The sequence below is a fragment of the Heterodontus francisci genome, unplaced genomic scaffold (genome assembly GCF_036365525.1).
Source record: "Heterodontus francisci isolate sHetFra1 unplaced genomic scaffold, sHetFra1.hap1 HAP1_SCAFFOLD_329, whole genome shotgun sequence".
NCBI classification, from domain to species: domain Eukaryota; kingdom Metazoa; phylum Chordata; class Chondrichthyes; order Heterodontiformes; family Heterodontidae; genus Heterodontus; species Heterodontus francisci.
The window spans coordinates 3,515-75,603 of record NW_027140434.1 but is presented as its reverse complement, the minus strand read 5'-3'; positions in this window follow the sequence as shown (position 1 = coordinate 75,603).

The following is a 72,089-nucleotide window of genomic DNA, read 5'->3' as shown; positions in this document are numbered from 1 at the left end:
AATGGTTTCTTTAAGGGGAGGTGCGATTCCCACCGATTTTAAGGAGAGGAGTCAGAACATGAAGCGAGGGAGAGCATCGTTCATATTGTCAGCTAACATGGGGACCAGGAAGGGAACGTGTGTGTTCAGTAGTTTGGTATAAATAGGGTGCAGACAGCAAGATGCGGATTTCATCGACAGCCTAAGTTCAGAGAGAGCGTGAAGGACTCCAGGAGTGACTCAAGCAATGCGAATTCTGGATGATGGGATGCGGGCTCACTTATAGGAAGTTAGGCCTGGTGGGTTGATGAAGAAAGGGAAGCAGTTTGGGCGACTGAATGGATGTTTTTGAACTTTGTAACTAAAAGTTCACGAGCTCCTCTCCGTTATTTCTGGAGTTGAGGGTGGATGAGGCAGGGGAGTGCTTTGGGAGGAAGATTTGTGATGGAGATGATATGCTGTGCGTGTTCCTTCTCTTCGTGGATGATCGTTGACTAATGAGCATTTTTTTTTCAAAGTAGAGTAGGAACCGATGATGCTTTCTGTGATTCATCCATTCAGGTTTATATTACCAGATAGTTCACCAGATGTCACTTTGCCTCTTTGGTTTAAAGTTTCAACCACCCTATTCATCACTTCCGCTTCACACCGGAGAATGTAACGTCAACCCTTGAATATCAGCAGTCCAATATGCTGCATCTTTGTATTGAACTATGTTCTAGGGTTGTGGTGATTATAACATTATCATAAATCAATTTAATGTTAATTACATAACAGAATCGCTTACTTTTGTAAGGATGGGACTCTGTCTTTGACAATGAAGATATTCGAGTAATTTTCGAAACGAAAACAGCATGTCTGAACAGACAATGTGTAGACCTCTCTTTCCAGACAGGCCAATGCCATTAGGGAAGAGCTTATGTTAAATTAGTAAACGAAACGTGTGAGGCACATTAGCAATTGCGATTGTCTGTAAAAGATCAATGAACTAAACTGCTAATTATATCAATATTTGACTGTTGGACAGGACCAAAGAGGGCAGAAAACAAGATCTCTCTGCGAAATTTTGGTCGGGATCAGGATGTGTCTATGGCAATTGAACTCAAAATATGCAGAGCTCTTGGTTCAGTGGAAAATCAATATTTAAACTGGTTTGGATAAAGGTGATTGGATTTGTTGCATCAGGCACTTTGGAGAATAAAGAATTGGCGTTGTGAGAGGAAACAAAGAGTAGTGGTTATGGATATTTTTCAGGCTGCATGAAGGTTTGTAGTCGAGTTCCACAGGGGTCAGTCTTGGGACACTTGCTTTCCCTGATATCTATTAATGACCTAGGCCTTGTTGTACAGGACATAATTTCAAAGTTTGCAGATGATATAAAACTTGGAAGCATTGTGAACGGTGAGGGTTACAGTGCAGAACTTCAAAAGGACATAGACAATTTGGTACAATAGGCAAACAGGTGACAGATGAAGTTCAATGCAGAGAAATGTGAAGTGATTCATTTTGGTCGGTAGAACATTGAGACAAAATATAAAATAAAGGGCTCAATTCTAAAGGGGGCGCATGAGAAGAGGTGCCTGGGTATATATGTGCATAAGTCATTGAAGATGGCATTACAGGTTGAGAGAGCTGTGTCCTGGGCTTTATTAATAGGGAAAAAGAGCAAGGAAGTTATGTTGAATTTGTATGAGACACGAGTTCGGACTCAGCTGGAGTATTGCGTCCAATTCTGTGTGCCGCACTTGAGGAAAGATGTCAGGGCATTTGAAAGCGTACAGAAAAGATTCAGGAGAATGGTTCCAGGGATGAGGAATTTCAGCTATGAAGATAGATTGCAGAAGTTAGGACTGTTTTCCCTGGAGAAGAGAAGGCTGAAGGTGATTTGATGGAGGTATTCGAAAGCATGAGGTGTCTGGACAGGGTAGATAGAGAGAAATTGTCCCCACTTGTCAAAGGATCGGGAAGGAGAGGGTACAGATTTAAAGTAACGGGTAAAGGAAACAAACATTACTTGACGAGAAACGTTTTCATGCAGTGAGTGGTTAAGTTCCCGAATGCGTAGCCTGAGAATTTGGTGGAGGCAGGTTCAATTGAAGCATTCAAAAGGGAATTGGGCAATTAATTGAAAAGGAAGAATGTGCAGGGCTTTGGAGAGAAGGCACTGGAATTGAATTGAGTGAATTGATCTCTCAGAGAGCCAGTGAGACACGATGGGCTGAATAGCCACTTGTGCACTGTAACAGTTCTGTGATTCTGTGATATTGCCTCTCCTCCTTATTCCAACCAGAATGCATTAGTTGATACTTCTCTGCATTAAATTTCATCTACCACGTGTCCACCCATTTCACCAGCCTCTCTTTACCCTCTTGAGGTCTATCACTATCTTTCTTAAAGTAACTGGCTAGGATTTCAGGAAAACTCGGCGCTTTTCTTCCAATAGTTCAGCGGTGTTGAGTTTAATCGTTGCAATTGCTTTCTGCACTATGGTAGTTTTTTGTTTAATGTTCTGTGCATTTCACTTTTATAATATTTCCAAAAGTTTTAATGGGAATGCACAGGCAGCGATGGGATCTTAAAGCGCATTTTCCTCTTGTGATACCCACATTAATCCATTTCTCCAGATCCCCGAGGCTGAGCAACCTCCCTCCGCTGCTCCCCAGTTTCAGCTTCACAACATGTACAAGAGACCAGATCTGAGGCCAGCGATCAGAGCAGGTGCACAACCGGGCTGACAGAACATCCCTGGTAGCGGCTTCTGGGTTGATCAATCGAGAGTTGGATTGAGATGAGATTGTGCCATTTGCAGCAGCTCAGATCATTCACTGTGGGGTCAGGTAAAATCTCAATGGAAACTGCTCTGTCTGTATTGTAAATGTACTCCGTATCAGGTATGTATTGCTCCCGGTGGAGAATGTTTATTAAATATAATACGAGTGTTATAATTTTAACAAACAGTGATACTAATAGTTATATAACATTATTGCTAACCAGAGAATACTATAATTATTATCTCACGGTCCAGGTTTGGATCATCCCGGATCATTTAACTTCCACTTTTCTTTCCGGGTTCTATCTGCCACAGCGGGAGATGAGAGCCTGAGAAAGATTTTTACCAGAGCGAATGACGCCGGCATCACTGGAGTGTGGCCAGGAATAGTGATCCCATTCATGTGACTTACACTCCCTCAAAGCGGCCTCGGTCCCGCCGCACTTTACGGCTTCCATCACAATGGGTCCGGAACCTTCCCCAAAGTGAGCCTGGCAGAGTCGGCGGTCCCGCAGCCCAGCTCCGGACACACAACAGTGGCGTCCTGCAGGTCCCAGTAAGAGTCGTCCACAGTCCCCCACTGTCCCTGTAGTGAATCTCCACACTCCCACTGCACCGACCGCCCCCATTCACCAGTCTCAGCTTCACCGTCTCTGTAAAATATTTGAAATATCATCTGGCAATTACAGTCGAATAAACCCACAGGCTTCCAGCGCATGGTCCGTCACCATTCACCAGGCAAGAGGGGAATTAGTGTCAGACTATGTCCAGAACCCGAATAAAACCTAGAGTAAATAACAAACATGGCAAAAAGCAGAGGGAAATGCTAATAAACGGTGCAATCCAGCAAGTAACCAATGGACAGCCAGAAATTCCCACCATCAAAGGAATGGAATCCGTATGGCGATGTCGGCTCAGAACAGACTTCACCCACCATAGCCAATAAAGTCAGGGCTGGGTGGTCACGTGATCTCGATCTCAGCGCTGATTGGTGAGGTGTAAAATGTGATCACCTTTGGGAGCAGTGTTATTGGAGCTGATGCTTCACACTCTGCTTTCAGAGACCCTCAGTTAATGTCCCTCCACATAAAGACAACAGTCATCTCTTAGACAGAATTAAAGATCTTTAGTAACACTGTGAGGGACACATTCCCTTTCTGACTAGCAACATGGCAGTAGGTTAATCCGTGATCAAAAAGGTACTGAGATTGTCGCCCAAGCTTAATACTTAATGGGATGGATTAGAGCAGAGAGATAGCAGATAGTGTGAAAATAAAGGGCGATTACCTGACAGGTCAGATTGACTGTTCCCAGGCCTGCCTGAAATGAGAAGTTGACAATTGCAGTTCACTGGAGCAAGAAATGAATGAAACTGTCAGAAAGAAAAGACACAAATACAACTAACTTCAGGGTCATTATTCCCGTCACGTTGCAGAATAAATTATATTGGGATCTGTGATCTCATCTGAGCTTCATTCCTTAAATTGAAAATACAATTTCTGTAACAAATTAATTTTGGTAAAGGGCCAAAATGTATCCAGAATTGTTTTCACATATACACACACTGAGACCCGGATACACTCTCTCCTTGTGGTGACGGTGGGTGGGCTCCACGTATTACCAATATGACGGTGCTCCGAGAAGGCGGTGGTGATGGTTGTCTCCCTCAAATAATCTTACAATGAAACAGCACAGAGGGACGCCATTCAGCCCATGGTGCCTATGCTACTTCTTTGTAAGATGTGTCTCATTATTCCCACTCCCTTTCCCCATTCGCCCTGTAAATTTGTGTTGATGGTGCTCTCACCTTTGATGACCGTGTTGAGGTGCCCTGAGAAGAGGGTGCTGATCGACCAGCTTGTAAACCCGCTGGTGATGGTACTCTCATTGAATTCAGCATTCCGATCTCAAGTTTTTGAAGGGATGGTAACAGAAAGTAAATATTTTCCGATCCTGAGGTAAATTTCAATGCCTTTTAATTTACTGCAAATCAGTAATACAGAAACATTAATTACAAATAAAAATAAATTCAAAGGAGGTCAAGTGAAACGGAACAAACGTGGGATATTCAAAGCTCAGAATTTAAACTCTTGAATGAGTTACAAAACCAGCTACAGAGGTGGTTAAGGGATTACAAAATACAGTCAATACAGAGAGTTTATAAGTACATGTTTCTCATGGCAGATCATTAGGTGGGTTAAGAATCTAAATAATTAAATTATATCAAATTATTTTAGGTACAATTTGAACAACTTTCGCAATTAAGTGAGCTCTTGCACATGGCAGAAATAAATTAATTGATCAAATTACAGTTATTTTAGCTTAAAACATAAGCAAAGCACTGGGCAAAAGGAACTCACATCAAAAAAAATCTGGATTCTGTGCGTCAACAGCATTATCAGTAACTTTTAACAATCTATCCCTACAACACATGGGCCAGTGCCTGAAGAAACGTTACCATGGTTATAAATAACCAAACACGCATCGAACATTTACAGTACCGAGACAAATTGTTCTTGGCACTGTCTGTTGAATTTAAATATGCAAACAAATTCAGGATTTGTTTCGCAAGGTGACCAGAGTATGGAACATGTGGAAGGACATTAAATAATTTAATAGGAGTAGGATTAGTCCATACTGCCTACGCATATGTCACTGTTCAATAAAATCATGGCAGACCTACTGCCCCCAAACCACTTTCCCGGCCTTTCCCCAGGGATTGGGAAAGAACTCCGCATCTGTCAATAAACACTGCATCACACGATATAAAAAGTATGGGACATTTGGAAAGAGATTCAGAAACACGTCTGGATATTAAATGCTCCACGTAATGTATGAATCATGCAGAAAGAGACTGAGAAACACTAATCATTACACAACACCGTGCATATAAATGTATGAATTAGAAAGCATGATATACTGTAAAAATGGTTAGTTTTGAAGATTGTCACTGACTAAATGAAACAGCTCATATAGCGAATCCCCCTGAGATCTGTCGCAGAATTTTTGGAGAGTGTAATTGATAACTCTATTAATAATTAGTGCAAGTGAATCAATATTGGTTCCACCTCCAGGTAATATATTACACAATATTTATAGTCATTTCCGAACTTTCCAAATGCTGTACAAACTATTTCATTTAATTCTCTGAATGACTGGGCACTTCACTGAGAAATTCCGAGGGAAGAAATCTCAATGTGGATGAGTTGGATGGATGCAGATCCCGGTATTCTGCAGTTCTGACTCCCATACACTCGATTGTAACACAGAGCACTTTCTACTTCCAGGAGTCTCCATTTTAAATGCCTGATTAGAATTTTAACTCCACTCTGCTGCGTCTGTCCGAGAGCCACTGGAAACAACATAAAACCAACTCTTGCGGTATTTATGTTCAATTTTTATAACAAAACTAAATTTAACTCAAATCTTTCTGGAAATGCAATTAAATGTTAATCAGATGACAAATATTCGATCCTTTTTTGCTGTCAGCGACAATAATTGGTTACAGTTTCCTATTTGATTTTGATGAACTTAAAATCAAACAGGACAAAATGTAAAAATGTATTAAGTGATAAATTTACAAATTAAGGAAGCTGTTTCAATATTCAATTCATACCAACTCAATAAATGACAAATTTAAATAAATATGCACATTTCCTGTAAATTGATTTTGATCTGGGGCCGATTGCTAAGAAAAAAGATTCAGGGAGTCAGCTACATTCAATACTTTCTCCAAAGAAGGGTCACTGACCCGAAACGTTGACTATGCTTCTCTTTTCACAGATGCTGCCAGACTTGCTGAGTGGTTCCAGCATTTCTTGTTTTTATTTCAGATTTCCAGCATCCGCAGTATTTTGCATTTGTATTTATTCCATACTTTCTCTCCGTTCTGTGGCTTGCAGAAAATATTCTGAAAGTACCTTCAAAATCAGGATTTTAGAATACAATCCCTTTGACAAAAACAAAAGAAGATTTATCATGGAAGTCTATAATAACATTGAGGGAACATTTCCCTGTCGAGAACCAGCATTTGTTGTCGATAGACATGAACAAATGTCACCAAACCCGCACTAGAAACAGTGAGAAACTGCATCGAATCATCCACCGAAAAACTCCGCAAAAATATGGAGCAGGTGGAAGGAGACTATTCATGATATCTCATTAAACACTTCACGATGTTTTACATAAAAGCAGCATGTGGAAGTAGACTTTGTCACATTAATTATTACTTGACATTGTACATATGAATATGTGAAATGAGTTGAGAATTTACAATTAACAAGTTTGCAGACGACACTAAGATTGGTGGAGTAGCAGATAGTGAAGGGGACTGTCAGAGAAAACAGCAGAATATAGATAGATTGGAGAGTTGGGCAGAGAAATGGCAGATGGAGTTCAATCCAGGCAAATGCGAGGTGATGCATTTTGGAAGATCCAATTCAAGAGTGAACTATACAGTAAATGGAAAAGTGCTGGGGAAAATTGATGTCCAGAGAGATTTGGACGTTCAGGTCCATTGTTCCCTGAAGGTGGCAACGCAGGTCAATAGAGTGGTCAAGAAGGCATACGGCATGCTTTCCTTCATCGGACGGGGTATTGAGTACAAGGAGTTGGCAGGACATGTTACAGTTGTATAAGACTTTGGTTCGGCCACATTTGGAATACCGCATGCAGTTCTGGTCGCCACATTACCAAAAGGATGTAGATGCTTTGGAGAGGGTGCAGAGGAGGTTCACCAGGATGTTGCCTGGTATGGAGGGCGCTAGCTATGAAGGGAGGTTGAGTAGATTAGGATTCTTTTCATTAGAAAGACGCAGGTTGAGGGGGGACCTGATTGAGGTATAGAAAATCATGAGAGGTATAGACAGGGTGGATAGCAAGAAGCTTTTTCCCAGAGTGGGGGATTCAATTACTAGGGGTCACGAGTTCAAAGTGCAAGTGGAAAGATTTAGGGGGGATATGCGTGGAAAGATCTTTATGCAGAGGGTGGTTGGTGCCTGGGACGCATCGCCAGCAGAGGTGGTAGATGCGGGCACGATAGCGTCTTTTGAGATGTATCTAGACAGATACATGAATGGGCAGGAAGCAAAGAGATACAGACCCTTAGAAAATAGGCAACAGGTTTTGATAGAGGATCTGGATCGGCGCAGGCTTGGAGGGCCGAAGGGCCTGCTCCAGTGCTGTGATTTTCTTTGTTCTTTGTTCTTTAATACAAATTTCTAAATTTGCAAGGTCATCATTAAGTAAGCACTAATAAATGGAAAATCCTCCGGAGATTTTGGAATAATCAATAACATAATCTTTTGGAGAGACACTTCACAATTACTGTAATAATTAATGCTAATTGAAATACGATTGGTTCTGACTCTAGTTAATATATTCTACAATGTTTATAGACCATGTGCAACACTCGAACGTGGCACAAGCTATTTAAATTATTTCAGTTCCATTCAGCATAACACAGAGGTTCAGACAGCACTTCTACTGTGAAATACCTGGAACTGAAATGCTCGTGTGGATTCAGTCGGCCAAAGGCTTAGCTTTGACTGCTGTTCTAAAATCCTTGTGTTACAATAAACCCCAAACCCCGAGACCTTCTTTTCTGCCTGTGATCACGCTCTAATTCTAGATTTTGTGTTTGAATAATCTGCTTAGAATTTCAACTCCAGTCAGTTGCGTCTGGAGAAGAGCCGCAGAGGACCAAAAAATCAAATTGCCACGATATTTATTTTCAATTTTGGATTTAAATCAAAGTTTCGCACATGTCCCACCTGGGAATTGCGAAGATGTATTAATGAGATGCAATATAATATAAAAACAATATTTTCTGATGGCGAAAGAATTGATAATGGTTCCCTATTTAATATTGATATCATGTAAAATTGAACCAACAGCCCAAGCTCCGTATTCAATGTGAATTCTACAAATGAGATGAACTATTTCAATATTCGCTTCATACAAAAGCAATGAAAAAAATTTGTTTTCATTAAGCATGCCTGCTTTTTAAAAATAGTTCTGAATAACTGGCGATTGGAGAAAAGGATACAGGGAGTCATCTGCAATTACTTTTTACCCTGTCTGTGCCTTGAATCAAATGTTCTTTAAAAGATCCACAAAATATGACTTTTGTCTCCAATTCGGCAATATTCACGTTAATATAATTAGTTAAATATATAAAGTATCTGATAACACTGGGACTAAGTTTCCCTGTTAGCAAACCAATAACGTTTTCTTTATAGACAGAGATTAATAAATGTAACCAATCACACACGGGAAGTAGTGAGAAACAGAATGGAATCATCGATGCAATAAAACAGCAAACATCGAGCTGTTGCAAATGTACTAAAGAACAATATCGCTAACTCATTACACACTACATGACACTATGTAAACATATATGATTGGGAAAACTTAAATATATTTAGGCACTGCACATTTAAATGGAGGAAATAGAATAATGAATTAATATAAAAGATACTAATTTTGAAGATCGCCACTAACTGATCAATAATACAGAGCAAGTTCCCAACGATTTAGGTACTTTCAGTAACATCATTTTTGCAGAGTGCATTTGATAATTATACTAATAATTAAATCGAATTGAGAAAATTTTGGTTCCAGCTCCAGCTGAGAGGTTATTATAGATTTAACATAACACTGTAATACAGAAGAAACTATTTTAAAATATTTAGTTTCGTGAACTGTACCACTGGGCGAGCAGACAACACTTGTGTTGAGAAATATCTGTGACAGAAATGCATGTGGCGGTTCAGTCGACAGTAGATGTAGTTTTGACTGGTGTTTTACACTCAGTGAGATAATTTACACCCAGACTCTGATACACTCAATTCAAACAAAGTCGGCGTTCTACTTCTATCAGACTCGTTTTAAATAATCTGATTAGAATTTCAATTCCAGCTGGCTGTATCAGCATAAGAAACTCAGAGCGAAAAATAAAGCAAACTATCGTGGTCTTTGTGTTCGACACAAATCTCAACTGGGAATTTAAAAGACCCGTTAATTAGATGTAAAACAGTCCATCTCCTTTAACGTCACTGAAACAGTATTGCTGTCAGCAGCAGCTCAGTTGGCAGCACTCTCACCTCTAAGTCAGGAGACGGTGGGTTCAAGTCTAATCCCAGAGACTTGAGCACAAAATCTGGGCAGCCACTCGGAAGAAAAATTAATCCGAGGCTCCCTCTGCCCTCTCAGGTGCACTACTTGAAAGAAAGATGGAAGACTTATCCCTAGTATTCTGGCCGATGTTGATCCCTCAACCAACATCACACACACAAATACATGTTCTTCTGGTAATTATCACAGTGCTGCTTGTATTACATAACTTTGTAGAAGCAAAAAAACAGTACGCAGCTTGTAGCTAATCTAACCACAACCAACGGTCATAAATTGTAGACAGAGCAGCTAACCACAATCAGACATTACGGCCAGAAATGGTGTCTGGAGTGGGCATTGAATTAAGGAAGTAGCTTGTTATTGTTGAAACTGATGTTTCGCTGACCTCGGACCTTGCATTGTGCACCGTTACGGTGGCAGTCTTGTGGGTGCTTATCGAATTGTGAAACTGTTAGCTCTGCCTTTTTTATACTATATAAGTCCACGGCGATCTGTAGCTCTTTGGGTGTAGCACTGAACCGCATTTAGGTAAGGTGTGCTGCCCCATGATATCATGCAATAAAGGGTTTGATTCTCAACGTCTGAGTCCGGAGAATTTGTTCAACAATTGGGCACAATCTGGATTTTCTCCAACAGTTTGGCGTAGTCGGCAGGATCCCTGAGTTCACGGGATCCAAAAGAACCTAGTGAAAAAAACTAATCGACAGGATCAGGGGTAAGTCAGCTTTTCTGCGACCCTAGTGTCTCAATCACCCAGCCTGAGCCTGAATTAAGAGGGCTACGGGGCCCCATGTGAAGGCCAGATAACTGGGAGAGGGGGACTAAAGGGGTCAAGGAAGAATTGGCAGAAACCTGATCAGAAAAGATCTAAAATTCCGCGAAGGGAAGTTGAAAAGGAGATGAATAGAAAATCCAGTAAAATGTGGCGAATTCGGTGTAGTAGTAGTACCAAATTCCGGGAATTTGGTGATCCTAATTTGAATTTGCACGAGCTGTTCCTCCACCGGGTGGAGTAAAGAGGCTGTGGGACAAAGGCGTTAGGACAACCGTCTGGGACGGTGAACGACTGGGGCTGTAACTAAACCACCAAATTGACCCGACAGGCACGTGATCGTTGCTCCTGAAGACACGAGCCGGAATCTGGCCCCAGAGAGAGAGGCTGTGGGACGGAGGGAGAACGAAAGAGCGTTGGCTTGAGAGACAGGGGTGTGCCGGTTAGTTGACCTTGAGAATTTAACATTAACTGCGCCTGTTCATATCCTTGGGTCTATTTGTTTGTTGTGTCTTGTTTGTTTTCCTTTGTTTTAATGCTACTTGATTCATAGAAAAGAACTCGTAAATTTAGAAGGTTTTGAGAAAGTAGAAGTAAAAGTGGACTCAACGGCTTCCAAGAAGGAAGGGTTGCCCCCGGGGACAAGTAAACCATGTCCTCTGGAGAAAGGCGACCCGCGTCCGTTTGCCCCCTCGAAGGAGACGCAGAAGTGTCATGGTAAATATGTGTTTTAAAGATAGGTATGTTTTAAAGTAAAACCAAGTTACGGTGTCTTTGATTCAACTTTGAGAATGTCGGAAGCTTCCGCGAATGAATTGAATATCTGGGAAGAATAGCTTGTATTCTGTCGAACTGACTGTCGTTAACTCTTTGTTGGCTGGCTTTAATGTTAAAAACATGAGTCTATTAAGTTGTTTGGAATTGAATGAGTGTGAAAAGTGATTGTTCAGTGTGTTCATTTCGATTTAAGATTGTGCACCCAGGAATGGGATATAAAATTGAATTATATTTTAAGTTAAAGTTTTATTTTTAGTTGGTTTTGCAACTGTGAAATGGCAATGAACAATTTTCTGAGGGATAAGCTTCAGCCTTGAAGGTCTGAAGATGTCTGGCAGAAATTTAATTTGGGGTTTGGAACATTGTTTTAATTGGAAACTCTGCTATTGTATTATTTTACAGTCTAAATTTGAAGACATGTTTTACTGACTGTTATCTTGTTTTAAGGGAAAGAAAGGATAGAAAAGGAGGTATAGGAAAGATTCTGTCTGTCCAAAAAGATTAAAGTTTGTGTCAGGACCTTGTGTTAAGTCTTTTCTTGTAAGAATGTTAAATAACTTTTTCTTTAGTTTTTGATTTTATTACAGTCATTTGAAAAGGCGCCTGTAGAAAGAGCAAGAAAATGATGTAATTTACCTATCTTTTAAAATAAGCACGTGCTATTCTGTTCTGTGTGTAGTTAATAAGTATTATAAGTTAATAAGTCTGAATTGAATTAATACTGTTAAGGTTAATTGACCTGTTTAAGTTGAAGAACTGGAAATGTCATTTGCAACCACAATGAACTTTCAAGTTTCGCATGTTGAGTTTTGGAGGAGTCTTAAGTTCCGAACAGGGGACTCACTCATATAACATCGGCAGTTTTGATTTTTAAATATTATTGCAATGAATTGGAATTGGAATCATCTTTGTCGTAAAATTCCTTGGATTAGGAACCTCTTACAAGAGATACAAAAAGTTTGGAAACAATTGGAGTTTAATCTAAAATGCTGTCTTTCCTGAGGGAGATGATTTCCTTTGAACTTGAAAAATGTTACACATGATTTTGTTGTTTTTAAACCCTAAGGATACCAAAAGGATTGAAAAGGCTCAAAATAGGTAGTTATTTTCGATCAGAAAAGAAAGGTTTCGTAAAGTGACGTAGCTGAGAATGTTTTGCTCCGCCCCCTTGGAGACAAACAAAGAACTTAACCCGCTGCAGCTTTTTGCATAGCTGAGAGTCAAATTTATACATAATGGACATTGCCAAATTTTACATTTCTAAGTTGACAGATAGAATTGGACAAATTAAACCATTGGGCTCAGGGGCAGAGCCACAATGGATTCTTTTTAAGCAGGTGACGGTAGGTTCCAAGGCCACATGAGAACTGATGCCACAACAAGAGATCCAGCAGCTTAGAGAATATAAACCTGAATTGCAGACATCAAATATCATAGCATCTTTATCAAGGATACAAAATGCTTGAGAAGGAAAGATAGTTGCAAACACTTCTGTCCTTAACGTACAAAAAGTACAACCAAGTCTGGACATAAGAAATTGGAATCAATAAACAAAATTTAACTGATATGACTGGTGATTTAAAGCACTAAAAGGGAATTTTATCTGATATTTAAGAGGACAATCAAAGTTATGGAAAATAACAAATCAGTGGTTTACTGTGTTGGACTTTAGCAATGGGTTCCGGTCCATACAGTTGGCACAAGAGTGTCAAAATAAATTTGCATTTACGTTCAAGGGACAACAGTACTTCTGGACGTGTCTCTCCCAGGGATTTTATAATAATCCATCGATATTCCACCTTCCTTCAAGAAGGTTAGAGTGAAAGTTAGGCTGAAAATGGCACCGATAATGAAGGAAAGGTTTTCTCATTTGGGAATAATAATAACACAGGGAAAGCATGAGACAGAGCAAAAGTGAGTGGAGACAATCCTCGAACTCCCCTAGCGCAAGATATTAAAGCTCTAAATAAAAAGGACTGTTCCTATTTCTGGTTATGAGATTAAACAGACAAGAAGCAACAACCCCCACTGTTAACCCCACATCCGAATTACCGACGAGTAAGGTTACGACCCAACAGCCAAAAGTGACTGGTCTCCCTTGCCCGGTCTTGACTACAGGACTAGAAAATAGACTTGTGAGAATAGAACCAAATAAAATTGTATTTGATAATGTAAAGCTTGAGTTGGTACCGGTAATATTGATTTTCTCAGATATCCAGCTACCTGACTGGTGCCCTGATAAGACCCGAGAGTTGTACAAGGTATTACTGTAACAATTGTTGAGACAGGAATTTGGTAATGAGAAAATAATAAAGGGAAAGAGCCATAAACGCAGTTTGGTGAATGACGCAGCCACAGTCCTTAATACAGGAACTTCAATTGTCAATACTATAGATTTGGAAAATGTGGACCAGAAGGTTAGAACTCTCAGTCAGCTAGTAAAGGATATTAAAAAAAAGGAACAAAAGGCACAGAAGTGGTGTAGCTAAAGTCGGACAGGATCTGTCAAAAACGGTGACAGGACTGGTGAGAGTACGGGAAGGTCATGCTCATACTATTAATGATATCATAGAAAAGGTAAAGGAGGTCCACGACATTTCAAATAATGAAAGTGTTTGTAGTACATACGGTCCTTGGATGTTAGAGCAAACGAAGGAAAATTGGAGGCAAATTGATGCAGGACAGGTACCAGTTTGGATCAATTACACCCAGTTGGAGGACTTAGCTATTGACACAAATGATAAAATTATCAGGTGCCAACTCAGAAAACTTAAGGTATGGAAAGGTCAGGAATGTGTAAATGCAGGATCTATGAGTATTGGAGTAGTGTTGGGAATACCTGTAATTCTGAGAGATAAGTTAGGGATACAATTACATGAAGTAGAAAATATAGGAGTGATAAGGGGAAAAGATTACATAAAATACAATGATATTTTACCATATGTTGTGGAAATTGGAAAAGAGGTAATTGGAACAATATTGTCCATTGTCTGAGTGTAGTCTGGAAAACCAGGTGATCATGTGTCCTCGTCCTATATATAAAACGGCAGAATCAAAATGTGGATTTAATACCACTGTAAATTGCACCATGAAGACTAGGAAAGCATTGTCAGGACTAACCCATGTGGCCTATATGGGAAAGGGGAGATATTGCTTAACCACCACAGCGAAGGAGTACCAGTATGGACATAAACGGACTTGTCCGGTGAACAACAGTATGTTTTGGTTCAACCCACAGTTACCAACCCGAGTAGGGAAGATGGAGTTGGTACAGATACATGAGCAAAAGACAGAAACGATAACTGTGACAGAATGTATCAAGGAGGAATTGACAAATTAACTCAGAGAATATGAATATACTATTCAGCCATTGCTCACACGCTTGGGTAAAGAGAGACAGCAGCTGGAATCCATTGCAAGCTGGATCAACAGTCGAAGATGCGACAAGATGAGATTGACAAGATAAATGATTCTACCTGGAAGGAGGACTTATGGAACTGGGGGTCAGACGTATAGATACACCCCTGGTTTAGAATTATCTCCCATGTCCTGATAGCGCTTTTGGGTATCATGGTGTTAGATTTGACGTACTTAATTTGGCAACTTAAGAAATTAATTAGGCAATGCAAGAGGATGTATGAATACAGGTTGGACAGCTACCCGAAAAGCAATTAGTGTTCGAACTTGCTCTGTAAAAGGAGGGACAATTAGTTATGCCATAAAAAGGGTAATTGTATAACCTTTTCATATATACTTAAAGTGAGCAAATAAATGATCAATGTACTTTATGAAATTGTATTATGTTTATACAATCGATTATGTAACAGTGATGTTTAAATGAATTTTTAATTGTACAAGTGTACCACCTTTTATGTTGTAAGCAAGTATTTGAAGCCCCTGCAAAACATATGCCTTTACACAATTCCCGCTGCCCCCTTGTGATATAAGCAGGCGATGTATTGAGTGCGACCCCTGCGGGTGTTGAAGGCTGTTTCGAGACAAATAGAGACCATTAAAGGCACCTAGGTGGGATCAAGGGAAGGATTCTTAAAAGGGTTGTTGAAGAGTCAAGAGGGGACTGTGAGAACGGAATTTTAGAATTTTAAGAACAGAATTTTATGGGGACATTTGAGATGAGATTAATCAATCATGTATTGCTCGCTTGGCCTTGCGGCTGGTACAGCGCAATGGCAGGAAATAAACTATGCTTCAATTACTACTTTAAATACCTCTCCCCTCCACATACGATGAAATTGTGTTATCATGGTATGATAAAAGGAGGGATTGTTGGAGAATTTTCTGAGCTTTGCTAATTATTTCTTAACTTTGTAAAACTAGAGAAACAGGACGCAGCTTGTAGCTAACCTAACCAATGATCAGGAAATGTAGACAGAGCAACTGACCACAATCATCTGGCTTAGGAAGGGACAGAGCTCATGATGGATTTTGGGGAAGTTAAAGCAGAGTGTTCGTTACTGACTCTTCCGCTTTTATCATGTTTGTCCAACCTAGCCAGAAGTAACGGCCAAATATAGTACCTGGAGTGTATGTTAAATAGGGAACAATAGCTTGTTATGCTCGAACTAACGCTCTACTGACCTCGGACATTGCAAAGGGCACAGAGCTGCAGGTGGTCTTGTGGTTGTCCTGTGTTTGATGCTTAAATGTGAAACTGCTAGCTCTGCTTCTTTTATACTATATAAATCCACGGCGATTTGTAGCTGGCGGGAGCAGCACTGGACTGCATTTAGGTAAGGTGTGCTCCCCCATGATATCATGTAATAGAAAGTTTGTTCTCAACGTCTGAGTCCGGAGAATTTGTTCAACAATTGGGCACAATCTGGATTTTCTTCAACAGTCACATGGAAGGACAAGGGCAGCAGATGCATGTGAACATTACAACTTGCAAGCTTCCCTTCAAGTCACACAACATCCTGGCTTGGAATTTTATCGCCGTTCCTTCACTGTCGCTGGGTCAAAATCCAGGAACTACTTTCCTAACAGCACTGAGGGTGCACCTACCCCACATGGACTGCAGCAGTTCAAGAATGCGGCTCACCATCACCTTCTCGAAGGCAATTACGGATGGGCAACAAAAGCTGTCAAACCAGCGATGCCCACATCCCATGAACTAATAAAATAAAACTGTATTTAAAAAGATCAGTGGTCCTAATACAGAAGCCTGTGGAAGACGACTTCATACTTTCAATCTGAAGAACAATTGCCCCCCGCATCTCTTTGCACTCTCTTCCTCAGCAAACATCATATCCAAACTGTCATTGGCCCTTTACTCCACCGGTTTCAGTTTACCAGACACGTTTCGTAAATGTTAGTTGATCAAACACCTTTATAAAGTCCATCTACATGACATCAACTGTACGTCCTTCCTCAACCCTACCTGTTACTTCATCAAAGAACTCGATGAATCTGTTTATCATAGAATCATAGAACAGGTCCAGCAGAGGGGCAGGCATTTACACCATCTTTTCCGTGCCAGCTCTTTGCAAGTACCACTCACCTAGTCCCACTCCTCTGGCTTTTCTCTGTAGCCATGTTTATTTTTCTGCATAATTGCCCTATTCTTTTTTGAAAGCCAAGATTGAATCAGCCTGCACCAACATCTCAGACAGTTTATTACAGAACCTAATGACTCGCTATGTAAAGGTTTGCCCTCATGTTGCTGTCATTTCTTTTGTCAATCGCCTCAAAACGGTGCCCTCTCGTTCTCCATCCTTCCAAGAATAAGTACAGTCTCTCCATATCTGCTATACTCAGACAACTCTTAATTTTGAACACCGCTATAAAATCATCTCTCAAATTTCACTTATCTAAGGAGAGCAGAACCAACTTTTCCAAACAATTCACATAACGGCATTCCCTCTTTCCTGGAACTATTTTATTGAATCTTCTCTGCACCCGCTCTAATGCCTTCAAATGCTTCCTAAAGTGCGTTGCCCAGAACTGGGCACAATACTTCAATTGAGGGGAACCAGTTTCTCATGCAGGTTTATCATAACTTCCTTGCTTTTCTACTTTATGCCCCAACTTATAAAGCTCGGGAGACCGTTGGCTTCATTAAACATTTTCTCAAGCTGCCCTTTGAACGTCACTGACTTGTGCACATATAACCCCAGGTCCCTCTGCTCCTGCAGCCCCTTTAGAATTGCACCTTTCATTTTATATTACATGTTCTTGTTCTTCCTACCAAAATAAACCACTTCACATTTCTCTGCATTAAGTCCATCTATTTTATATATATACATATATGTATATATAAAAGAAGGGCTGCTACCACTAACTCCTGAAGATCTCCACTGTATACTTTACTACAGTCAGCACTGCTTTACGTTTCCTGTCACTCATCCAATTTCATATCCATTCCGCTACTGCAATTTTTACAAATGTGTTCTAACCCCACCAAAAAGCCTGTTCTATAGCTCATTATCAAATGTTGTTTGGAAATCCATGTTTCCACATAACCCTCATCAAACCTTTCTGTTACCCCATCAAAAAACGCAAGCATTTATTATTCCATGATTTCCCAACCAGCCAATATTTCTTCCTGGAATATGGTCTCTGAAATTTCCCCCATCATTGACATTCTGCAGGCTGGCCTGTAGTTACAGGGTTTATCCCCCTCCTTTTTATTCTACAGTTTTACATTTACAACCCTCCAGTCCACTGGCACAACTCCCATATTCAAAGAGGATCGAAGGATTCTGGCCAATGCTTTTGCTTTTTCCACATTTCCTTCCCTCAGCAACGCTCAAACATCTCCTCAAGACTGGGTAAATGGTCTACTTTATAGTTGTACAAAAAGTGTTGAATTGAAAGGAATTAACTGAACCTGTTTTTTCAGTCTATAATTAACATCAGTCTCCATGGACCCTAATTTTGCCACTGGAGGGTTTCCCTTTTCTATTAATAAGGTACTCTTTACAGTGTGCTATCCCATAGAGTCAGCGGAGGCATCACACCTGGCAGTAACAGGGATCAGCGGCCCTGGAGACAGGGAGAGGATAGATCAGGATATGAGAATAATAGATTGGAGTGTTAGAAAAATGGGTGAGAATCTGAGAACAAGAGATTGGAATGTTACAACAATGGTCAGGAGTTTCTCCCCTGCCTTTGACTTTCTTTCTGCATTTTATGATTGGCTAACATTGGATCGCCGAATCTATTTCGCCCTTTTAACGATGCAAACGATGTATTATCCCATCCTTGCTATTGTTGGTGTCGCTGGTAAGTGCCTCTCACAAGTTATTGATTCTATAAATTAAGCTTAACTTCAGTACTGTTATTGTCATTTACTCTGTCTTGCTTGTTGATATAATTGTTCCTGGTAACTCTCTGTGTCCAGCTATTAGATCGTGATATTTGATTTAACTGTATTATTTTCTTGGCACTTGCATTTTGGGAAGACTAAATCTATTGTCATTGATTTCCATCAGAAATTCTGTTCCCGATCCACCCACTCCATCTCGCGCCCTGGCCAATGTCTGAGAATGAACACGACTGCTCACAACCTCGGTGACCCTTTGATCCTAAGCGAAGTTCGAATCTCTTAGCCTCTGTATCAGCAAAATTGCCGACTGTCACCTTCATAATATTGCACGTCTCCACCTCTCCGTCAGCTCATCTGCTGCATAAACCCTCATACTTGCCTTTGTCGAATCCAGTCGAATATTCCACAGTTTTTCTGGCCACCATCACAATTAAAAGCCTCCTTAAATTTCAGATCATCCAGGACAATGCTGCCTAATTCACACCAGGTACAGTTCATCCATAACCCCTATGCTCACTCACCTATCCTCGCTCCAGGTCCGGCAATGTTACAATCTTAATATACTCATTCTTGGGTTAAAATCTCTCAATGGCCTCCACCCTCCGATTAGGCCCATTCCCCTGCACATTTACCATATTCCAGGCACTTCTTGTAGTTTGATTATTTATCATTCCCTTTTTATGGTGAATTTCTTTCTCTGTGGATCTCTCTCTGGCCATGATTTTGGCCTCAGTAGAGTCACTGGGATCGGTGCTGTGGAATCCACGCTGGTGATCATTTCTGTTGTGGCCTGCACGCTACCCATGATGGAGAGGGTGCTAGTCCCTGAGTAACCTACATGGACTGGCAGCGGGAACATGGTCTGAATTTGGCATCAATCAGGCGTTCTGGCAGCTTTCTAACTTGGTCTGCACTGACCATCTGTGTTAGTCACTCTCAGCTCAACAGGCTATAGTTACAGTGTATCTCTGTCTGCAACATGACAAACAAATGGAGCACAGGCTGCAGTGAGGGGCTGGGCAAAGTATGCGGAGGGTGGGGGAGGGGCGGTGCTCTGCCCTACCCAGCCGGGTTTCCCGAGAGTACTTTTCCTACATACACATAACCCAGGAGCAGTGTGTGAGGTGACTCTGATTCAATAAGGAGGTGGTTACAGAGCTGTGCCACCTGCTACATTACGACCTGAAGCCTCACACCAGGGTGAGGACAGAACTGCCAGTGACCATTACGTTCACATTTTCATTGAACTTCTGTGAATCTGGATCTTTCCAGGGAGGAGCAGGCGACATATTCAACATCTCCTAATATGTCATCACTCGATGTACCCGGAAGGTGATGGAGGCATCCCATATGGTTTTTCTCCTCAGTTGGGAGAAGCAGGATGAGAAGGCCTGTAGTTTTAACAGGATGGCCGGATTTCCGCTGGGGTATGTGGCTCTGTGGGGCCTCCAAGTCAACGGGGAGAGGTACAGAAACTGATATACTCAGTGCATGAATGTGCAGTTGGTGTGTGAACATGCCCAGTACATCATGTTTGTAAATATCCACTAGCCTGGAAGAAGCCACAATACCTTCATTATGAAGTAGTCAGCCCTTCCCCGCGTCTTCAGCTCTCCATGTAAAAAGAGAAATTGTCTCCTCGGAGACATATCCCTCTATACGCGGTTCATTTTCCACCCACCCACCATTGCCCCCACACCATCACTCAAAATGCAAGGACATCAAGTATATAACGACAGCAATGCAGTCACTAAGAACATCATGCAGAAGACCATCGGCTTCCAATGACTGAACCGTTCAGGTGGAGCCCTCCAGTAGACATTGAAGCAGGTGCCCAAGTTCATGGTGTTCTGCTGCACCATTCATATTGTTGCCATCCTGAGAATACAAGTATTGCATCCAGGAATTCAGAGGACACCTCAGGAAGAGGAGGCAGAGAGGATATTTTCTGGAGACCTTCCACCCGAAATGTCCGTCATAGAATTCCTGATAAGATTCTGGTTCCAATAGGATAATGTAACCATATAACCATACAAATTAGGAGCAGAAGTCGGCTATTCAGCCCATATAGCTTGCTCCGCAATTTAATGCTATCATCGCTGATCTGTTTTCTGTCTGAAATTCCACATTCCCATTTATCCCCGATAATCTTTTGTTGCCTTTCCAAACAAGGATCTATCTTACTCAGCCTTAAACGTATTCAATTACCCCACCCCCACCACCTTCTGAGGCAGAACATTCCAAAGTCACATGACCCTCTGAGAGAAAAACATTCTCCTCGTCTCTGTCCTAAATGGGCGACACTTAATTTTCATCAGTGCACGCTAGTTCTGGACTCACCCGCAAAAGGAAACATCCCCTCCACATTCACCCTGTCAAGACCGTTCAGGATCTTATATACTTCAGTCAAGTCTCCCCTCACTCTTCTAAGTTCCAATGAAAACATGCCCGACTTGTCCAACATTTCCACATAATACAACCCACTCATTCCAGGTATCAATCTAGTAAATATCCTTTGAACAGCCTCCAATGCATTTTTTTTTAGAATTAGAACATTCCAAAGCAGTACAGGCCCTTCGGCCCTCGATGTTGCGCCGACCTGTGAAACCATCTGACCTACACTATTCCATTTTCATCCATATGTCTATCCAATGACCACTTAAATGCCCTTAAAGTTGGCGAGTCTACTACTGTTGCAGGCAGGGCCTTCCACGCCCCTACTACTCTCTGAGTAAAGACACTACCTCTGACATCTGTCCTATATCTATCACCCCTCAACTTAAAGCTATGTCCCCTCGTGTTTGCTATCACCATCCGAGGAAAAAGACTCTCACTATCCACCCTATCTAACCCTCTGATTATCTTATATGTCTCTATTAAGTCACCTCTCCTCCTCCTTCTCTCCAACGAAAACAACTTCAAGTCCCTCAGCCTTTCCTCATAAGACCTTCCCTCCATACCAGGCAACAGTCTAGTAAATCTCCTCTGCACCCTTTACAAAGCTTCCACATCCTCCCTATAATGCAGTGACCAGAACTGCACGCAATACTCCAGGTGCGGTCTCACCAGAGTTTTGTACAGCTGCAGCATGACCTCGTGGCTCCGAAACTCGATCCCCCTACTAATAAAAGCTAACACACCATATGCCTTCTTAACAGCTCTATTAACCTGGGTAGCAACTTTCAGGGATTTATGCACCTGGACACCAAGATCTCTCTGTTCATCTACACTACCAAGAATCTTCCCATTGGCCCAGTACTCTGCATTCCTGTTTCTCCTTCAAAAGTGAATCACCTCACACTTTTCCGCATTGAACTCCATTTGCCATCTCTCAGCCCAGCTCTGCAGCCTATTTCTGTCCCTCGGTAACCTACAACATCCTTCGGCACTGTCCACAACACCACAGACCTTCGTGTCATCCGCAAATTCAATAACCCACCCTTCTACACCCTCTTCCAGGTCATTTATAAAAATGACAAACAGCAGTGGCCCCAAAACAGATCCTTGCGGTACACCACTAGTAACTGAACTCCAGGATGAACATTTGCCATCAACCACCACCCTCTGTCTTCTTTCAGCGAGCCAATTTCTGATCCAAAGCTCTAAATCACCTTCAACCCCATACTTTCGTATTTTCTGCAATAGCCTACCGTGGGGAACCTTCTCAAACGCCTTACTGAAATTAACATCCTTCCTTAAACAAGGAGACAAAAACTGTACGCAGTATTCTAACTGTGGTCTCACCAATGCCCTGCATAACGGAAGCATAACATTTCTACTTTTATTTCCTCTTGTAATAAAGCGTCTCATTCTATTTGCCTTCTTATTAACTGCTAAAACTGCATACCAACCTTTTGTGACTCGTGCAGTAGAACACCTAGATCCCTCTACACCTCGGAATTCTCCAACACTCCCCCTTTGAGAAATACTCTGTTTTTTTTATTCTTCCTGCCAAAGTGAACAACTTCGCATTTTCCCACATTATAATCCATCTTCCAGATTGCTGCCCACTCACTCAACCTATCTCTATCAGTCTGCAACCTCCTTATGTCCTTTCTCACCATGGCTCCCCCATTCACCACCATTACACCCATCTGAGATGCACCATCACAGCGTCGCCTTGGTCATAATAGTGCAATAATAAACCACCAGCAAAACCCTTTACATTTACATAGTTATCAAACAACATTTTCAATTATACAAACAAAACTGATCTATTGACTCTTGTGTATTCGCTTGGTGCCTATTTTGCGGGTTCCCGCGACTTGCCTAGTGCTGATACACAGTGCTTCCCCAGTGGCTGCAGCATGGCTGGTGGAAGACTGACGACTTTCACTGGGGTAGACTGCAGATGGACTTGCAGGACGCTCTCGAGCAGCTGTGGGCCTTGAGGGCTCGAATTCAGACTGCAACACCTCGGCATGTGAAGCAGAAGCCTGGGCTGGCTGATGGGAAGCAGCAAGGACAATGATGGAGTTGCGGTGAAGGGAGAACAAATACTGACATCCTCAGAGAGGACAGCAGGTTTAAGCTCCACGAAGCCACTGCCAGTAACATGGGGCAACACATCAGCAATCCTAGTAATCTACTGGATAACAGATTGCTCGACTGCTGTGAGAGCCTGCAAAAACCTTTGAGCACTGAGATCCACAGCCATGATGGCAGCAGTCTGATCCTGCATGGCAGCAAGCATGGTTCTCATGACCTCAGTCTGAGCTTCCACTGTAGCACTGAAACGTTGGGTGTCTGCCGCCTGTGCTGCAGTGGAAACTGAGACAATGGTTACCAGACGCTGTATCATGGCTGGGTTCGAGTTAGTGACCAATTCCACAGCAGAAAGAATGGACTTCATGAGCCATATCCTCTGCGACATTGGAATTGGAATCCTCCATATTCCTTGATGGTGACAACAGACAGCCTGACAGGCCTGTCAATGGATATTGTCTCATCACTCTCTGGGCTGGATTGTATGGGCCCCGTTGAGTTGAGGTCGGAGGCGGTCGACTAGAGAATCGCGATGGGTGGTAGGGGCAGAGAACCTGTCGTCACCCCATCGCCAGGTGATCTTGCCGGGGAGAGGGATAGGCTGACGGTGACTTTCCCACCCAAAGGCCAATTGCGGGCCTTCCGTGGTCACCTAAGGGGCACTTCCTGCTACCTCTGGGACCTCACGAGCCATGGGGGGGGGGGGGGGTGGAGGGGTGTTTGTGCGTACCTCTGTGAAGTGGGGAGTGCACCTTGCAAAACGCGGGACCCTTCCTACTGGCTTGGTGGAATCTCCCTCCTCTATGGGTAATCTATGGACCACAGAAGAACATCCCAGGACACCCCTACCCCTGGGCTTTATGGCCACCCCTTCAATCCCCCACACCAGAGACTTCCAGACTGGCCACGGTGAACCCACCTCACTCACCTTGGGTCCACGTTCCAGCACTGAACTTGTGTCCAAGACCTCTGCAGTACTGAAAGTGACCACCTCTCCTGGTGCTTGTGCCGATACTGCTGAGCTGCCAGTTCTCTGAATGGCCAGCAGCTGTTGGAGGTAGGATCCTCATTTTTAAAGGGACTTGGATCCTCGCATAAGACATTTAGACAAAAAACAACGCAGGGTCGCTTTGGGGCGAGGTGGGGGTGGGTGGCACGAAGAGGTCGAGGTGTTGTTAACCCCGCCTTTCTGGCCCGGCGCTAGGAGCCACGCCTGCTACACATATCCAGCCCCATATCGCTGTGATCGCCTCCTGTCCCAGCACACACTAACTTATCTATGTTCATCTTATATTGGCCTCTTGTGCATTCCTGATTTTAATATCGTCACCATTGGTGGTAGCACCTTCAGTTGTATGGACCCTAAGCTCCAGAATACCATCTCCGCGCCTCTCCTGCTCACTTTATGTCTTTAAAACACTCCTTGATGCATATTTCTTTGATCCAGCTTTTTGTCATCTTACCTACAATCTCCTTATGGAGCTTGGTATCTTATTTTGTTACATAATGCGCCTATGAAACATCTTGGGACATTTTACAACATTAAAGGTGCTATAGAAATACAAGTTGTGGTTATTGTTGCTGTCCAGTCCATCACCCTGTCTATGCACTCATGAATTCTATTACTATCTTGCTCGCTCATCACTATACTTCCACGCTTCATGACTTCTGCAAATTGTGACATTGTGAACTGTAGCCTCCCCTTTCGGTAACCTGTGGCCCATGGATGGACCCTTGGCAGCAAAGGTGATTCTCCCTGAAATACCCCCGCACTAAGCGAGCACCATCACCCACTTTCCAGGGGTTACCATACTGGCACTGGCAATCCCAGCCAACTCACCTGGGGTCTGGGACTCCAAGGCTGCTAATATCCCAGGTGTGGTATAGTACCAACAGTAGTCCCTGCTACCTGACTATCCCCTGCTGCAACACTTGATTTACTTCTGGTCTGGGACTCTAACAATGGACCTGGTCCCAGACCCGTTGTAGTACCGGAACTGGCACCGATCAGCTGACTGTGCGTGGTGTCATCGCCAGACTTACCTATTGGTCTGGGGCACTATGGGTCTAGGATGTAATACTGGCAGTTCCACTGCTCTCAGTGGCGTTGCCGATACTAGTGAGCAGCTGGCCATGATTGTTCAGCAGCTTTGGCAGATGGGATTCCCATCCTTTAAGGGATGTGGACCACGACAGAGGGGGCGTGTGTGTGTGATAGAGGCAGTCAGGCCGTGCGTGAGAGACAGACAGTGCGTGTGAGAGATGTAGGCAAGGAATATGTGTGACTGAGGCTGAAAGGGTGAGTGAGAGAGAGAGACAGACACGCTGTGTGTTTGAGAAAACAGCCAGGTCATGTTCATGAGCGAGACAGGCATGGAGTGTGGGACATGCAGGGATTGCCTGTGAGACCGAAAGGGAGGAAGTCTGCATAAGTAAGGCAGACAAGGAGTGTATTTGAGATGCAGACAGGAAGGGTGCATGAGAGACAGTCAGCGATTTAGTATGAGAGATACGGACACGCAGTTTGTGAGCTGGAGAGAGCGACAGGGTGTGTGTGTGTGTGTGTGTGTGTGTGTGTGTGTGTGTGTGTGTGTGTGTGTGTGTGTGTGTGTGTGTGTGTGTGTGTGTGTGTGTGTGTGTGTGTGTGTGTGTGTGTGTGTGTAAGTGTGTGTGTGTGTGTAAGTGTGTCAGGCAAGGCATGAGAGACAGAGAAAGAGAGAGAAAACAGGGACAAGGCTAGAGAGTGAGACAGACAGGGACTGAGGTAGTTGGGGACATGGAGTGAGATAGTGACTGGGAATGGGAGACAGGTTTTTGAATGAGAGACAGGGAGAGAGGGAGTGTAGAGAAATGTAGGTAAACAGGGAGTTAGAGGTGGTGGAATATGAGAGAGAGTGAGACAGAGAGCGAGTGAATGACAAAAAGAGTGACAGGAGTGAGGGAACGAGACAGAGCGGGACCAGGCGTGAGAAGGGGAGACATGGAGTAGAGAGATTGAGTGTGAGAGACAGGCAAGGAGTGATAGAGAAAGAGATGGGATTGCGGGACTGAGAAAGGGAGTGGCAGAAAGTGAGAGACAGACATGAAGTGTGAGAGATAAAGGGAAACGGAGTGCTGGCACAGTGCTGCAGTGGTTAGCACTGCAGCCTCATAGCTCCATGAACCCGCGTTCGATTCTCGGTACTCTCTGTTCGCAAGTTCTGCCTGTGACCCCGTGGGCTTTCGCCAGGTGCTCCGGTTTCCTCCCACAGCGAAGGACTTGCAGGTTGATTTAAAAATTGGCCAACTTAAATTGCTCCTCGTGTCGGTAGGAAATGTGAGATTACTGCAGGGTCAGTATAAATGGGTGGTTGCTGGTCTGCACAGGCTCAGTGCACCAAAGGGCCTGTCTCAGTGCTGCATCTCGAAACAAATAAAAATGAGAGGCAGAGGGAAAGAAACAGCAACAGAGTGAGAGCGGAGTAGGATACTGAGAGATAGGGACAGACAGATCGTGACAGGGATTGGGAGAGACAAACAGACAGATTATGTGTGGATCGGTCAGACAGACAGAGTGCAAGAGAGAATTACAGGGAGGTGGAGATGAAGAGTGATTCTCAGCCCTTTCGGGCCACTGTCTGCCTCAGCAGCGTCCACTTCTCAAAGTGGGGCTGTGGAGGCACCAGAGCTGCTTGCCTTCTGACCTAAGAGCAGCGGGAACATGCTCTGTGCCCTTTATTGGACAGCGAGCTCAGAGCAGAAATTTAGGAAGCTATGTACCGGGCATGTTGTTCCATCAATCTCATTGCTGGGAAGAGCAGGCTCAGGTCCTTCTATGTGGTCCTGACATCAGGTTTCTGAAACCGCAAGAAAATCCGGTGCAGACATGGAGAAAGGGAACGACAGATGGAACATACTGGGTTTAATATTTAGTATGAGCTGTCTGTGGAATTGACCGGTGTCACTGGTTAATTCCCCAGTCTCTGTGAGTGGAATCAGATATTTGAAAATTGCAGTAATATTCCCGACAAGGACTTGGAGTTAAAGATATCAAATCAATAAAACAGATCTCCTGGTCATAATAATAAAAGCAAAATACTGCGGATGCTGGAAATCTGAAATAACAGCAAGAAATGCTGGAAATACTCTGCCGGTCTGGCAGCATCTGTGGAGAAATAAGCAGAGTTAACGTTTCAGGTCAGTGACCCTTTTTCAGAACGAGCAAATGTTAGAAATGTAAATGGTCAGAAGCAAGTAAAGCGGGGGTGGGGCAAGAGATAACAAAGGGGAAGGTGGAAATAGGACAAGGTCACAGAAAAGCTGACCAGAAGGTCGTTGAGCAAAGGCAAACAATATGTTAATGTTGTGTTGAAAGATAACGCACGAGTACTGATCGGGTGTTGACAGACTGAAGATTAAACAACCACAAGTACAAACATGAAAAAACAGTGGGGAAGCAAACTGAACAAACGAGGATGAAATAAAATAAACACGAAAAAATATTTAAATAAGGAAAAAGAAAAAGTAACTGAAAATAAAAGTAAAATGGAGCCCATCATCTTCTGAAATTATTGAACTCAATGTTAAGACGGGCAGGCTGCAATGTGCCTAATCGGTAAATGAGGTGCTGTTCCTCGAGCTTGCGTTGATGTTCACTGGAACACTACAGCAGTCCCAGGACAGAGATATGAGCATGACAGCATGGGGGAGTGTTGAAATGGCAAGCAACAAGTAGCTCAGGGTCCAGCTTGCAGACTGAGCGGAGGTGTTCCGCAAAGCGGTCACCCAGTTTGCGTTTTTTTTCATTCATTCATGGGATATGGGCGCCACTGGTTATGCCAGTATTTATTGCCCAACCCTAACTGCCCTTGAGAAGGTGGTGGTGAGCTGCCTTCTTGAACCGCTGCAGTCCATTTGGCGTAGGAGCACCCATAGTGCTGTTACGAAGGGAGTTCCTGGATTTTGACCCAGCGACATTGAAGGAACAGCGACATAGTTCCAAGTCAGGATGGTGTGTCATTTGGAGGGGAACTTACAGGTCGTGGTGTTCCCATGTATTTGCTGCCCTTGTCCTTCGAGTTGGTAGAGGTCGCGGGTTTGGAAGATGCTGTACAGGTCTTGCTGCATTTCTACACAGACTGCTTCAGTATCTGCAGAGTCACGAATGGTGCTGATCATTGTGCAATCATCAGCGAACATCCCCACTTCTGACCTTATGATTGAAGTTAGGTCATTGATGATGCAGCTGAAGATGGTTGGGTCTAGGACACTACCCTGAGGAACACCGGCAGTGATGTTCTGGAGCTCAGATGATTGACCTCCCACAACCACAACCATCTTCCGTTGTGCTCGGTATGACTCCAGCCCGCGGAGGGTTATCCCCCTGATTCCCATTGACCTCAGTTTTGCTGGGGCTCCTTGATGCCATAGTCGGTCAAATGCTGCCTTGATGTCAAGGGCAGTCGCTATCACCTCACCTCTTGAGTTCAGCTCTTTTGTCCATGTTTGAATCAAGGCTGTAATGAGGTCAGGAGCTGAGTGGCCCTGGCGAAACCCAAACTGAGCATCACTAAGCAGGTTATTGATAAGCAAGTGCCGCTAAATGGCACTGTTGATGACACCTTCCATCATTTTACTGATGATTGAAAGTCGGCTCATGGGGCGGTAATTGGCCGGGTTGGACATTTCCTGCTTTTTTTGTGTAGACGGCATAACTGGGCAATATTCCACATTTCAGGGTAGATGCTCGTGTTGCAGCTGTACTGGAGCAGCTTGTCTAGTGGCGCGGCAAGTCCTGGAGTACAGGTCTTCGGTCCTATTGCCGGAATATTGTCAGGGCCCATAGCTTTTGCAGTATCCAGTGCCTACAGTCATTTCTTGATATCACGCGGAGTGAATCGAATTGGCTGCAGACTGGCAAATGTGATGCTGGGGACTTCAGGAGGAGGCCGAGATGGATCATCAACTCGGCACGTCTGGCTGAAGATTTTTGCAAATGCTCCAGCCTTATCTTAATGCTTCAGCTATTGGTGAACCCAATGTAGAGGACACCACATTGTGAGCAGTGAATCCCATCTACTAAATTGAAAGAAGTACAAGTAATTCGCTGCTTCACCTGAAAGTGGTGTTTGGGGCGAGGGATAGTGAGGAGAGAAGAGGTAAATCGGCAGGTATTACACCTGCTGAGATTGCAGGGGAATGTGCCATGGGAAGGGGACGAGGTGGTGGGGGTAATGGAGGAGTGGACCAGGGTGTCACGGAGGGAACGATCCCTTCGCGATGCTGACAGGGGAAGGGACGCTGTAGGTGGCGGAAATGACGGAGGATGATCCTTTGGATATGGAGGCTGATGGGGTGGAAAATGAGGACAAGGGGAACCCTGTCGCGGTTTTTATTTATTTACCTTTTATTTAGCGATACAGCACTGAAACAGGCCCTTCAGCCCACCGAGTCTGTGCCGACCGACAACCACCCGTTTATACTAACCCTACAATAATCTCATATTCCCTATCACCTACCGAAACTCGGGGAAGTTTACAATGGGCAATTTACCTATCACCTGCAAGTCTTTTGGATGTGTTAGGAAACCAGAGCACCCGGCGAAAACCCACGCAGACATAGGGAGAACTTGCAAACTCCTCACAGACAGTACCCAGAATCGAACCCGGGTCCCTGGAGCTGTGAGGCTGCCGTGCTAACAACAGAGCCACTGTGGTTTTGGCAAGGAGGGGAAGGAGAGATGGTAGAGGTGCGGGAAATGGGCCGGACACGGTTGAGGGCCCTGTCAACCACAGTGGAGGTGGGGGCGATCCTCAGTTGAGGAAAAAGGAAGACATATCAGAAGCGCTGTCATGGAGGGTAGCATCATCAGAGAAGATGCGTGGGAGATGGAAAAACTAGGAGAATGGAATGGAGTCCTTACAGGAGGCAGGGTGTGAAGAAGTATAGTCGAGGTAGCTGTGGGAGTCAGTGGGCTTATAATGGATATTAGGGAACAACCTATCCGCAGAGATGGAGATAGAGAAGTCTGGAAGAGGAAGGGAAGTGTCGGACATGGATCATGTGAAAGTGATAGAAGGTTGGAAATTATAGACAAAGTTGATCAAGTTTTCCAGTTCGGGCAGGAGCAGGAAACTGCTCCGATCCAGTCATCAATGTCCCGGAAAAAAGATTTGGGGGAGGGGGACTGAGGAGGACTGGAACAAGGAACGTTCGACATATCCCACAAAAAGACAGGCATAACTAGGACCCATGTGGATACCCAGAGCGACAGCTTTTATTTGAAGGAAGTGCGTGGAGTTGAAGGAGAAGTTGTTCAATGTGAGAACAAGTTCAGCCAGGTGGAGGAGGGTGGTGGTGTATAGGGACTGATTGGGCATCTGTTCATGGAAGAAGCGGAGAGCCCACAAGTCGTCCTGATGGGGGATGGAGATGTTGGGAGATTGGACGTCCATAATGAAGAGGGGACGGTTAGGTCCAGGAAATTGAAAATTGTCAAATGAAGTAGGGCGCCAGAAGAGTCAAGGTGGGAAGCGACTGGACCAGAGGAGAAAAGATAAAGTCAACATTGGAAGAAATATGTTCAGTGGGGCAGGAACAGGCTGATACAATGGGTCTGCCGGGACAGTCCAGTTTGTGGATTTTGGGAAGGAGAAGGTGTAACCAGTCAAACAATTTCTATCCTGTGTCAGTGGACAGGACGCAAAGGGAACAGATTGAGAGACATCGTAACATGTTACACTCAGTGGGTGGACACAAACTGCTGACCTGGTGTTTTTCTAGGTGGGAAGGGAGCCAGTCCCAATCCCAAATCCTCTCCCCTCCCTCTCTGCCAGGGAATGGACATGTATCTCAGTCTGGTGTGTGTGGGTTGTGTGCTCTCAGTATCCCTCTGTCTCAATCTTGATCACTTTCAATCCTCTGTTTTCTAAGCGGCTTTTGTTTGTAATGGAATGAGAATATTGATGTAACTGAGACAAGAAGCTTTGGAATCTTTCTGTCCCTCTTATTATGCATCTCGTGTTTTGATTTATCCAATTTTCGTTTTCCCTCGCCTCCTGGGAACATTTGCTCTTGCTTCGAAAAATGTCATGACAAAATGGAAAGAGAGAGAGAGAGTTTTGGAATGAGGAATTTTGTTGGACAGTATCTTCCTCTTCCCTGTACAGAGGTCTTTACCCTGCAGCAGCATCGTATTGGTCTCTATGCGTTTGTGTCTCTCTTTACTACACTGAGAGTGAATTTCCTCTCAGGAGCTGAGCTTTGATGCCTCAGTTAAATGTGTTCCTATTGGATTTCGGCGCTTGAGTTTTGAAACTGGTTTAACCCTTTGGTTGATTTCGACCTGGCCTTTCAATGTGACACAAACAGGTTAATTCACGACGCAGAATAGGGAGTGTCCACCCCGACAGAGAAAAGATTGAAGCCATCAAGTAGACCCTATGCGAAGATTTCTTATCAGTCCAGAATAACGCTTCTGTTTCCGCTCAGTGGAATTTAGTCAATGGTTAGGTGATATGCACGACAGCCATTTTAAAATAAGAGCAAATCATAGTGGTCATTTGAAGTGTTACCTTTCTGTGGCAGTGATTTTAACTGACATGCAGTGTGGCTATTTCAAGTGATATGCAGTAACCAGTTAAGTGTTATGCACTGTGGCCATTTTAAGTAGCAGGCAGTGTGGCATTCTTAATATGAATGTGTAAAAACATTTTATGTGACATGCAGTGCCACCATTTTAAGTGATATGGCAGATCAGAGGCTAGGAATTCTGCGGTGACTAACGCAATCCATTCTCCCCAATGTCTGTCCGCTATCTGCAAGGCAAAAGTCAGAAGTGTGATGGAATGCTCCCCACTTGCCTGGATGGGTGCAGCTCCAACAACACTGAACAAGATCGACACCATCTAGGACAAAGCAGCCCACTTGATTGTCACCCCATACACAAAAATTCACTCCCTTCACCACCGACGCACAGTGGCAACAAAGCATACCATCTACAAGAAGCACTGCAACCAAGGCTCCTTAGACAGCACCTTCCAAACGGCGAACTCTGCCACCGAGTAGAACAAGGGCAACAGATGCATGGGAGCTGTGTCAACATCCTGGAACTCCCTTCCTAACAACACTCTGGGTGTACCTGCATCCCACACGGACCGCAGCAGTTCAAAGTGGCAGCTCACCGCCACCTTTTCAAGGGCAAATAGGGATGGGCAATAAATGTTGGTCCATCGAGCGATGACCACATCCCAAGAATAAATAAAAAGAAGACAATTTCAGTGACACACATTGCGGTCATTTTAACTGACATTTGTTATTGCCATTTTAAATGATGTGCACTGTGGCATATTTAAGTGATGTGCATCCGACCATTTTAAGTGACATGCACTGTGGCCGTATTAAGTGATATGTAATGCGACCATTTAAAGTGATAAATAGTGCAACCATTTAAGTGAGGTGCAGTGTGGCAATTTTAAAGGATATTCAGTGCAACAGTTTTCACTGATATGCAGCGCGATCATTGTATGCCATTTACAATGCGACCACTTTAAATGATCTGCATTTTGACTATTGCAGGTGATATGTGGTGCAACCATTTTAAGTGATATTTGTTGTAACCATTTTAAATGATGTGCACTGTGGCGCTTTTAAGTGGTATGCATGCAGCCATTCAAGTGAGATACAGTGCGGCAATTTGAAATGACTTGCCCTGCAGCCATCTTAAATGATATGAATTGCGACCATTTTAGGTGACATGCTGTGCAGCAATTTTAAGTGACATGCACTGCAGCCATTTTAAGTGAAATGTAGTGCGACCATTTGAAGTGATATGCACTGCGGCCGTTTCAAAGGATATGCACCGCGATAATTTTAAGTGACATGCCATGTGGCCATTTCAATAGATATGCAGTGCAACCATTTTAAGCGAGCTGCAGAGTGAACATTTTAAATGGCATGTACTGCCGCCATTTTGCGTGATATGCACTACCGCCATTTTGAGTGATATGCACTGCGACCATTAATGTGGCATGCAGTGTGACTATTTTAACTGGCGTGCATTGCAGCCATTTTAAGTGACACGCATTGTGGCCATTTTAAGTGGAATGCAGTGAGACTATTTGAAGTGATATGCCCGCTGGCTCTTTTAAATGACATGCACGGGAGCCATTTTAAGTGACATGCTCTGCCAGCATTTGCAATGCCATGCGCTTCCGCCATTTTAAATGATTTGCACTATGGCCATTTTAAGTGATATGCTCTGTGGCTATTTCATTGTCATACACTGCGACCATTATGAAACGAGAGCATTCCACGGCGATCATTTTCAGGGTTTTCTGTCCACGGCAGTGAATAAATGAGATGTAGCTGGTTGTAAATTAGTGTAATGGTTCATACAGGGTAATAAACGGTTAGCAAGGGTTATAAAGGATTATAAACAGTTACAAACGATTATACACGGTAATATACAACCGGAAACGAATATAAAGTGCTATAAATAATTAAAAAGGATTATGAACGGTTAAAAAGCTTATTGAAGATTCTACAAGTTACAAGGGATTATATAGTGTTACAAAGGATTAAACTAAGTTACAAATCGTCATAGCGTATTATAAAGGGTTTTAAACGGGTGTAACGGTTTAGAATGATTATAAATGGTAATTAAAAATTATAAAGGGTTCTGAGTAATCTCAAGAGATTTTCAAGATTACAAATGATGATGCAAAATTCTGACTGTCGTTTCCCTGTCACCATGAGAACAGACCCGGCCCCCATACACTCTACACCAAGGGAACAGGCTCCACCCCCATTCTCCCGTTGCAATGGGTAACGAGCTCCGCCTTCATTTCCCCGCCACCATGGGAGACAGGTATCGCTCCCACTCCCCCGTCATCATTTGGCAGAGAACCTGCCCCCACTCTTCCGTCACCTTGGCTTCAGGCACCAGCCGTCGGCTGTCACCATAGCGACAGACCCTGCCCCCGTTCAGTGAACACAGCGACAGGCTGAGCCACACCCCCCCCCATCCCCGCTCTTTCACTGTACCGAAATCCGTGCCCTCCACTTTGCCACCGTCACATAAGGCCCCGCCACCCTGCCCTGTCACCATAGCGACAAGCCCCACCCCCGCTTTGTCACCATAGCTTCAGCTCGCTCCCCCGCTCAGTCAGCATAGTGACAGGCCCCACCCCGCTCTGTCTCCATATCGGCAGAACCGTCCCCGCTATCTCACCATAGCGACAGGTCCGACATCCGCTCTGTCTCGACAGACAATCCCCGTCCGCCGCTCTGTCTGCAGAGTGTCAGGCCTCGGCCCTGATCTGTATCCATAGTGATAGGCCCCGCCCACCCCCCCAGCTGCTGGAAATAGTGATTCAGTGCCTCTCATCTTTGAATGAGTTTACCAATTGCAGTAAAGGAATATTTCAGCATATTCTTCAACTGCTCTCTGAACTGAGTATGGGTCACGGCGCAAATCGCAGTGTTTGTGCAGCAACTCAGGAGCTGCAACATGAAGCCCGATTCCTGCAGAAACACAGCTAGATTAGCAGACACAGACCCCAAATGCTCCATCCGGTTCCATATCGAGTTCACCATTAACAGGGTCCATATCAGAATGATTCCCCGATAACTAACAGTAAAATGATGGATTTCCTGCTACTCTCCATCTCTGGGTCTCTGCGACTCTCCCCGCTGCTGTGAGCCCGGAATCTTCTGCGTCCTCTGCGGTTCACTAAAATGTGCCTGACTGTGAGAGCGTTGAGCAGCAGAATCACCACAAATGGGAGCCCCGGGGTTAGAAAGTAATGGAGGAACTCGATTGTTCCCCAGACACGAGATTCCGCAACATCCTCAGTTACATTACAAACCCAGGGGAGGTTCCCCAGCCGATACTGACTTGTTAATATAAAATACCAGCAGATGTTATTTAAACAACTTATCACAGTCACTGTTCCCAGCACCACAGCAGCCGTTTTCTCGCTGCAATATTTACTTTTCAAATTCTGGCAATGAATGGCCACAACTCGATCAAAGGTGAAAGTGACGGTGCACCAAACAGAACAGTCTGTGGCTGCATTAAGCAGGATGGTGTGGATATTACACACGGGAATGAACAACAGGAACTGCAACAGTTCCCAAAGAAGAATGGGAATGTGTCTCAATATCAGGTGGAGGATAATGACCAGTAGATCCGCCACTGACATGGCCACCAGGTAGCGTGTGACACATTTGGTGAGACCAGGCTGTTTAAAAACCGTTCCTTCGCTCATCTCTCCCAGTTCTGATGAAGGGTCACTGACCTGAAACATTAACTCTGTTTCTCTCTCCACAGATGCTGCCAGACCTGTTGAATATTTCCAGAATTTTCTGATGTTATTTCAGATTTCCAGCAGCTGCAGCACTTTGCTCTTGTATGGAAAGTTAAATGTTGGACTGATTGAGAGATTCCCTCACCGGTGACAGGCAGTACGGAATTCAAATATTTAAAAGCAATAATTGGGAATGAGTCCACTGAAAAATCAATTAAACAAAGTATCTCAATCGTCACTAGGTTAACTGTAAACAAGGGAAATTATCAGGAAATTATGCATCAGTCAGGAGTAAAAAAACACAGCTTGAAGGATTTCGGGTGAGTTTTGTACATTTGTTACCACGTTCTGTATGTCTATAAGTATTGTACCAGTGACAGGGATTTCTGCTCGAAACAGAGAGTTAAGATTGGCGGAGCCAGCAGAGTTTGTAACAGCGGACTGAAAATAAGAGGTGAGCCCGACCTGGCAATTTGGAGCTCACACAGTGCAATTCAGTGGCGCCCAGGAAGTTAACTGCCTGGTGCCTTGTCCGCATCACTTTTAGGATGGGGATCCCACCTGCCAAAGTTACTGAACAATCAGAGGGCCAGCGGCTCAGTGATATTGGCAACACCATCAGGAGCAGTGGAACTGCTAGCACTATACAAGGCCTGTGTTCACGACCATCACTGGGGACCTAGACCCCAGGCAAATGTGGCGAGGACACCAGGGCCAGTCAGATAGTCGGGGCCACTGCCAGTAATATACCAGGCAGAGGACTAGGAGCATGTCTGGAGAGCCTGGACCCCATATAAGTGTTTATGGTCCTCTGGGTCTGGTCAGGGAGTGGGTGTCACTGCCAGAACTACTCCAATCCTGAAACCCGGAATATTACTGGAGTCCCAAATCCCAGATGGGTTCAGGGGTTTCGTGGGGACCCGTCAGAGTCTGGGGCCCAATATCGGTACTACACCAGACCTGGAACTAGATGGCATGCTGGACCCCGACACTAAAGGTAAGTGTTGCGGGGTTTCAGGGCCCGTCAATGACCGGGTGCCACAGAGAGTACTACACAGGTCCAGGGACAAGGAATGTCACTCGAGGGTGGACTTCCGATAAGGCTGATAGGATAGCCAGGATCAGTCAGGGAACGAGGTGACTGCCAGTACTACAGCTGGCCTGGGACCAGGACCATTCTTGGACATCCATAGCCAAGGTATATGTGAGACTGTCGCCTCGGAACTATAAGGAAATAGAGGGACGGAGGGCCACTGCTCAGTACAAGACCAATGCCTATCCTGGAGACACCAGAGCCAGGTCTGTGTGGTGGGGATGTTGGGGCTAGCTACGGAGGAGGGACAACTGCTGACAGTGCACCAGCCCTGGGAGCAGCACCATAGCCAGAACCAGGGACCTCAGATAAATTATGTGGGATGGCTGCGCCCAGCCAGGGAGCATGGGCCACTGCTGATACTGCACCAGGCGGGGGATCAGAGCAGCCTTGGAGTCCCATTCCCCAGGTAAGTGCGGTGGGGAATCAGGGTCCAGTCTGATAGCTCCTGGAAGGTGGTGAGGGGGCTGGCTGATTGCGGAGGGGTTTAATGCAGAAGAAGTCTTTGCTGTTGGGTGCCGGTCCATGGGCCACGTATTACCCTTCGGAGGAGGCCTCCCCCAATTCTGCAGAGGGGCTGTCTTGTTTTGCTGGGCGTCCTGCACAAGTTGCGGGGCTGCCATCAACCGATCGTGTAGTTCCACTTAGAGACCTCAGGTGACCTCTGGGTAGGAATGTTGTCCACATCACCACTGTCGGGGCCCCTCCGCCTTCTATCCTGGCTCCTGAAAAGCCATTTAATTCCAGGGTTTAAATTATACAATCATGATTGGATTGGGAAATAGAATTTGTTAACCAACGGATTTCAACTGGAATCAGGAGTGGATCAAGAAGTTATTAAAATAAGAGGATTAAATCAAACATGAGTACTAGCAGATTCATAATAAAGCAGACCCCAGTAAATATTGACGAGGTGAGTAACAGATTACAGGAGTTATTTTATCAACATTGTGGTGAATGAATGTTTTTCAGACTGGAGGGAGGTATACAGTGCAGTACTCAAGGGTTCCACTAGTACCACTGCTGCTTCTGACAGACAATAATGCCTCAGACTTCCGGCTTCGGGTCACGGTGTTGACATTTGCCGAAGTCATGAACCGTTGAAGAGCAGTGAAGGGTGAGGAAGATATTAATAGAGTTCAAGAGGGCATAGACAGGGTGGTGGAATGGGCAGTTGTTTTTGTTGTTTCTGCCCATTCCACCACCCTGTCTATGCCCTCTTGAATAAGTCACAGAACGAGAGTGAAAGTATGATGGCAAAAAGCTGGATCAGAAAAGGAGGTTTTAAGGAGTGTCTTAAAGGCAGAACGTGAGGTGGAGAAGTGTGGAGAGAGTATTTCAGAGTTTAGGGCCCAGGCAACTGAAGGTACAACCACCAATGATGAAAAGAATAAAATCAGAGTCCACTAATAGACGAACACAGACCTGGTGTTGGGGAATAAGCCCGGCCATGTGGTTGAAGATTCAGTAGGGGACTACTTTGGGAATAGTGATCACAATTCCGTAAGTTTTAAAATACTCATGAACAAAGACGAGAGTGGTCCAAAAGGAACAGTGCTAAATTGGGGGAAGGCCAACTATTCCAAAATTCGGCAGGAGCTGGGGAATGTAGATTGGGAGCAGCTGTTTGAAGGTAAATCCACATGTGATATGTGGGAGGCTTTTAAAGAGAGGTTGATCAGCGTGCAGGAGAGACATGTTCCTGTGAAAATGAGGGATAGAAATGGCAAGATTAGGGAACAATGGATGACAGGTGAAATTGTGAGACCAGCTAAGAGGAAAAAGGAAGCTTACATAAGGTCTAGGTGGCTGAAGAAAGACGAAGCTTTGAAAGAATATCGGGAATGTAGGACCAATCTGAAACGAGGAATTAAGAGGGCTAAAAGGGGTCATGAAATATCTTTAGCAAACAGGGCGAAGGAACATCCCAAAGCCTTTTATTCATATAGAAGGAGCAAGAGGGTAACTAGAGAAAGGATTGGCCCACTCAAGGACAAAGGAGGAAAGTTATGCGTGGAGTCAGAGATAATGGGTGAGATTCTAAACGAGTACTTTGCATGGGTATTCACCGAGGTGAGGGACATGAAGGATGTTGAGGTTAGGAACAGATGTTTGATTACTCTAGGTCAAGTCGGCATAAGGATGGAGGAAGTGTTGGGTATTCTAAAAGGCATTAAGGTGGACAAGTCCCCAGGTCCGGATGGGATCTATCCCAGGTTACTGTGGGAAGCGAGAGAGGAAATAGCTGGGGCCTTAACAGATATCTTTGCAGCATCCTTAAACACGGGTGAGGTCCCGGAGGACTGGAGAATTGCTAATGTTGTCCCCTTGTTTAAGAAGGGTAGCAGGGATAATCCAGGTAATTATAGACCGGTGAGCCTGACGTCAGTGGTAGGGAAGCAGCTGGAGAAGTTACTGAGGGATAGGATCTATTCCCATTTGGAAGAAAATGGACTTATCAGTGATAGGCAACATGGTTGTGTGCAGGGAAGGTCATGTCTTACCAACTTAATAGAATTCTTCGAGGAAGTGACAAAGTTGATTGATGAGGGAAGGGCTGTAGATGTCATATACATGGTCTTCAGTAAGGCGTTTGATAAGGTTCCCCATGGTAGGCTGATGGAGAAAGTGTAGGCGCATGTGGTCCAAGGTGTACTAGCTAGATGGATAAAGAACTGGCTGGGCAACAGGAGACAGAGAGTAGCAGTGGAAGGGAGTTTCTCAAAATGGAGACGTGTGACCAGTGGTGTTCCACAGGGATCCGTGCTTTCCTTCATCGGACGGGGTATTGAGTACAAGAGTTGGCAGGTCATGTTACAGTTGTATAGGACTTTGGTTCGGCCACATTTGGAATACTGCGTGATGTTCTGGTCGCCACATTACCAAAAGGATGTGGATGCTTTGGAGAGGGTGCAGAGGAGGTTCACCAGGATGGTGTGGAGGGCGCTAGCTATGAAGAGAGGTTGAGTAGATTAGGATTATTTTCATTAGAAAGCCGGAGGTTGAGGGGGGACCTGATTGAGGTGTGCAAAATCATGAGAGGTATCGATAGGGTGGATAGCAAGAAGCTTTTTCCCAGAGTGGGGGATTCAATTACCCGGGGTCACGAATTCAAAGTGAGAGGGGAAAAGTTTAGGGGGGATATGCGTGGAAAGTTCTTTACGCAGAGCGTGGTGGGTGCCTGGAACGCGTTGCCAGTGGAGGTAGTAGACGCGGGCATGATAGCGTCTTTTAAGATGTATCTAGACATATACATGAATGGGCAGGAAGTGAAGAGATACAGCCCCTCAGAAAATAGGCGTCATGTTTAGATAGAGGATCTGGTTCGGCGCAGGCTTGGAGGGCCGAAGGGCGTGTTCCGGTGCTGTAATTTTCGTTCTTCTTTGTTCTTTATAACGTGCTAGGGCCGGATAAGATGCATCCATGCATACTGAGGGAAGTGAGAGTGGAATATGCTGAGGCACTGGCCATAATTTTCCAGTCTTTGTTAGATTCTGGAGTGGTGCCAGCAGACTGGAGAATTCCAAACGTTACCCCCTTGTTCAAAAAAGGGTGTAACGATAAACCTGGAAACTGCAGGCCAGTCAGTTAAACTTCGGTGGTGGGGGAAATTCGAGACAGAATGATGTGGGCCAAAATGAATAGTTACAGGATCAAATGCCGATTAATTAAGTAAAGCCAGCACAGATTTCATGAAGGAAAATCATGATTGCTGGAGTTTTTAAAGAGGTAACAAAGAGGCTTGTTGAGGGCAATGCTGTTGATGTGGTATACAAGGACCTTCAAAAGGTGTTTGATACAGTGCCATACAACAGACAAGTGAGTAGATTTATAGCTCCTGGACTAAAAGGGATAGCAGCAATACGGATACGAAATTGTCTGCATAACAGAAAACGGAGAGTGTTGGTTCATGGATGTTTTTCGAGTTGTACGAATGCTTATAGTGGAGTGCCCCAGGTACTCTTGCTTTTCCTAATATATATTTATGATCTAAACCTTGTTGTACAGGGCACAATTCCAAAATTTCCAGATTATTCGAAACTTGAAAGCACTGTGAATTGTAATTGATAGAACTTCAAAAGGACATGGACAGATTAATGGAATGGGTGGACACGTGGCAGATGAAGATCAGTGCAGAAAAATGAAAAGTGATCCATTTAGGAAGGAAGAACAGGGAGAGACAATATAAAGTCTAGGGAACAGTTCTAAGGGGGTGCAGGAGCAGAAGGAGCTGGGTGTATATGTATATATTTCATTGAAGGTTGCAGGACAGGTTGAGGGAGTGGTGAATGAAGCATACAGTATCCTGGACTTTATTAATAGAGGCATCGAGTACAAGAGCAGGGAAGTTATATAAGACACTAGTCCTTCCTCAGATGGAGTGTTGTGTCCAGTTCTGGGCGTCACACTTTAGGAATGATGTGAGGGCATTGGAGAGAGTGCAGAAAAGGTTCACGAGAATGGTTCCAGGGATCAGGAATTTTGTTATAAAGATGGATTGGAGAAGTAAGAAATGTTTTCCTTGGAGAATGGAAGGCTGAGAGGTGATTTGATAAAGGTGCTCCAAATCATGAAGAGAGCGGACAGAGTAAATAAAGATAACTGATTCCACTTGTGACAGGGTCGAAAACGAGAGCAGAAAAGTTTAAAGTGATTGGCAAACGAAGCAAAGGCAACATGAGGGAAAACTTTTTCACACAGCGAGTGGTTGGGATCTGGAATGCACTGCCTGAGAGTGTGACGGAGGCAGATTTAATCGAGGCGTTCAAAAGGAAATTAGACAGTTGTCTGAAACAGAAGAATGTGCAGTGTTACAGGGAGACGATGGGAGAATGAAATTAGGTGAACTGCTCATTTGGAAAATTGGTGTGGCCAGGATGGGCAGAATAGCCTCCTTCTGTGTTTTCATCATTCTGTGATTCTGTGATTCATTTATTGCAGGATTGTGGACAAGGGGACACGGTGATGGGGCGTCTCAGATGGACATAACGGTGGGAAATAGGGCTCCATGATGGTAAATGGAAGTTGCCTTTTTGGAACCCCAGTCTTAGCAGACACTGTCCTGTCCTGGCTGAAGGCATCCAGGAAATATCTTCCATTCATCCTCTTCCTCCCCATCATCCTCCTCCTGGTATTCATGAGGTGGCCTCCAGATTCCTGTTGGCAATGCCTGTGTCCCCATGATGGTGATGATCGGAAGGATGCAGAAGAACATCATGAATCGGACACCTGCTCCAGTGTGTACTGGAAGGATCCCCCCGAGCGGTTCAGACATCGGAAGCATTGCTTCATCACACCGATGGTCTGCTCCACGATGTTCCTGGTGGTTTCGTTGCTTACGTTATTCACGGATTATTTGATGACGTTAGTGGGTGGCAGTGGTGGGGATTGGTTGTTTCTGGGGTGTAGAATCATGAGCCCAGTATGAAGGGGAAATCATCTGCTTCTGAGGCGCCATATTCTGGTTCTGCATGAAGGCCCAGAAATGTTGGGACCGGCTGACTGCTTCAGACTGAAGGTATGGTGGCTGCTGCCAGGGGAGTGGACATTCACCAACATTATATACTGGGCATGCTCACACACCAACTGTATATTAATGAAGTCAGGGTTTCTTTTCAGTTCCTGCACCGCTCCCGTTGATATGGGGGCTCGGCAGAGCCAAGTACACCATCAGGAATCCCGCTGTCCTAATATAGCCACGGGACCTCTCATCCTGATCCTCCCTTCTGAGTGAGAAAATAATGATGTAGACAGCCACCCCCACTTCACAGGTGCATCGATGGATAACACACAGTCCTAGCAACGGCAGGTTCGTTATTCTAGCACTGGGGATGAAATGCATCACCTGGAACAGAACATGGATAGGCCAGCATTGTGGGCAGAGAGGTATCAAATGGAATTTAATACTGGCAAGTGCGAAGTGATTCATTTTAGCCGAAGGAATCTGGAGAGGCAATATATAATTAATGGCACCGTTCAAAAGAGTATGTAGGAACAGACGGACCCGGGGTGCATGTGCAACGATCTTTGTAGGAGGCAGGACATGTTGAGAAAGTGGTGAGTAAAGCATATGGGATCTTGGAATTCATAAACAGACACATTGAGTACAAAAGCAGGGACGTTATAATGGACCTATGTCGAGCTCTGCTTAGACTGCAGCAGGTGTATTGCATCCAGTTCTGGTAACCACACTTTAGGAAGGAAGTAAATATCCTTGAGACGGTGCAGAGGAGATTTAACAGAATGGTTGCAGGGATGGAGGACATTAGCTACAAGGTTAGGTTGGAACATCTGGGGTTGAACTCCCTCCAGCAAAGGAGATTAATGGGAGATATAGTAGCGGAGTACAAGATTATGACAGATTTAGATCAGTTAGATAAGTAAAAACCGTTTCCATTAAATGATGGAGCAACGACTAGAGACACAATCTGCAGGTTGCATCGTTCATGGTATGGGGGCGTCGCTGGACAGGCCAGCATTTATTACCCATCCCTAATTGCACTTGAGGAGGTGGTGGTGAGCTGCCTTCTTGAACCGCTGCAGTCCATGTGGGGTAGGTACACCGTCAGTGTGTTAGGAAAGGAGTTCCAGGATTTTGACCCAGTGACAGTAAAGGAACGGCGATATAGTTCCAAGTCATGATGGTTTGTGGCTTGGAGGGGAACCTGCAGGTGGTTTTGTTCCCATGCATCTGCTGCCCTTGTCCTTCGAAGTGACGGAGGTCAGGGGTTTGGAAGGTGCTCTGTAAGGAGCCTTGGTGAGTTGCTGCAGTGCATCTCAGAGATGGTACACACTGCTGCCGCTGTGCGTCGGTGGTGGAGAGAGTGAATGTTTGTGGATGGTGTGTCAGGCAAGCGGGCTGCTTTATCCTGGATGGTGTCGAGCTTCTTGAGTGTTTTTGGAAATGCAGCCATCCAGGCAACTTGAGAGTATTCCATCACACTCCTGACTTGTGCCTTCAAGATGGTGGACATTCAATGGCATTACCATTGCTGAATTCCGACAGTATCAACTTTCTGGGGGTTACCATTGAACAGAAACTGAACTGGAGTAAACATATAAATACCTTGGTGACAAGTGCAAGTCAAAGGCTAGGAATCCTGTGACGAGTAGCTCACCTCCTGACTCCCCAAAGCCTGTCCACCTTCTACGAGGCACACGTCAGGCGTGTGAGGGAATACTGTCCTCTTGCCTGGACGGGTGCAGCTCCAACAACACTCAAGAAGCTCGGCACCATCCAGGACAATGCAGCCCGCTTGACTGGCACCCCGTCGACAAACATTCACTCCCTCCACCACCGACGCACCGTGGCAGCAGTGTGTACCATCTACAAGATGCACTGCAGCAACATGCCAAGGCTACTCAGACAGCACCTTCCAAACCTGCGATATCTGCCAGCTAGGCGGACAAGCGCAGCAGATCCATGGGAGTACTACCACTTGCAAATTCCCCTCCAATCCACACACTATCCTCACTTGGAGCTATATTTTCCTTTAGAAACTCCCTTCCAGCCATCACTGTGCGTGTACCTACCTCACATGGATTGCAGTGGTTCAAGAAGGCAGCTCACTACAATCCTCTCAATGGCAATTAGGGATGGGCATAAATGCAGGCCTAGACAGTAACGCGCACAACACAGGTAACAAAAAAAGCAATACACCTGTTAGCAATACTACCATTATTCACAAATACATTGCAAGGAGTCATATCTACATGATCACACAGTGAGAAGTCCCCTCCCTGCGGATCATTATCTTCAGTTACTGACCAGGTTACCCGATTAAGCACAGAATCACTATTTTGAGAACGTTCTTTCCAAGGTGGGCTGGATGCTTCATTGACAAGATCACACTGTCCCATCAAAATTCACCGAAAGCTGCAATTCTTCAATGAATAGTCTAATTCTTTCTGCTAACTATGATATGAGAGACTGAAATGAGAACAGGAAGTGTCGGAAACACTCAGCAGTTCTGGAAGCATCGTGAAGAGTGAAGCAGTGTGATTGTTTCAGGTCTGTGACGTTTCATCAAATAAGTTCTGCTCCGCCTCCTCCATCCATGGACGGCTTGATTACTGGAAAGTGCCAGGGTTTCTGGTAACCTGGGCCTCAGCTGCAGGCCAGCCTAAGAACAAGACTGACATTAATGGGATCGGTCAACAACCATCCACAGTCACTGACGGTGAGGGAGATAACAACTTAACAACCACACAGAGGTCCCTCACCCCCGTCGTTGAGGCCAGGACTCTAAAGCAGGAACTGGGAAAGGTGGATACGAACAGAATCTCCCTCGATCTCACACCAAAGTGGAACTTTTTAAAGTCACATATTCTGAATTAGAAGGCAACGACGTTAAACAGGTTCTCCTGGTCGTGTGTTCCCTGGAGTTAAAGAAAAAAAGACGGATCAGATTGCTCTTGTGGAGAGCACGATAGACGATGTGGAGACTGACCTGTGGACAACACTGGGGACAGGGAACATTGGCGTCCATAAGGTCCTGGCCAATGCCAAGCAGGGCCATACCGAGAGTCTGAGTGTCTTCACAGATAGGCTCCGTGACATTTTGAGGCACAACAGAGAGGATGGGGCTAAAGCATTTTAAATCCCAAGGTTTAAAATCCGTCTTTCTGATCGGCTTCCAACCATTAGTCCACTTAGCCTTGAATTTACATCAACTAAGTTCACATCCATTCCTGAACGGCTTGAGAGCAGACTCGTGTCAATATTCCCCAAGTGCCATCAACGTTAAGGTAACGCTATCGAAGCTATTACCCAATCAGATATCAGGTCTGGAACTCCAATGCCAAAAGAGTGCCCCAATCCCCCGTTTTACTTATTATTACATGGGGCATTGTGCGGTTTTACTTATTACCACCTGTGACTGCTGCAATAGAAGCATTGGTAAGGCTGACAGTAGCAGTGATTCAAGCGATCCTCCAGGCTGAGCCTCTGTCTGTGTGACTTCTGCAATAAGGACATTGTTGAGGCTTACAGGAACAGTAGTTCCCTCTATCCTCCGAGACAGACGACTTCACACCCTGTTGAGCAGCAGCTACAGAGGATGGAGGCAGCAATAGAGGCCGTGCAGATCAGTAATGGAGCTCGAATGCTTGTTGCAATGCATCCGACCAGTCAAACAGATCAAGATCCACATTGAGTCTACCAGAGCTCCCAGGGACAGCTGGTCTCTCCACTGCAATGCGATGGCAGTGGGTGACCGGTACTCCACACTGCTGATACTGGAGGCCATCAACAATGCATGTTAGTCGAGTCTGGCTCCTCCAGCATCACTAATCCTGCTCCACACTTGGACCTAATGGATAGTGCACGCTAATTTCTATCAGGCTTTGCTAATTCGACCTATCCAACTGTACAAAGATCCTTTCCCCTCCTGTGAAAGGTAAATTACATTCAAATAAAAACCTTGGCTCCATTTCAATGCAACATGCATAGTGGACAGGGACTAATGGGCAGTAATGTGCTCAAAGGTTATCATCAGTAATTGATTATCCCTATATTTGTATATTCTAAAACCTTAAAACGTACCCCTCCTCTGCTGTCCAGTGCACTCTCAATATTCATGATTAAAATATCAGAGCAATGTGAACCTGACACCTCTGATGACCCTGTGGTAAAGGCGATTATCGAGTCGGCGCTGAGTTTATTCACAACCCAGAAAGATGACTGTGGAAACATAAGGAGAACCGAATGAATTAACTGACAATTGCATGCTCCATGAAGCAGTATTCTTACCGAGCTGAGATGATATCATATATTCAAGACAACATCAGGTCACTGTTATACCAGGGTGCAGTTCACAAAGACACATTCACGACTAACTGCCCGATTTGGCTGGTTAGAAAACCGGATGGAAGTTGGTGACTGACGATTGACTGCCACAAACTCAACTCAGTCACCCCTGTGTGAATCCGTTTCTCGAAGAGACACCCATCCTACTCTCCCTAATTCCCAGTATCAGGGCTGTCTTCTCCACCCTGAATATCTCCAATGGTTATTGGAGTATCCCAGGAAAACTAGCGAATCAATTTACATTCACATTGACTTCTGAGGACCAGAGAGACCCCTGGGCATGTCTGTCACAAGGGGTTCCATAATATCCACACTATTTTCAACAGATGTATGACCGGGGCCCTTAAGAGCTTTTCACAGCCTTCCTGCTTGCTGCAATGTGTTGATGATCGCGTCCTCATCACCACAGACAGTGTCCATACATTTAACCTTTTTACAGGAACTGCTGTAGTTACTTTGGTGGCTGGAATAAAAGACCAGCCCATGTAAGGCCCAGATGGTGCAAGATCGTGGCACCTTTCCAGGTGTCCGGATTGGGTCATACAGCATCAGCCCAGAGGAACATCAAGTCGAGACCGTCCAGCATCTGCCCCTGTACACCTCAAAATCTGCCCTGTGTCCTATCCTCAGGCAGTGGGATATCAGCGAAACTCCAGCCAGTATCTATCTCTTTCCACCTGAAAGACTGCCCTGTATCCTATCCTCAAGGTGGTGGGGTATGAGTAGACCCTCATCCTTCGATTTGCAGAGAATGTGGCTCCTCGATATGATCCACTTAATTGTGGCAATGACCAGGTTCAATCCGGTTGCACCGGAGAGAGCAGGGAAGCAGTAACACGATTGATAGCAGAGAACATAAAGAAAAATCACATAATTGCACAAAGGTGGCAGGTCATAAGATTGGATAGAATATGAGAAAACAACAAAGAATGACTTTAAAATGGATAAGGTGGGAAAGTTAGATTAGGAGAGAAAGCTCGTGCGAAATATAAAGATAGGTAGTAAGTATTTCTGTAGATATGTAAAAAGAAGTTAACAAAGTGTGCGTCGGTCCTACAGGAACTGAGACTATGGAATTAATAATTGATAATAAAAAGATGACAAATTAAATGAACATATATTTTGCATCGGTCTATAGAGGACACAAGTAACATCCCAGTATTAGCTGCACGTCAGGAAATAGAAGGGAGAGTAACTTAAGATAATCACAATCACCAGGGAAGTGGTACTGAACAAATTGTCGGAGCTGTGGGCTGACAAGTTCCGGTTCCTGATGTACTTTACCCTAGGGTCTTAAGAGAAGTTGCTAGTGAGATAGTTGATGTGTTGGTTTTAATTTTCCAAAATTCCTTAGATTCTGTGGAGTATCCATGAGATTGCAAAATAGCCAGTGTACCTCCTTTATTCAAATAGGGAGGGAGACAAAAAGCAGGAAACGACAGGAAAGTTAGTTTAATAGCTACCTGAGGGAAAATGTTAGAAGCTATTGTTAAAGACGTTAAAGTAGAGTGTATAGTAAAATTTAAGGTGATTAGGCATAGTAAACAGGCTTATGAAAGGGAAATCATGTTTAACCAATTTATTGGAGTTCTTTGAGGGAGTTGCATGTGCTGTGGATAAAGGGGAACGGGTGGCTGTATTGTCCTCAGATTTTCAGAAGGCATTTGATAAGGTGCCACATTAAATGTTACCATAAAAACATAAAAGCTCATGGTGTAGGGGGTAATATATTGGCAAAGGTAGAAGATTATCTAGCTAACAGGAAACAGAGAGTAGGCATAAATGCATCAATTTCTGGTTGGCAAGATATAATGAGTGGTGTGCCACAGGGATCTGTGTGGGGACCGTAATGTTTTAAAATGTATATAAATGATTTGCATGAAGGGACCGAAGGTATGGTTGCTAAATTTGCTGATGACACAAAGATAGGTTGTACAAGAAGTTCTGAAGAGGGCTTAAAGAGGCGACAAGGGGAAATAGATAGGTTAAGTAAGTGGGAAAACTTCTGGCAAATGGAGAATAATGTGGGAAAATGTGAAATTGTCCATTTTGGCAGGAGGAATAAATAGTGAGAGATGGCAGAGTTCTGAGATGCAGATGGATTTGAGTGTCCTGCTGCATGAATGGCAAAAATGTGTGTATGTAGTTACAGCAAGTAATTAACAAAGCAAGTATAATATTACTGTTTACTGCGAGGGGAATTGAAAACAAAATTAAAGATGTCATGCCCAGTTATACAGGGCATTGGTGAGAGCACATCTGGAGTACTGGGTAAAGTATTGGTTTCCTTATTTACGCAAGGATGTATAAGCGTTGGAAGCAGTTCAGAGAAGTTTTACCAGAATAATGGCTGGAATTGGCGGGTTGTCTTATGAGGAAAGATTAGACAGGCTCGGCTTGTATCAGCTGGAGTTTTGAAGAGTAAGAGGCGACTTGATTGAAACTTGTCAGATTCTGAGGGATCTTAGCAGGGTGGTTGTGGGAAGGATATTTCCCCTTGTGGGAGGATCCAGAACTAGGGGTCACTGTTTGAAAATATGGGGTCGCCCATTTTAGACAGAGATGATGAGAATTTATTTTCTCTCAGAGGTCCGTGAAACGTTGGAACTCTCTTCCTCAAAAGGTTGTGGAAGCAGAGTATTTAAATATTTTAAGGCAGAGGTCGATATATTCTTGATAAGGATGGGTGTGAAAGGCTATTTGCGGTAGGCAGGATTGTGGAGTTGAGGTTACAATGAGATCAGCCATGATATTATTGAATGATGGAGCAGACTCGAGGCATCAAATGGCCTACACCTGATCCTAATTCTCATGTTTTATGTATGTTGCTGCAATGCTGAACTGCCTCTACATTCGGCTGACCTAGATATCTATCATCACCATCAACCTCTCCTCGTGTAGGTACAATACAGAACACCCTCTATATTACCCTGGCAGTGAAACCACACTTTCGGCCAAGTGTCAGCATCGAGCACTCCCTAGCTCGGCACAATACAGTGCTCCCTCTACAATACCCTGAAAATGAACCCCAAGTATATACCCAGTGTCAGCATTGAACACTGCCCGTGTCGGAACAATGCAGAGCTCCCTCTACATTTCCCTGACAGTGAAACGCCACTATATACCTAGTGTCAGCAATGAACACTCCAGTGAATGTTGATAGGGAATGTGAGCACCGTGAGAATGCTGAAAGGGAATGTGAGCGCCGTGTGAATGCTGACAGGGAATGTGAGCACCGTGTGAATACCGACTGGGAATGTGAGCACCGTGTGAATGCTGACAGGGAATGTGAGCACCGTGTGAATTCTGACAGGGAATGTGAGCACCATGTGAATGCTGACAGGGAATGTGAGCACCGTGTGAATGCTGACAGGGAATGTGAGCACCGTGTGAATTCTGACAGGGAATGTGAGCACCGTGTGAATGCTGACAGGGAATGTGAGCACCGTGTGAATGCTGACAGGGAATGCGTGCACCGTGTGAATGCTGACAGGGAATGTGAGCACCGTGTGAATACTGACAGGGAATGTGTGCACCGTGTGAAGGCTGACAGGGAATGTGAGCACCGTGTGAATGCTAACAGGGAACGTGAGCACATGTAAATACTGACAGGGAATGTGAGCACCGTGTGAATGCTGCAGGGAATATGGGCACCGTGTGAATGCTGACACGAATATGGGCACCGTGTGAATGCTGACAGGGAATGTGAGCACCGTGTGAATGCTGCAGGGATTATGGGCACCGTGTGAATGCTGACAGGAATATGGGCACCGTGTGAATTCTGACAGGGAATGTGAGCACCGTGTGAATTCTGACAGGGAATGTAAGCACCGTTTGAATTCTGACAGGGAATGTGAGCACCGTGTGAATACTGCAGGGAATGTGAGCACCGTGTGAATTCTGACAGGGAATGTGAGCACCGTGTGAATTCTGACAGGGAATGTGAGCACCGTGTGAATACTGCAGGGAATGTGACCACCGTGTGAATGCTGACAGGGAATATGAGCACCGTGTGAATACTGACAGGGAATGTGAGCACCGTGTGAATACTGACAGGGAATGTGAGCACCGTGTAAATACTGACAGGGAATATGAGCACCGTGTGAATGCTGACAGGGAATGTGAGCACCGTGTGAATACTGACAGGGAATGTGAGCACTGTGTGAATGCTGACAGGGAATGTGAGCACCGTGTGAATACTGACAGGGAATGTGAGCACCGTGTGAATGCTGACAGGGAATGTGAGCACCGTGTGAATGCTGACAGGGAATATGAGCACCGTGTGAATACTGACAGGTAATATGAGCACCATGTGAATACTGACAGGTAATATGAGCACCGTGTGAATACTGACAGGGAATGTGAGCACCGTGTGAACACTGACAGGGAATGTGAGCACCGTGTGAATACTGACAGGGAATGTGAGCACCGTGTGAATGCTGACAGGGAATGTGAGCACCGTGTGAATACTGACAGGGAATGTGAGCACCGTGTGAATACTGACAGGGAATGTGAGCACCGTGTGAATGCTGCACAGAATGTGAGCACCGTGTGAATACTGACAGGGAATGTGAGCACCGTGTGAATGGTGACAGGGAATGTGAGCACCGTGTGAATACTGACAGGGAATATGAGCGCCGTGTGAATGCTGACAGGGAATGTGAGCACCGTGTAAATACTGACAGGGAATATGAGCACCGTGTGAATGCTGACAGGGAATGTGAGCACCGTGTGAATACTGACAGGGAATATGAGCACCGTGTGAATACTGACAGGGAATGTGAGCACCGTGTGAATACTGACAGGGAATGTGAGCACCGTGTGAATGCTGACAGTGAATGTGAGCAGCGTGTGAATACTGACAGGGAATATGAGCACCGTGTGAATACTGACAGGGAATGTGAGCACCGTGTGAATACTGACAGGGAATGTGAGCACCGTGTGAATGCTGACAGGGAATGTAAGCACCGTGTGAATTCTGACAGGGAATGTGAGCACCGTGTGAATGCTGACAGGAAATGTGAGCACCGTGTGAATGCTGACAGGGAATGTGAGCACCGTGTGAATGCTGACAGGGAATGTGAGCACCGTGTGAATGCTGACAGGGAATGTGAGCACCGTGTGAATTCTGACAGGGAATGTGAGCACCGTGTGAATGCTGACAGGGATTGTGAGCACCGTGTGAATGCTGACAGGGAATGTGAGCACCGTGTGAATGCTGACAGGCAATGCGTGCACCGTGTGAATGCTGACAGGGAATGTGAGCACCGTGTGAATACTGACAGGGAATGTGTGCACCGTGTGAAGGCTGACAGGGAATGTGAGCACCGTGTAAATGCTAACAGGGAATGTGAGGACATGTAAATACTGACAGGGAATGTGAGCACCGTGTGAATGCTGCAGGGAATATGGGCACCGTGTGAATGCTGACACGAATATGGGCACCGTGTGAATGCTGACAGGGAATGTGAGCACCGTGTGAATGCTGCAGGGATTATGGGCACCGTGTGAATGCTGACAGGAATATGGGCACCGTGTGAATTCTGACAGGGCATGTGAGCACCGTGTGAATTCTGACAGGGAATGTGAGCACCGTGTGAATTCTGACAGGGAATGTGAGCACCGTGTGAATACTGCAGGGAATGTGAGCACCGTGTGAATACTGCAGGGAATGTGAGCACCGTGTGAATTCTGACAGGGAATGTGAGCACCGTTTGAATTCTGACAGGGAATGTGAGAACGGTGTGAATACTGCAGGGAATGTGAGCACTGTGTGAATACTGCAGGGAATGTGAGCACCGTGTGAATGCTGACAGGGAATGTGAGCACCGTGTGAATACTGCAGGGAATGTGAGCACCGTGTGAATACTGACAGGGAATGTTAGCACCGTGTGAATGCTGACAGGGAATGTGAGCACCGTGTGAATGCTGCAGGGAATGTGAGCACCGTGTGAATGCTGACAGGAATAGGGGCACCATGTGAATTCTGACAGGGAATATGGGCGCCGTGTGAATGCTGCAGGGAACATGGGCACCGTGTGAATGCTGACAGGAATATGGGCACCATGTGAATGCTGACAGAGAGCGTCATGTGAATGCTGAGAGTAAATGCTGCTTCTCAAAGCTCTCCCATTGAGTGGCGGGAGAGATAAAAATGCAGCTATATGTGTCACAGGGTTAGAACCTATGAATTAGTGTCTCAAACAATACCCAGTTAAAGGAAGAACCATCACCTTGTGTCACAGCGAGAGTGCAAGGGTAGCTGGGTAATAATCACATGACGTGTCCCTCCGTGGCGCGCTTTCAAACCAGTAGCCTTCCGACACAGGAGCTCAATTAAATAGTGAAGGCGGAGCGGCCACCCCCGATGATGTGAAGGCCGGCCGCCAAATCCCCGTCAACGGCATCCAGCGCCACCACACAGGCCCTGGCACCATTTTTAATGAGCTTCAATCTTTGTGCCGGAATGGAATATATTGGTATGGTTCTGAATGAATACTTTGTGTCTGTCTTTAAAAAAGAGGTGGGGGGGGGGGGGCGGGGGGAGGCGGGTGATGCAGATCCTCTAGTTAAGGAGAAAGACTGTAAATTATTGGAGGTGATGAACATAGGGAGAGAGGAAATGTTAATGGGATTAGCATCCTTGAAGGTTGATAAATCCCCAGGGTCAGATGAAATGCCACCGAGGCTGTTAAAAGAAGCAAGGGAGGAAATATCAGAGAGACTGACTATCCTGTCCTCACTGGATACAGGTGTGGTGCTGGAGGATTGGAGAACTGGTAATGTGTACCTCTGTTTAAAAATGGAGTGAACAACAGACCAAATAATTACAGGCCAGTCAGTCTAACCTCAGTAGTGGACAAATTATTGGAATCTATTCTGAGACAGGATAAACTGACACTGAGAAAGGCTAACCTTAATCAAGGATAGTCAGCATGGCTTTGTTAAGGGTAGATCTTTTTGAGCAACTTGATTGAATTTTTTGAAGAAATTCGAAGGAAGATAAATGAGGGTAGTGCAGTTGATATAGTCTACATGTATTTTAGCAATGCTTTTGACAAGGTCCCACATGGCAGACTGGCTAAAAAAGTAAAATTCCATGGGATCCATGGAAATGCAGCAAGGTGGATACAAAATGGACTCAGTGGCAGGAAACAAAGGTTAATTTTTGATGGCTGTTTTAGCTGTTTGCAGTGGCTTTCCATAAGGCTCAGTACTGGGTCACCTGCTTTTTGTGGTGTATATTAACGATTTGGAAGTAAATATAGGGGGCATGATCAAGAACTTTGCAGACGGTACAATGATTGGCTGTGTGGTAGATAGCGATGAGGATAGCTGTAGGCTGCAGGAAGATATTGGTGGCCTGGTCAGATTGGCAGAAAAGTGTCAAATGGAATTAAACTTGGAGTACTGTGAGGTGTTGCATTTGGGGAGGTCAAACAAGACAAAGGAATACACGATAAATGGGGTAATGCTGAGGGAGTGTACAGGAAGTAAGCAACCTTGTAGTGAATGTCCACATATCCCTGAAGGTAGCAGGACAGGGTGATAATGTGGTTAAGAAGGCATATGGAATCCCTTCCTTCATTAGCCTAGGCATAGAATGCATGAATAGGGAAGTTATGCTAAAACTGTATAACTCATTGGTTAAGCCACAACTTGACTACTGTGTGCAGGTCTGGTCAGCTCATTACAGAAAAAATGTAATTGCACTAGAGCGGTTACAGAGGAGATTTACAAAGATGTTGCCAGGATAGTAAAATGATACTATAGGGAGAGAATGGATCGGCTGCGGTTGTTCCCCTTGGATCAAGACTGAGGGGAGATCTGATTGAAATGTACAAAATTGTGAGAGGCCTGGACAGAGTGGAGGTAAAGGGTCTATTCACCTTAGCAGAGAGTTCAGTGACGAGGGTGCATAGATTTAAAGTGATTGGTAGAACAATTAGAGGGGAGCTGAGGAAAACCCTTTGCACCAAGAGGGTGGTGGGGGTCTGGAACCCACTGCCTGAAAAGATAGTTGAGGCAGAAACCCTCAACACATTCAAAAGGAGTCTGGATAGGCACCGCAAATGCCATAATCTGCAGGGCTATGGACCAAATGCTGGAAGGTGACATTAGAATGTGTGGATCGTTTTTCGGCTGGCACAGACACGATCGGCCAAGTGGCCGCTTTCTGTGCTTTTAACTGTACTAAACTCTGGTGAGACCGCACCTGGAGCATTGCATGCAGTTCTGGTCACCGCATTATAGGAAGGATGTGGAAGCTTTGGAAAGGGTGCAGAGGAGATTTACTAGGATGTTGCCTGGTATGGAGGGAAGGTCTTACGAGGAAAGGCTGAGGGACTTGAGGTTGTTTTCGTTAGAGAGAAGGAGGAGGAGAGGTGACTTAATAGAGACATATAAGATAATCAGAGGGTTAGATAGGGTGGATAGTGAGAGTCTTTTTCCTCGGATGGTGATGGCAAACACGAGGGGACATAGCTTTAAGTTGAGGGGTGATAGATATAGGACAGATGTTAAATGTAGTTTCTTTACTCAGAGGGTAGTAGGGGCGTGGAATGCCCTGCTTGCAACAGTAGTAGACTCGCCAACTTTAAGGGCATTTAAGTGGTCATTGGATAGACATATGGATGAAAATGGAATAATGTAGTTCTGATGGTTTCACAGGTCGGCGCAACATCGAGGGCCGAAGGGCCTGTACTGTGCTGTAATGTTCTTAAAAAGAACCTTCTTTGATTCTAAGCCCTTCAGTTACATTGTAAATTTTAAAGGTTCCGATCTCCAGGAATTGAAAATAAAATTTTAGGTCAGTTGTCAATCACGTAACCCACCCTCAATGGGTAAATCATACATTGATTGCCCTCTACCGCCATGATCACATTTTATTCGTATCACGAACTTTCCCCCCCACCGCCATTTATTCACTTTGACACTCAACATCTTCCCACCGTTCCCATAGCCGATAATAAATGTTTTCCCTTCTCCTCGACCCCTCCGCCTGAAGGTACGTGAAGGCTGAACGGAGGTGGTAAAATTTCCGTGGGACGTCCGCCACCTGCAGGTGAGTTTATTAACATCTCATTGATGGTCATTTGAATATGGAAATGAAGGACCAGCCACCAGGAGGCGGGGGAGGAGGGGGTCGCACCAAGTTCCCCGTCTGCCAGTAATATGTGGCGGGCCCTGCTCGATGCCATAGCTCTAGTTGGCCCTCGCCCCACAACATTTTACCAGCCTCCGCACCTGACCCACAGTGTCCAGGGACCGGTACAAATCAGCCCCAGATTTCAGTTCAGAACATCCTGGGCTGGATTTTGTTCCCAGTCTGACAACGGTTTCCATGGTGGGTGAGGTGGGAGGGCGAGTGGAAGGGTTGAACGGTGAATGAGAGTGGTTTCATCCCCCACGGATCCTGACACTGCGATTGTCAAGACCGATCTTCCAGGTAGTGGAGAAGGTCCATGGCGTCCCCTCTGTGGCTCTGTGATGGGACAGAGTTAGCATGTTTCAATTCTTTTTCTACATTCATTTAAATGGAATTTCCCACGTTCCTACCAGCCGTTTAAATCTTCAGCTCGACGTGTGAAACCCACGTGCCTTCACTTCCCTGGTGCCACTGAGGCGAGTGTTCTCGGTACATGGAGAGGCTGGTCAGTAATGTTCAGTTCTTATTCTTTTCTGTAGTGAACACAGACATTTACAGTGAAGTAAAATCACCAGGGATGAGGGGAGTTTGAATTCTGCAACTGCTTTTTGTCTATCGGCAAGGTCAGGGGGAAATGATCCAATTTGCATTTGTCTCTTTGCAAGGGGATGGAGAAAGGACCGACTCTGCATTTTTCTGTCAGGAGGGTCAGGGGTAAAGGGGACACTCTGCATTTGTCTATCCAGCAAGGGGACGGGGAAAGGGGACCTCGTGCAATTGTCGATCACCAAAAGGAGGGGAAAACAATCCACTGCAGTTGTCAATGGACAAAGGGGAGAGGGAAAGGATCCAGTCTGCATTTGTCTGTTTGCAAGGGGAGGGGGAAGAATCTACTCTGCATTTGTCTGTCGGAAGGGGGAGAGGGAAAGGATCCACTCTGCATTTAACTATCAGCAAGGGGGGAGAAAGGTTCCACTCCGCATTTAACTATCAGCAAGGGGGGAGAAAGGATCCCCTCTGCATTTGTCTGTAGTCAAGGGGAGGGGGAAAGGATCCACTCTGCATTTGTCAGTCGGGAGGGGGAGGGTGAAAGGATTGCGGTCTGCATTTGACTGTCAGGGGGGCGGTGGAGGAAGGGATCCACTCTGAATTTATTTGCCGGGAGGGGAAGTGACCCGCTCTGCATTTGACGGTCGGGAGAAAGAGAGGGAAAGGATCCACTCTGCATGTGTCTATCGGCAAGAGGAGGAGGAACGAATCCACTCTGCATTTGTCTGTCGGGAGGGTGAGGGTGAAAGGGATCCACTCTGTAATTGACTGTAAAAGTTTCTATAGGTAAGTGACGAGAAAAAGATTGGTGAAGGCAAATGTAAGTCCCTTACAATCAGAAACAGGGGAATGTATTATGGGGAACAAAGAAATGGCTGACCAGCTAAATGCATACTTTGGTTCAGTCTTCACAAAGGAGGACATAGATATCATACCAGAAATTTTGGGGAACACAGGGTTCAGTGAGCGGGAGGAACGGAAGGAAATAAGTAATAGCAGAGAAATGGTGTTCGGGAAATTGATGGAATTAAAGGCCGATAAATTCCCAGGGCCTGATAAACTACATGCCAGAGTATTTAAGGAAGTGTCCCTCGGAATTGTGGATGCATTGGTGGTCATCCTCGAAGATTCTACAGACTCTGGAATAGTTCCTTCTGATTGGAGGTAGCTAATGTAACTCTACTATTTAAAAAAAGGAAGGTAGAGAGAAAACAGGGAACTATAAACCAGTCAGCCTGACGTTGGTAGTGGGGAAAATTCTACAGTCCTTTATCAAAGATTTGATAGCAGAGCACTTGGAGAACAGTGGTAGAATCGGACATAGTCAACATGGACTTACGAAAGGGAAATCATGCTTGATACATCTACTGGAATTCTTAAAGGATGTAACTGGTAGACTCGATGAGGGGGAGACAGTGGATGTGGTTCATTTGGACTTTCAGAAGGCTTTCAACAAAGTCCTACAAAAGAGATTAGCATGTAACATTAAAGCACATGGGATTGGTAGTAGTGCATTTTAATGCATAGAAAATTGGTTTTCGGACAGCAAACAAAGTGTAAGGATAGATGGGTCTTATTCCAAATGGCAGGCAGTGACTAGAGGTGTATGGCAGGGATTGGTGCTAGGACCACAGCTATTAACAATATACATTAATGATTTAGATGATGGAACTAAATGTAACATCTCCAAATTTGCAGATGACATAAAACTGGGCGGAATGGTGAGTTGTAAGGAGGATGCAGAAAATCTTCAGGGTGATTTGGACAAGTTGCGTGAGTGGGCAAATGCATGGCAGATGCAGTATAATGTGGATACTTGTGACATTATCCACTTTAGCAGCAAAAAACAGGAAGGCAGATTATTATCTGAATGGCGATAAACTAAGAGAGGGGAATATGCAACGAGACCGGGGTTTTCTCGTACACTGTTTCGATGAAGGGTCACTGACCCGAAACTTTAACTCTGCTTCTCTTTCAACAGATGCTGCCAGACCTGCTGAGTGGTTCCAGCATTTCTTGATTTTATTTTCCCGTACACAGTTCGTTGAAGGTAAGCTTGCAGGTGCAACAGGCAGTAAAAAAGTCAAATGGTATGTTGGCTTTCATAGCGAGATAGTTCGAGTACAGAAGCAGGGATGTCTTGCTACAATTATACAGGGCCTTGGTGAGGCCACACAAGGAGTATTGTGTGCAGTTTTGCTTTCCTTATCTGAGGAAATATGTTCTTGCTATAGAAGGAGTGTAGCAAAGTTTAACCAGACTGATTCCTGGGATGGCGGGACTGACATATGAGGAGACATTGCGTCAGTTCGGATTATATTCGCTGAAGTTCAGAAGCGTGATTGGAGATCTCATAGAAACTTATAAAATGCTAAGACTACTTGACAGGGTAGAGGCAGAAAGGATATTCAAGCTGGTGGGGGAGTCCAGAAGCAGGGGTCATAGTCTAAGGAGACGGGGTAAATATTTCAGGACTGAGATGAGGAGAAATTACTTCACCCAGAGATTGGTGAGCCTGTGGAATTCACGACCACAGAAGGCAGTTGAGGCTAAAACATTGTATAGTTTCAAGAAGGAGTTAGATACAGCTATTAGGGCGAAAGGAATCAAAGGATATGGGGGGGTCAGCGGGGACAGGCTACTGAGTTGCATGATCAGCTATGATTGTAATGAATGGTGGAGCAGTCTCGAAGGGCCAAGTGGCCCACTCCTGCCCCTATTTTATATATTTCTATTTCTGTCGGGCAGGGAAGTGGAAGGGATCCGCTCTGCAATTTCCAAGTGGCCCATTTCCCCCTCTCCTTGCCGAGCGACAAATGCAATGTATGCACTTTCTCCCTGCCCCTCTAGACAGACAAATGCCAGGTGGATGCTTTCCTCCTCCCCTTGCTGATCGACAAATGCAGAGTCTATCCTTTCCCCCTACCCATTCCGGACAGACAAATGCAGAGTGGACACCTCCCCACTCCCCTTGCTGAATGGCAAATGCAGAGTGGATCCTTTCCCCCGCCCGTTGCCAATAGGGCAAATGCAGAGTGGATCCCTTCCCTCTCCTCTTGCCGTCAGTAAAAACACCCACTCCCCTTCTAATGGCACCTTCCCATGCAAATACTGGAGATGCATCACCTGCACTTTCACGTCCTCTCGTTCAACCATCAGGGCTCCAAACACTCTTTCCAGGTGAAGCAGTAGTTTATCTGTACTTGCACAGTGGTGTAGTGGTTAGCACTGCAGCCTCATAACTCCAGAGATCTCGGTTTAGTTCTGGGTATTGCCCTTGTGGAGTTTGCAAGTTCTCCCTGTGACTTTGTGGGTTTCTGCCAGGTGCTCTGGTTTCCTCACACAACAAAAGACTTGCACGTTGATAGGTGAATTGGCCATTGTAAATTGCCCTAGTGTAGGTACGTGGTAGGAGAATGGTAGGGAATATGGAGTTAATGTAGGATTGGTATAAATGGGTGATTGTTGGTCGGCACAGACTCGGTGGGTCGCAGTGCTTCTTTCAATGTTGTACCTCGAAACAAATAAATATCGTATTGAAAATAATTGTCCTTTACACAGAGGAAACCAAGCACATGTTCTGTTACTGCTTTGTTGAGCACTTCCAATAAGTCTGCAAACGTGATGCTTAGCTCCCGGTCACTTGCCATTATAATTCCCTGCCCCATTCCCATGCTGATGTTTCTCTCACGGCCTGCCACACTGCTTCAATCTTCCGGAATCAGCGTCAACTTCAAAAACTCACATGATAACTACTCCTCCATTTGTTTTGACAGCGGGCGTTGGGAATGATTCCGCTCTTTATTTAAGGCCTTCCACCCTATCACAGTTATTCTCTTTCGTTCCTTCATTCCTTTCCTCTGTTCCCCTTTTCCCAGCCTCTGTTCTTACATAAATACTGCTGCAACAGAACACTTCATAGTTCTGAAGAAAATTCTCCAGCCGGGAATTTTAATTCTGTTCCTCTTTCTAAAAGTTCTACCTTGCCTACAAGGTAGTACCAGAACTTGCTGTTAATTTCTCAGCTTCCCAGCCTCCGCAGGATTTTGCCTTTTTACAGAATAAAATATCATGGAGAAATGAAGAAGTGAGGTTGTAATTGAATGTAAAGAGAAAGAAATAAATGCAATAGAAACATGACTTTGGAGAGGCTGGCAAAAAAGGGCTATGAGGGGATGAGAAAAGTGATCTCATTAGAAATACATTTTGTAACTTGCTGCCTTGATGTCGAGGGCAGCCACCTCGATTACCATTACCACCATTACCAGCAATAGAGCCATCACTGTTTTTCTTGCCCACTTTTCTTGTATAAGCCCATGTAGAGCGGCAATGCATTTCTGAATCGTTCCTCTCAGAAATGCCGCACAATTATACTCCATATAAGGACTGTGTAGCTTTGGAGGGTAACTTGCCAAATCATTGAGGAAACGTGATCACTCAGTGAGACTGTCTGGAGAATCAGATCACAAAGACACACTGACTGGTAATCAGAAGTTCCAAACATTCACCATCGTTGAACTGTGCAGGGAGGGATGAGATGTGTTCCTTGTAAGCATTACGGAATGTGTTTTATAAAAGTTGATCCTTTGGAATCAACAAAGAATTTCCATTACCGAAATATATGAAAAGCATCTCACAGTTCTGCAGGACCTCAGAACAGTCACTGTGTGTTTTGCTGTTCTGTTGAACTGAGAGGAAGCGCCTGACATTGTGATGATTTCTGTGATATAAACATACTGCTGCAGGACATTTCACCACGGACTTTGAACATAGCTACATAAAATCCACAAGGCCAAAGTATCGGGGGAAGAATTTTTGTGCAATATCATTGATCAGTGGGAAAATGTGACAGCTTAGTGACTGAAAATAAACTGATCTTTTATTACAAAGACTGAATCACAGTACAAAGATATGGTAATCTGTGTACACTTTCCAAAATGTAAAACCCAAAATATCAACAGGTCACGATAAATGCTAAGTTCAAATCAATCAGCAAAGTTAGGTACAGTAGGAGCATCAATTCTCCCTGTGGTTTTAAAGTAGAATCGATGAACTCGTGAAATGTTCAGGCTGTTTTCTCTACCTGCATATATAGGTTAATGAAACAGTAATACTGTTAATAATCAAGTCAGGCGAGTGAGGCTGTGTTACTGCAAACGGTTAACTCGTTGTGATCCAATCACCAGGAATGTAGCCTCTATCAATGTCATTTGTTAACTCCCTATGATTCAATGCAAAGATGGGAGCTGAAGGTAGATGGTTGTTTCAATAAACTGTCCACTGTAACTCAATAATTAAAAATTAACGTCAGTCTGATATATCCTGGAGTGAAAGTAGAACTGGAGAATGAAAAGTGTTTGAAGATCTAATGCTGACCAATAAATTAGGACAGTTGAGTGTCACTATAAAGTTACCACTAGTAGAAAACCTTGAAATGAATTCATTCCCCGGATGTAAAGCAACAACTCTCCTCAAATGGGCATTTAACCACAGAATTCACAAATTGTATTGGAATCAGGCTAATCACCCTCATAACTTTGCCATCCACTCACTGGTTTCTGCAGGGGTATCGGGTCCTATCACAATATGATAGGTTTGTCCCCCAGAGTTATGCTTTTCAGGTATCAAACAGACTTACAATACAGTAAGTATGAGATATGGGTGTTGACAGCAACTGGTTGCCACAGCAATTACTCGTACTTAGCAATGGTGGTTTAAGATGTTTGGTGTGGATCTCCTGTATCTGTGAGAAGCCGGCCAATCCTGTCAGTCATAAATACTGGCACTTTATTCATTTTGAGTTACAGCACTGGAACAGGCCCTTCGGCCCTCTCAGTCTGTGCCGATTAACAACCATCCATTTATGCTAATCCTAAATTAATCCCATATCCCCTACCTAAACTCGGGGCAATTTATAATGGTCGATTTACCTATCAACCTGCAAGTCTTTGGCTGTGGGAGCAAACCGGAGCACCTGGCAGAAACCCACACGGTCACAGGGAGAAATTACATTCAGGCAGCACCCAGACCTGAACCCGGGTCACTGGAGCTGTGAGGCTGCGGTGCTAACCACTGCAGCACTGCGCCACCCTGCTTAGCCATGAATATCCTGAAAATGGTGCAAGTAACGAAGGAACATCCGGTAAGCACTGATATTCGGATGTAACTTATGCCACACAGGTAGGATCCTATCTCAACGTTGAAATTCGAGGATATCCTTGTCAACACGGTAATTTCTGAGTATCTCTGTCAATAGATAACATTAACGGGACACAATAAATACTGACAGATGCAAGGTCTCCTGTAACGAAAATCTTATGGATCCAGAAGATATTACCAGACTCGCAGAGATACTTTTCAAATGTTGCCACTTCAATGGACAAATTGTTTTCGTTGATAAGCAATCCCAGAACCGTCTTTCGATACCATAAATCCAGAGGACTATTTGTAAATTCTGAGAATGCCATACGATTCCATCAAAACAGGAACATAGTCTCACTCCCAGTATTCCCTTGCAAATAAATTCTCGCACCTGAGGGATTCCCTGTACACATAACTCCCAATCCAGGGGTGTCATGTAATTGTTCAAATGTCGAGATTTACTTACCAGGAACACAAGAGCCGCTAATATACGTTGTTAAATGGTAAAAAAAATATATAGTGAAGCATGCTTCACACAGTTAATAACTGAATATTGCAGTGCTTTGGCAATTGTCGTGTATCTATTGTTCATTTGAGGCTACCATACGCAGACGAGCCTGCAGAGGGAGCCTAAAGAGAAAGGGAAAGAAAACAGAGTAAAGAAGAATCCATTATGTTCAATAGTTTGCTGACTCGTTCCTCAGTCTTTTCCTCATATGTCTTACTAAACTCTGCTAAACTACAGGACAGTCCAGAGACCATCAGAGTCATTGATTCTTACATAGACAGACAACAGTAATGAGGTGGTTAATTAAAGAAAAAGACAGTTAAATGGAGTTCACTGAATTAATAGTTGGAGATGGTGGCTCACAAGGAACTAACGAGCAGAGGTAGCACAACTTGTTGACACTCTGAACTGCCATATGTATCATAATTTCTAAATATACTGTATGGCAATTTGAATATAGACATTGAAACTCGCAGATCATACTCTTCCAGGCTATTGTTCTCAGATGTTGTTCCATTCTCCCCCTCTTTGTAAAGCTGCATGAACCTGGCAGTCACTGATGCCATGGTAGAGTAACATTGCAAGTAGAATCTTATTTACATCAAAGAGAAACCTCGCAGTGACACAATTAGGTCCCTTGGAAAGTGCCATGAATTACAGTCGCTAAACAACAAGGTCAGTGACATGCTTTCTTCTGAACACGTTATATGTCAAACAGTGTACTTGCCCATATACTGTGCAGAGGTGAATTGAAACTTTCCAAAGCCCAGAATATAATTTGATTGACTGCTCTACTGGTGAAAACAGGACAGCGCTATAGTTACGTTGGTATAATACTGTCCATTCATGCCGGTGGATTCTGAACAGTGCCATGCTTGCATTTAAATAGTACTGCCTCCCTCTGCTAGTGAATACTGCACAATACAATTGTTGTATTTTTACAGTAATACCTCCATCCTTTTGTAGGTATGACAGTGTAGCATTATATTTATAAAGCAATGATAAGTGCAAGGACTACATTGATATTGTAATGTCGACCTCATTTGGTGAAGACCAGTTTGTACCTCTGTTGGAGAAGACGAAACAGTGCACTGGCTACATTTGCACAGTGATATCCTCGTCTCATTGGAATAAGAATAGTGCATTGGTTATTGTTGCGATCAGGTGATGAGGGTCACAGTACACCCCATTTGTCCTTCCCCTCATTTGACCGCTGCAGGGTTTATTCCATTTTAAACAGTGGATGTACTAAGTACTCCAGTGAGTGTTTTACCTTTTTCCTTTGTTGCGATTGTAAAAGAACCAATTGGGCAGGTTTGCTTGAGTTTAAACAAGGAAGAGGTGAGTTTATTATCCTTAATAATCAGATCTAAAAAAATAAACTTACACCACACATTCACACACGCACACAGACACACAAAGACACACAGACACAGCCACACACACACACACCTATATTACAGCGTGATAAGAAGTTGATTGGTGTTTGGATTAGAGTCCAGAACGCAGTCTGTGGAGTTGGAGGATTCCGTTGTCTTCTAGCAGAAGTTGTGTTCTTGAAGTCTTCAGCTAGAAAATGTGCATTTTGTAGCTGACCCACTGGTTCAGGCTTTTTTCTTGTAGGCACAATTGTTGGAGGATTTCTTCCCCTTATATATTTGTCCTGTATCCAGCAAACAGCAGCAGGTTTTGCTTGCCCCACACGAGGTCTTCTGGAGAGAGAGAAAGAAACACCCCTCATGGCATCTGCACGGAATGAGTCACTGGCTTGTGTGCTTTGTGCAAGGCGTATCTTCCAGCGTTCACAGAGATGGACTGATGGTCACATGACTGCCTCAGTGTATTGTCTGGAACCTTCTAATGGGATTCAAGTTAAGTAATGTCAGTCCCTCTGGCCTCAGGATGTTAACGTTTACACCTGGAGGATTGGATTGGCTCTTTCAAGGCTAATGTTCTAGGCTGGCTCTGTCCGGCCTTCTAATGAAAAGAATCTCCTGTGATTAACTCTGCAGAACAAGTCATTATTTTCTGTACAGGCCCATCAGACATGTGTCTCCTCTTTGAGGCCTTGGAAAGTGCAAGTGTTCAAATACAAATTGTGGTGGCCATCATGTCTGCCAGCTTTTTAAAAAACGTTTTCTGTTGAATTGCAGCTTATTCTGTTTCATTAAACGTTTAAAGTAGGTTTACAATCCATGATTTAAAAAAAAAACTTTTGATAGCAGGTATTCTTGACATTATGTTTAATATCATAATGCTTACCGCCACTGGTAGATCCACTTCCATAAACTGCACCAATGGCTCCAACTGATGCTATATGTGCTTTCACATGAGACACCGTAAATTTATCCAGTATTTCTAAACTGTTTCAAGGTCAAGAAAATAAATCTACACCGCATCTATAGAATGGCACATGGAACATCAACTGGCCACTAACCATAAACGGACAGTATTTTCATGAACTGACCTCCTACGGACAAACTGAACAAGTTCACATAAACTGACCCCAGCCATACATCTAAACTATTCAAAAATGTTGCGTGACTCATTCACTGAACAGTTCTCCAAAGCTGACACATCGCAACAAAATACATAACCATTGACATCGATTTGTTTTGTGAAGGGTTCTCTTCTTTTCTTCTTGTCCTAAATGAACATCTCTTTATGGGAGCTGCGGAAAATTGTAGGTGCCTCTCCACTGTCACAGCTATGAGTTTGCTTATCCTGCCCAGTACTAATATTTCGCTTTTACTGTCTCTGCTGACAGATTCCTCTACACGGCTAGGCCTTTCAGAAGCAGGAGAACTACGCCAGCAATACCAATCTGAACAGTCACCCCTCATACTTCAGCACGCACCAGTTCAGCATTTAGCACAATGCATGGGAATGATGGTGAGATAGCACAGTCTGTACATGGTGACGTTCACATCACAAGCGAGTAGCACTGGCAGTGATGAAAGGTGCAGCAGAGGACAGAGGAGGCAGGTGAGTGAGCCCTGACCCAAACATTGCTGAAGAGTTTGGGGATTGCCAATTCAATGCCTGAGTCTTCACGCAAAGGAAATTTGAATAGTACCAGCAGAGAACGGTTGCGTGGGTAACCTGTCAAAGACTTTCCACATCATGGATGAGACTATGGAGGAGCCAACAGTTTATGACTGGCATCTGGACGTTCCTGTTGATGGAACGAGTTGCCTGTTTTCTGTTATAGAGCGTGTGCTGTCCTCTACGGGAGCTGCAGTGAGGCTAGCAATGCAAGAACCCTGGTAACCACCAAGGCCAGGTTTGATTGATGACCAGCCTGCTGCTATTGGGGCTTTGGTTTCGACAGTCCCTTCCAGCCTCGAAAAGTAGAGAAGCACCGTTGACAGATTTAGTGGTTCGAATGGAGATGAGTTTTGGTCGGCTTACTGATGCCCTTAAGTTTTCTCTCATGCAGATCAGTGAGAGATAATGCACAGCCTCATGGGAGCAGACTGGCACGACGGGAGCTGCAGACAGTGTCCTCTTTTAAGATGGAAGTGCATCTGTGCCCTTGATGGACCCTCGTTCCATACCCATGCAGGCACCAGCAAGTTAGTCCAGATGCACTAACCTGAAGCCAGTCCCATTCTCTGTCGCGCCCCCAAAAATGCCAGTTGTAAATATCTGCAGTGCCATTTTTACGACTGTAGCAAGCGTCCACCACGCTGAAATAAAAGGGGCAGCTCTATAATTAGAAAACACGCAGCCTTCAAGGAAAGACTATAGGGTGGCACATGAATAAATATTAATTTGAGTGCAATTTGTTTACGTAATATTAGTCAAACGTTTATCCGTTTCAATTTGTCCAACTTGTTTTGTTAATAATTTAGGGCCTTCACGGTATGTGGGCATGTGAATGCCTCAAGCAGAGATTTTCTCTGTTCTGGTGCAGTGGAGATTTGAGCTGAATGTAGGAGAAGAATCATTATCGTGGATCACTTGGTGCAGGGGTCGGGGGGAGGAGTGTGAGCAGCATTTCAATACAGCCGATGTTGAATCACTTGTTCTTAGACTTCTTATGTTACACGCTGCTTCACCGTGCAAGGCCAGGCACCACATGGTCAGCTTTCGGTGTGGTCTCCAATTCTGCTACCCAATGACAGTGTAGTGACTGGCATGACAGAGCCATCTCTCAGTGTGGGCTCCAGGTCTGGCTGCTGACACAGGGCAGTGGGAGGGAAATATGAAATATCTGTCATGGAGGACCACATATCTGCCAATGTGGTAAGAAAGAGGAAGGTTGATCCCAGGGTGACTGCAACTGTCGTGAGTCAATAGGGGATCCCCACACCGAGCATGAACTCAGACTTCCTCCAATTCAACTTACTCATCCATTGCCAATACCCGCTATTCAAAAATACAGGAGCGTTATTAAGGCTGAAAAGTGCCAATAGAAAGCAGACGAGTTCATTGAGGCCTCATCCAATCGCCGTTTGGTCTCTGCAGAATAGACTCCATTTTGAATAACGAATACCATGGACTCAGTTTAAAAAAAGTACATTTATATGCCTGTTTCATCCAGAAAGAATGTGTGGGACACTCTCTGTGAAAAGGGAGGAGGAGAAAGAACAGGTGTTGCATCATCCGACACTTGCATGAGATGTTTTTTGCGGGAAGAGGAGTGATTCTGGGATTGACAAAGGACTAAACTAGAGCTTTACAGAGGGAATAGTGCCTTTCGATTGTTGATAGGGGAGGGGAGGGAATGATGCCTTTAGTGGTCACAAGGCACTGGAGGTGGCAGAAATTGAAGGAAACTGTTGAATATGTAGGTGTTGCTGTGGAAAGTGAGGACAAGGCGAACTGGATCATGGCTCTGGTGGTGACAAGAAGGGGTGTGGGCGGAATTGCAGATTATGTGCCTGAAGAAGGGAACTGTTCAGCCGAGCGAAGACAGAAGCCAATTCGGAAATGATGATGCGGAAGGTGGCATCGTTGGAACTACTGTGACAGAGACGTAGATACCTGAAGAAGGCAACAGAGACCTGACACGAAGCAGGATGGAGGAAGTAGGGGTGCATAATCAAGGTAGGTCTCTGAGTTGGTGGCTACAGATAGACATTGTGAGCTACCTGCCTATCCTCAGTTATGGAGATAGTAACTCGAGGAATCGAATTGGGGATGGGTCGTGTAAAGGTAAGGTAGGCATGGCAGCTGGAAGCAAAGTTAATTCCTTTCAGTTGAGAACGAGGTCAGGAAACTACACTGAAATCGTCATCAATGTACCCAAACAAGATGCCGTATGCTGGTGGGAGTTAAAGGTATCAAAGGAGTGGGTGGCGAGGCGAGTGATAACGATGCAGAGAGGCTGCACTTCCTAGTCAGAGATACAGAGATGTAGGTGGAAGATACATCCTGGTAAAAGATGGACTGTAAAGCGACTGGACATCCCGGTGTGGGATGGTAAAGTAGAGACCTGAATATTTTGAATGGGCTAAGTTGCAGATGGTTTGAACATCCTGGTAAGAGATGGAAGTATTGATGGTATGGCCGTCCTGATGAGGGATGGAGTTGTAGCGTTCCGAATTTCTTGAATGGATTGAGTTTTAAAGGGATTGATCGTCCTGGTGAGAGATAGAGTTTTAGCAGAATTACATGCTCTAGAGAGAGAAAGAGAAGTATAAAGGGAAAGAACATCTTGGTGAGAGATGTCAATGTACAGTGTTTGGACGGCCTGGGGAGGGATGGAGTTGAGGGAGTCTACAGGTCCTGTTCACAGTGTTGGACTGGATGTCCATGGCGAAAATGAAACATTTCTGGCCAGGAAACCAGAGTAACTGAGAACGTGGATGGCGACAGAAGAAGACAAGGGGAGAAAGTGCAATGGAAAGAGTTAAGATCCATCGGAAAGGAACAGATTGAAATGTTGAGTCTACCGAGGTAGCCTTGTTTGTGGATGTTTGGAGGATTTTGAAGGGGCTGTGCGCGGTTACAGGCACGGGGTGAAGATCTCTAGAGGAAATGAGTTCCATGATAGTATGGGAAAGGATGACATGATGTTCGGTGGTGGGGTCATGATCTGGGGGAGGTGGAACGATATGTCCGAGAGTTCGTGTTTAGGCTCCCCAAGGTCGAGGTCTTTTCAAGAAACAACAACAGCGATTCCATGTCAGCAGGTTTAATGACAATGTCAGGGTTGAGAGAATGAAGTGCTGCAGATCACAGGGAGATAGATAAGAGAGAGTCAAGGGGGCGGAATTCATTCAATCAGACTTACTTGCTTCCATCTTAACACAAACCTTCACTCTTTTACTCTCGCCAGTCCCCCTTTTTCTCTGGTTCTGTATTTGCTAAAAGTAATTAATCTCTACTAATATATATTTCTGAAGTAAAAGCATTTACATTCAAAGCTAGTTCTGTGTCTCTCGCCGCAGATGATATCTCAGCTGTTCAGTGTTTCCAGCATGATTCATTTTCAATTCAAATGATGGTCGCCGTCTGCTGGTGGATACGGGTATTTCAGTAAGCCAACGAGTCACAAAAATCACAATGTACTGGAGAGTAATGCACGGTGTATTCGTTCTCCCGACAGAGTAACAATTGCGCTCTGTTGATGACTAACTGAAATGTTTAAAATTGACGGCAAAAACGCATGAATTTCTGATCACATTCTCCTGCTCTCCCGCCATCTTCCGGAGTAATGTAGAGCAGTAAAACAACATTGTATTGTATTTAGGAATTGGTGTACATATATGTAACCATAAAAGAGTCATTAATATTGACAAAGGCACAGATTCCAACTGCAACATTAAATAAATGTTTTTAATCATTTTTTGAAGATTATTCCCATTGTACATCAACACTTACATTATTAACTGCAGTAATTTGTCCATATTGAGTATGTGGCGGTGGAGCAAACAGTTACAATAAATGCAGATTAAAGAGACAGACCATTTATTTGTCACATGACGTGTTCTAAACCTTTTTGTTAGCAGGATATGGAAAAGTGACTCGGTTATTAAACAAACTTTGCATAAACTCTTCATTAATAAACAATGGTTTTAATCTCTGTGACAGTGTTGGTAATTACATGCGGAGTAATATATCTCAGTATTTGTATCGACAGAGAAATGATCCGAAATCAATTCTGTTTGGTATTTTAATTAAACAGAAAACACACACTTCCAGAAAAAATATAGAGAAAAGCCAAATCTAGTTATTTCAACACAAATTAACATGATAGTTGATTAAAATAAAGTGAAATTTATATAGTAAAGCAAAACACATCTATCATGTTGACACTGTTGGAGAAGTTCATATAATTCCCTCATATTTAACACAAAATATTTTCCACCAATCTGTGATCATACTCCAGACATCACAGGCAGGATTTGAGGCTGACTTTTACCTGAAAGAACAACAAAAACGACTTGCGAGGGTTACAGCAATGTGAACCATCAAACAAATACATCAAATACAGTATATGATCCCCTCAGCATATTTCTGCTTCAATAAGCCTCCTATTTCTTTAGTAAGTACAGAAAATGTTCTCTCTGATACTTTGGAATCACTGACATTGAAAACACCATTAATTATCATATCAATATCGGAAACAGCCGAAATACATGGAACAAATAATTAAACATTGCTCTTACCGGACTAATGGAGATGTAAGATGTTGAACCACACAGTCACTGCCCATCGTTGGTGGAACGTCTGCTGCTGTGAACGTGTCACAGTGAACATCCTCATAGTTGTCAGCAATGGAGGGAACTGGTAAACCGGGATCAGTGCGGGTCTGAGAGCTGTGCACTGTGGAGAGCAAGATTATGTATTAATAATTGGACAGAAAGCGGGTTCAGTGCGGGTCTGAGAGCTGTATACTGTGGAGGGGAAGATTATGGATTAATGATTGGATTGAATGCGGGTTCAGTGCGGGTCTGAGAGCTGTACACTGTGGAGAGAAAGATTATGAATTAATGATTGGGCTGAAAGCGGGATCAGTGCGCGTTTGAGAGTGATATACTGTGGAGAGAAAGGTTATGAATTAATGATTGGACTGAAAGTGGATTCAATGCGGGTCTGAGAGCTGTACACTGTGGAGAGAAACGCTTTGGATTAACGATTGGACTGAAAGCGGGATCAGTGCGGGTCTGAGAGTTGTATACTTTGTCGAGAAAGATTATGGAGTAACGATTGGACTTTACGCGAGTTCTGTGAGGGTCTGAGAGCCGTCCCCTGTGGAGAGAAATATTATGTATTAATGTTTGGACTGAAAGCAGGTTCAGTGTGGGTCTGAGAGCTGTATACTGTGGAGAGAAACTTTATGAATTAATGATTGGTTTGAAAGCGGGTTCAGTGCGGTTCATCTATATATGTGTCAATAATGTAAAGGGGAATGGAATTTTTTGACAGCTGAATGTTTTCCAGCTCCATTCACTGTGTTGTTTTTTTACCGCTTCATGATAGCAGATGAAATGGATCAGCTAAGCCTGAATCAGGGTGTTCATATTGAGCACCTGAAGGATTTCCAGTGACAGTGTGAACAAGAGAGATATCACACACCGAATGACATAAGGGTGTCCTTTCTAAAATAAGTCAAGCATTGTTTTGTCTAATTTCCTTTAATCACAACATGAATTTAAATCAACCAGCAGTCTGTGACATCGCCGATTGTAATGAAATTCAAAGTAGTGATAGAGAGCTGGAGACTGTGGGAGTTTAACTCACTGAGAGTGGAGAGATCACCGCCGGCACTTGTCAGTGTGAAGAAATAATCAGGACCACTGTCCAGAAACAAGTGACCATCCTGACTGTCAATGGCTCCAGTCTTTACATCATCATAATCACCCGAACCCAGACCTGAGAGGAAATAATGATTGTCACTGACATTCAATGGTAACAATGAATACTTAGAATTATATTATTCGACGTCAGTCTACACGGGCCGGCCAGGGTAAACTGTGATCTTCAGTCGGAGTGAGATTAGAGGCTGGCGAATGGTGGGACCATGTCGTGTCACAATAGGTAAGTCATAGCTCATGCTATGTTTAAAATGCAGCCTGCAATCGACTGAAAGGAACGGGCAGTGTAGGACATTGGTTGGGAGACTGACAACCTGCATGTCTGGCAGATGGCAGCAGCCAGAGCAAGGGTGGCGCCCAGGTCTTCGCATGCCTCCATGTAAGTGCTCCTCCAGACAGCAAGGGCAAGGAGGGAAGCGCTTTTCCATCGAGACGGGAGGAGGAGGCCAGCTAGGCAGGTGGGGAGGGCATGACAGGAGATTGAGCAGGAGGTGAGCAGCCGTGATGTGTTCCCACGGAAGAGGTTTCAGTGCAGAAACGGGCTAAATGCCCTGATGTAGTATGGCAAGGTGAGTGCAGAGCCTA